The sequence below is a fragment of the Triturus cristatus genome, chromosome 2_1 (assembly GCF_964204655.1).
Source record: "Triturus cristatus chromosome 2_1, aTriCri1.1, whole genome shotgun sequence".
Classification (NCBI taxonomy): Eukaryota; Metazoa; Chordata; class Amphibia; order Caudata; family Salamandridae; genus Triturus; species Triturus cristatus.
The window spans coordinates 778680296-778752384 of record NC_140581.1 but is presented as its reverse complement, the minus strand read 5'-3'; positions in this window follow the sequence as shown (position 1 = coordinate 778752384).

Below are 72089 nucleotides of genomic sequence, written 5' to 3'. Positions count from 1 at the left end.
AATTGAAATAGCCAGGCTAAGGTATTCAGACTTGGAATATAAATGCAAAGATGAGTCACAATCCTCCTGTAACCTCACTGTATCTCGAATCACACGAGAGTTGGCATTCGGATGTGATGAAAACATTAACAAGCTCAGTCTAGTAATGGCACAAGGGCCTCCAGAAATATTTGCGGGGATATATGGCCAGGAAGTATTACCACATGAGAAAAGCCATCCGGCAGGTAGTAACATCGTGCGATAATGACTGGGGGTAACTACCAAACTCTTGCAAGTCATGTTATTCTGAACAGAAGTACATGTTTTCGGTGTCCTTTGAAGGCACAAAGTTCGTTCATGAGCGGTGAATGAAGTGGCACCTTTCAATCTTAAACGCATACATTCAGAAATCGCACTAGGATCACAAGTAAGGAAAAAACACAAATCACCCTGTGTGATATTATAGGTAACTATTTGGGACTGGATGGGGGGTATCGGGTCTGACAGTACAGTACACAAGGGGCAATACTCATGGGAAGCAAAATCGCCCAGAAGAACATTGGGGCGAGCATTCGATATATTAAAAATATGAGTCAAAGTCTCCAATGAAGCAGGGACAGCAACTAAACAAGTCGCTAGAATGTCAGTCACCGATCTCATCGGTGTCAAGCAGAAATGAGGGGCTTTAGTCACTCGTTTGGCTAACGTAGTCCAAAAGTTCGACGACGAATCCCACGCAGCGAAGGAACGCGACACTCGGGTTCTCAACTCAGCCCGGGTTGATGGGATCCCTCCTCTCTCGTCGTACCAGCCCAAAAGGAGTCCAACGCCGACACATCCTGCAGCAACAGTCCAAAGAATGATCTGAAAGAGAATCAAATACAGGCATTATTCATTCTCGTAAATAACATTTGTCAGCCGGGACTGCTTCCCAGCTATCTTTCCCTGGTCTCATAACTAAAATGGTGTTGTCTTGACCGGTTGCAATGACTTCTGCTTGTTCAGGGGGATTCTTATGCGACTGTACCCAAACTCTGGCCCCAGGATTATCTGTGGAGCCAAAACCTTTCTGGCCTCGTACAGTTAGCAACGTTGGGGCAGTGCCTTTTGTGATCTCACCACTGAAAACAGGCATTATTAGCAATTGAGCCACTCGGTCAGTTTGATGTATCAGTAAGTCAACCTCACTGCTATTCAGCAGGAGCACCTTAATCTCTCCCTGATAATCACTATCAATGATTCCTCCAAGCACCTGAATGCCTTTTACAGCCAGCCCCGATCTAGGGGCGATTAATCCGAAATTCCCAGTTGGTATATGAACACCAACACCAGTTTCAATGATGACTCGATCCTTACTTTTTATAACGGTGTTATCCATGGCATGCAAGTCTAAACCTGCCGACCCTGGGGTCGCTCTACATGGAGCCAAAGCTCCGGGAGTAATCTCCCAGTACATCACAGTCTCTCTGATTTCATTGGGCTTAGCATCAACATTCGGAGGAAACAAACGCATAAGTGGGGATTCAGCATTTAGAAAAGGTCGGTTATTCAAAATCAATAGCGCTTGAGGCAAAAAATCTCGCCAATTCTTATACTTGTCATCTGTTAATTTACGTAACTGATCTTTCAGCAGTCCATTCAACCTCTCCACAAGACCCGAGGCCTGTGGATAATATGGTATATGAAACACCCATTCAATATTGTTTTCCACACAGAATTCCTGTACCAATCTTCCACGAAAATGGGATGCATTATCAGATTGAATTTGGAATGGCACACCATAATACATCATAATCAATTCCAATGTTTTAATAGTATTCAATTGGGTAGCTTGCTTACAGGGAAGGGCCACCAACAGGCCACTGTATGTATCAACAATAGTGCAAACATATTGACAATTCCTACTCATAGGAAGTGGACCAATGTAATCAATCTGCCAAATTTGAGCGGGCAATTTCCCGCGATATAAATGACCTTTAACAGTTTGGGGCACTTTGCGCTGCCTGATATGCTGACAAATGGGACAATGTAGAATAACATTTTTGATTAAATCTAGGGGAATATAAATTCCTCGATCAGCAGCCCACCTGCTAGTGGCTTTCTCTCCAAAGTGTCCTGCTTTCTGGTGGGCCCATTTCGCCAATCCCGCAATATCAGAATCTTGCCTGTCCACCACTGCCTCAGCAATTTTAGATTTCTCATCTGCAATGTTATGAAAGAATTTGTCAAGAGAGTCTATCGGGGTATGAGCATCCACATGGAAGATTGTAACAGTACTCTGTGGGAGCATTTCCCAAATCTCCTGCCATAATTCTTTTCCCCACAGTTCTTTTGAATGGATTTTCCAACTATGGGAATGCCAAGTCGGTAACCAAACTGCCAGTCCATTGGCAGTAGACCAAGAATCGGTGAAAATATGACATGTGCCAGGTAACTCTTGTTTCAGAACTTGATAAACAGCATAGAGTTCAGCAAATTGACTGCTCTTACCCTCACCAGTTGTACTCAGCAATTTTTGTGTGATCGGATTATAGGACACCGCCTTCCAATGCCGTTTCGTCCCTATGAACCTTGCTGAACCATCCGTAAACCAGACATGGTTTCTGTCCTCCGTGGACAAATCATCAAAAGGTCTACCCCACTTAACAGGAGACTCCTGTACTAAAGGTACGGAACATTCACTCTCAGTCTCAGTCGATGGCGCCCGCGCCACCTGCTCATGCAAAGATGCAACTCCTTTTTGTCCCACACGTGCCCTGTCTTGTATATACCATTTCCATTTAATCACACTCGCCTCTTGAGCATGTCCAATTCGGTGAGTTTTCGGCGAACTCATAACCCACTGCATGATAGGAATTTCAGGTCGCAAAACTATATCATGTCCCAAAGTCAATTGCTCGGTATCCACCAGAGCCCAATAACATGCAAGTAACTGTTTCTCAAAAGGTGTATAACGCTCACCAGCATCAGGTAACTTTTTGGTCCAGAAACCTAACGGTACTCTACTCTTGCCTTGTTTCTGCCACAAACTCCAATTCGCATAAAGGCCTTGTACAGACACATTCAAATCCACATCACCATCACATACAGGCCATAAATCCAGAGCATGCTGAATTGCTTCTTTTGCCAGACTGAACGCATCTTGCTGTGGTTTATCCCATTCAAATGCATTCTTTTTACGAGTGACATGGTACAAAGGGGCCAATATTTGACTCAAATGAGGAATATGCTGGCGCCAAAAACCAAACAAACCAATGAAGCTTTGGGCTTCTTTCCTATTCCTCGGAACTGCAAAATCAAGAATTTTCTGTTTAACCTGAGGGATCACTTCTCGGTGCCCCTCATGCCAATTAATACCCAAAAATTTCACAGCCTGGGACGGACCTTGTAATTTATCCGGGTTGATTTCCCAACCTTTCTCACGCAGGCACTCAATGACTCTGTCCAATTGGGTCTGAACTTCCTCTTGTGTTTTGCCTTGGATCAAAATATCATCAATATAGTGACATATCTGAATTTGCCGATGAACCGGTACCTCAGCCAGATGCTCTGCCACCAGCCGGTGACATATCGTAGGACTATGCACATAGCCCTGGGGAAGACTTCTAAACGTCATCTGACGCCCGTTCCACGTAAAACTGAATTGTTCCTGACACTCAGGGGCAATCGGAATCGAAAAGAAAGCATTAGCAATATCAATGGACGCATACCATGTACCTGGATGTTTTTGGATTCTCTCAATTAGGGTAATAACATCCGGTACTGCAACAGTCAAAGAGGGTGTGTGTCTATTCAATTCTCGATAATCAACAGTCATGCGCCAAGAATTATCACTCTTACGTACAGGCCAAACAGGATTATTCCAAGCAGAAGTAACTGGGGTTATAACTCCTGCATCCACCAACTCCTGAATAGTGGTACTAATCTCTTCATGACCACCTGGAATACGATACTGCTTCTGACGAACCACTTTTGTCGCCTGGGGAACTTTTATGGGGGGCATTCTTAAACGACCAACCCGTACAGGCCTGGACGATATATAATGTTTAGTTCCAAATTGGTAACATCCATCATCTAAGTGCAAAGTCATTCCTTTCAAAATATCAATTCCAATAAGAGTGGTACCACTAATACAGAGTATTCTTTTCTAGGAATTCTACCTATTCTCATTTCAAGTAAAGTTTGAACTGCGGGAGTTTCCTTTCCACCTAATCCGGTAATTGTAAAAGGCTGACCTTTAAACTTCTTTGATTTTCCATGAATAAGAGTGGCCTCCGCTCCTGTATCTACCAATGCTCGGGCCCTTTGGACATTACGATGTCTCCAATAAATATCAATATCTACATAGGGTCTATTATCTCTGTGAGCCCATCTGTGTACTGGAGCTTGACCTATTTCCTAGTCATTTTTACTGCGTTCTGTGTACCAGGATAAATCAGGATAAAGACTCTCACGTTTCCCAGGTATCGATACCTCCTGTTCATATCCATCTCTATTACGAAATGGATTCCTGTCCTCTGCATTGTACTGCGGGTTTCGATCGGCCAATCTGTGTCGATCCTCTCTCCTTCTCAACTCAGGGGATTGATCCCTATCATCTCTACGTCTGCTGTTAACATAATCATCTCTCCCCCTTTCTCTTTCCCCCTCTCTCTCTCTGTCTCTCTCACGACGGGGGGACATATCACGTACATAACGTCGATCATCACGACGATCAGAGCGCCCACGGCGGTCGTCATCACCGCTACCGTCAGAAAAACCACGATCACACTCAGTCGTTCGAACACGCCGGGCACCCTCCTTTCGATCCAAGCCACGTGTGCGAAACATTTCCCACAAACGAGAAGTAGTCTCACCGTCAATGTCCTTCCGCACACCATCGGCCATAAGACCAAAAAACATATCACGTCTAGTAAGTTTATTGTCACCAGGAGTACGAGTGTCGGGCCGGGACTGCCGTTCAGGTTTAAACCACTCACCCAACTCACCGAGTTGGCGTACTGATTCCAGCACCATAGACAATATGTTACCAGTCTGATTAATCAATAAAGTCATCATGACCTGCTTATAAGCAACAGGGGAAGAACGAATAATACGATTCCGCACAGAAGATGTCAACAAACCATCAAGCAACCTGTCAGCAGTATTCAGAAAAATTGCCGTTTTCATCACCTCCTCTTTGAGACGTTGTGCAGCATCGCGCAAAGTATACCACGGTTTGTCATTCACAGGCCAGTCAGACTCAGTAGGATATTTTTGATTACAACCCTCAGTCGCCAATTGAAGCAAAGTAATTTGACCACCACCATTAAAGTTACGAAAATGATCCTGTACAGTAGAATCCGAACTCAAGGAACAAAACTTCAAACAATCACCAGCATCCAACATAATGCCAGCAGCGCCCAGTTCATAAAGGCGCACCATCCATGTCAGTAAGGTCTCACCAGCTCGCTGCCGAAATCGCTGCAAAATATCACTAATTTCTTGTTGAGTAAAATCCTCCAAAGAGTCTAAAGCAATACCATTCGGAGCACCGGGAGCCTGCTGCAACTTCCGCCGAAACACAGGATGCACCGAGACCGCGGGACGAGCATCACAAGGAGCTCGATCAGTACACGTAGAGGAACAATCAGTGTAAGAAGCATCGACCCCACTCGAAGGACGAGCGCAATCACGGGGTGCACCATCAGAGGCGCAAGAAGCAGACTTACAATCACGGCCGGAGCGAGAGGACTCGCGCTTGGCAGACTCCTCACCCGAGGAACGAGAATCACTCGAGTTCCAGATATTACCATCCCATTCATCAGGATTCCAATCCAGTCCGGCTTTCGCCACGACCAAACGCACCTTTCGCGTCGAAACCCGACCACGCCGATTCTTGTATTTATAACGAGCAATTCGCACAGCCGCCCTCTCGGCAATAGTTTGGTACGTCTCAAGTTTGTCAGCAAGCAACTTATTTTGACACCGCAACAAAGTATGAGCATTCTGAATCTCAACAAAGTTCGCTTCCACATCCTTATGCAATTTCTGTAACTTCAACAACCTCTCATGCAGAATCCTGTACGCAGACAGAACAATCCAACCTCTGCGCCCCAAAACGGGAAGCTCATCACCCTTAGATACCGGCGCCTTCTGTAAACAAGTAATCACATTAGCCGGCTCCGCCAGCTCCAAAAAAGAATTCCAATTCTCACTCAAACCAGTAGAATCAGCCCACTCACGGGCTAAGGCTTCATAAGGCGTTGAATCCCAGCCGGGAATATCAACGGGCAACTTAAAAGTAGATTTCGACTTTCTAGAAAACATCTCGGAAAAGAAAGAAAAAGAGAAAAGAAAGAAAGAGAAAAAAAAAACTACACACACAATTATATATAAATAATATACAAACGAAACCACGCACGCGCCGAAAGCAAACACGATACAACCAAAACGCACACAGGTTTCGTAAACGGTTCGTGACGCCAAATGTTCTGCTTGGGTTTTCGGATCAGATAGAACCCGCTCATCAGAGCCTCACTAACCCAGCCAGAACGTTACCCCCTCCCTAGGGCCTATTTACAATAGTGCAACCACATATATCTACCACCTAAGGACAGGGAATTCCTACTATACATACCAAGACCTCTTATAAGTGGCGGCCTCGCGATTCCATACGAATCCAGGCCTCTCTGCCCATACGACAGTATCACAAGTGGCGGCCTCGCGATCCCATACGAATCCAGACCTCTCTGCCCATACGACAGTATCACAAGTGGCGGCCTCGCGATCCCATACGAATCCAGACCTCTCTACCCAGACGGCAGTCTCAGCACAATCGGCGGCCTCGCGATCCCATACGAATCCAGACCTCTCTGCCCATACGACAGTATCACAAGTGGCGGCCTCGCGATCCCATACGAATCCAGTCCTCTCTACCCAGACGGCAGTCTCAGCACAATCGGCGGCCTCGCGATCCCATACGAATCCAGACCTCTCTGCCCATACGACAGTATCACAAGTGGCGGCCTCGCGATCCCATACGAATCCAGACCTCTCTACCCAGACGGCAGTCTCAGACAGTATCACAAGTGGCGGCCTCGCGATCCCATACGAATCCAGACCTCTCTACCCAGACGGCAGTCTCAGCACAATCGGCGGCCTCGCGATCCCATACGAATCCAGACCTCTCTGCCCATACGACAGTATCACAAGTGGCGGCCTCGCGATCCCATACGAATCCAGACCTCTCTACCCAGACGGCAGTCTCAGCACAATCGGCGGCCTCGCGATCCCATACGAATCCAGACCTCTCTGCCCATACGACAGTATCACATGTGGCGGCCTCGCGATCCCATACGAATCCAGACCTCTCTACCCAGACGGCAGTCTCACACGACAGTTCATCCTATGATCACCATAACATACAAAAAGGGAATCAGTCTCACTATTCATCAGATCACACAAGGACTGCCAGTTCGAGCATAGCCTGTTCTCCGGTTCGAGGGGCTCCTCTTTCCCTTATTCAGTTACCACTTACCTGATCAGGGTTAACATCTGTTCATGTAGCCGCAGCTGACTAGAAGAATAGGCTACCCTCTCATACAAGAACACGCAGCACATGTTGGTTCACTACAAACTGGGTACTTTATTACTCATTACATACGCAATCACATAACATTACAATATAACACATAACCTGCAAAGAAAAGTGAAAGATTAAGTTGTACACTCTAATAAGAAAGGGTCGACATCACCTTAGTAGTGTGTAGCCTGCACTCAGTGGTCATCTAGGTTCCCTTCTCGTCTGTGCCTCGGCTCGCCTGGAAGTCACACCTCCGCAGTCACGGATACATGTCTACACCACTATGCGCTGTTCTCTTCACCCTTCTCCGAGTCACTGGGACCTCTTCCTTATCGGCTACTCTCTCCTCTCTGGCTATTCTGCTAGGAGAGTATCTGTCTCTCGTTTCTTCTCCGCCTTCAAGATGGCGTCTGTCTTCCCTGGAATAAGTAGTAGCTTTACTGCTAACGGCTAGATGCCGCCTACGGACTGAACGTGTAACTGCCTCAGACTTTCACTAATATAGAGGTGCGTTTCCTCATGGAAAATTCCGGCCCGTAACCTGCCGCCCACCAAATTCTTGTACCTCCCCGTACCAAGGACACGTTCCCAGCCGGCCGGCCTGATGTAGTGTCTTCGGCATGAAGAAAAATACAATCCTTCGATAAGGGCCGGCCTGAACCGGTTCTCTCCAAGCGAATAACACCTCATAACTAAAACATTACATTTGACCTAGAAGCATCCCAAGCTGCCGGAGCAGAAAGAAAGATGGAGTCTCTCCCGTTTGAGGCCTACCAGGCCTGAATTCAGCACGGCTCCATGAAATACCCTCACTACAGGACAGGTTATCCCTAATACTAACGAATCTATCCCCTAGGCTATGTGTGCAAGCCCTGATCTATGGGGAAGAGCACAGGATCATGTCGAAGTGCCTAGTAAATAGGCTCCATTCACTACTCTAACCCTTAGACTTGAATGGTAAGAGACTGAAGTCACATTCAATCACTTTTCCTCATAAAAAGGCCGGGAAAATCGAGCAGAACAGTATCATAAAAGCTTCAAATAGCATCTTACAATAAAACAATATTTGCTAAAATCTTGTTGTGCAGTGCAGATGGTCGCAAAAAAATCTTGACATAAAATGAATAGCAGCATCATTGATTAAATGACATAAAACTGATCTCATAAAAAGCTGAAGCTTGAGTCTGGGACACTATATACATAAGGTGGCGTAATCCATCACAGTAAACAATGTATAAAGTGCAAGTGCCATCTATATAATTAACAGTGTTCAAAGGTTGTAAAGCATTCCAGGATGGTATATGGTTTTAGTCACATGTAATGAGACATAAATATCTACTATAAGGTCACACCTCGTTGGGCTCTGATCCTGATTTGCCAGGCTTGGCCTAAAAACTTGGCCACTCCGCAAGAAAATAGGACACTGGGATCAGATTTTAAAATATGCATAGCAGACCGGTAATCGCGGGTGCCCATGTCACTACATATTGGTTTTAACCATTTGCTCCTAACTTTATTATGAGCAGGGCAAGCAAACAGGACATGGGCAACACACTCCACCAGAGCTCCACAGCACGGGCAACTCTCTGTCATGTTCTCGGCTTTACGTCAATTTGTCTTTCGGATGTTAACAGGGAGCGTGCTGTATCTAAACTGGATATATATAGTCCTATCTCGTGGGACCTGGATCACATCTAGGTAGCGCTCCAAGCTTCTAGTTTGTTTGAACAGGAAGAACTCCTCTGTCAATCTGCCCAACATTGGCTTGCATAGTTCTTGCCTGTCAATCCAATCCCAATAGTATCTCTTGAGTTCCACTTTACTAGGGGGAGTCTGGCTGTCCCATGAGTCTCTAAGGCCAAGTTGCATCATAGCTTTCTTTACATATGATAGCCAATTGACCTTATAGTTTACATCCAGATTCATAACCTCCGTTAGAGCTGCAGCATAGTTGGTAAGCTCTTCAGTGCGCCGGAGGTGAGCCCAAAAGAGCAATGGTCGTAACCTGGCAATTGCTCTAAACGGATGCCTACCCATATCATACATTAACGGCGTTAAGGGGTGTTGCGGGGAAGCATCACCAAATTCCTCAGAAATTTGTGCTCAGACCTACTTATTTCATCCACATTTTCAAACCCCCATAGCTCAGCTCCATACATGGCTGAGCTAACTGCCTTTACTTCATAAACTGCAAGCGCAGGTGCAACTGGCCTACTATACAAGGAGCGGTGTTCTTTGCTGAGTGCCCCGGTCACGCATTTATGGTTCAGAAGCATTTTAGATATATGGGGCCTCCAGAGCATTTTATCTGAGAGTCGTATGCCGAGGTATTCAAAGTTCCCAACTCTTTCCAGAGGAGTACCATTTAGTACTTAAACAAAGGGATCCACCCGCATGTATAGTAGATCAAGAGACTCCCGTTCATACCATGTGTGTCCCACGGTCGTGGAGAATACACATCAGTTGTTAAAATACCCCTCACACACCAAAAGGGCCCTTGGTGTCATGCTTCATCATAGGGGTCTTCCCGCCCCTCTACGGGACGGGGCGTGCTACGACCAACGTATACGTGGGAGCACTGTTCTTGGTGAGACTACTATGTGTAGTGCAAGGGTGTGCAAGGAAGGGTCAGGAGTGAGTGGAGAGTGATTTTAAAAAAATACCTGGCTCACTGGACTAGGAAAAAATTTTTTATTCTGCCATCTAAGCTGGTATTAGTAAAAAGGTGGGGGTGGAGGGTGTATGCCTCAATGAGCTTGACCTCCTGGTGTCGACATGTTTCGAAGCTTCCCCAAGCTTCTTCGTCAGGACCTAAGAAGATCCCTTCCAACGACGCACTGTGATGTGGTGAAAAATAGTGGGTGAAAAAATCAAATAGGAGGTAAATAGCCTCCAAGAGTTGGTAACGCCCCAATGGGTCTTACATACTCCTTGTAACCTAAATGGAGAGAATGGTATGAAATGAGAGATACACAAGACATTATTGTTATAAGGATAGACGTTCATTCCGTCGTGTTTAAAACAGTGATCTGAAAAGGAAGTGAGCGATGATCGTCTTCTAACGCTATCACGTGATCTGTGATAAAAATATTGTGTGACATACTACATTAAAAACATACAATAACAAAACAACAGAAAACACACACTCTACTCAGAAAGGAAACGAGGTTCCTGTAGGGCGAAAATGTCATTGTGGTTGTTTGCATTACCAATAAAGCAAAGAGAAAAACATACTTGCTGCAAAGAGAACAATTTCCTCATGAGCTCATTTACCGAGTGGTTGGAGTGCCAAATAGGCTACCTAAATAGCGGGAGAGAGGAGACTGTAATCCAATCGTCATTTTTTGAAGGTAAATCTTCCACCTGCCGGCTATGCCGTACTTACGCCTCCTAGGATCAGTGTCCTGCTCAAATAACCACCCCGGTCGGCTCCGTCGATAAATTTAGACTGGAGATATTGTAGTTTAAATACCCCCACCAATCAGGGAATAAGTGCCACTCCGCCCCGTTTGACGGACCAATAGAAGGCAACCTGCTCACAAAGTAAGTGGAAACCCGCAGGCGCTGCTACACGGGACCCGGAACCGGAAGTTAGAAGCGGCCGGGTCACCGTGGTGAGACCGCAAAGGACCCCTAGAGGGAGAGAGGTGTCTATGTCGGATGCCTGATGGAGCGCTGACGAAACCCATTAATGAAGGGTGATATCTACCCTGAACAGGGGAAACTCAAAACCACCACACACTTTAAGGCAACAGCTAAGAACTGTTTACTTTTGTTTGACAGTTTCCACCCCCGTCACCTGAGGGAAAACTTACCGTACGGTCAGTTCCTCCGTCTCCGAAGAAACTGTACTGAACTTAGTGACTTCAAACAACAAGCATCTGAACTGCGTACCAAACTGATAAAACGCAATTATCCTGAGAAAATCGTTGACAAAGCCATGAAAAGAGCAAGGAATAATAACAGAGAGGCTCTTTTGGAAGACAAAGTGGAAAACCAGATCGATGAGAGACCGATATGTGTAACAACTTACAATACACATTCTAACCAGATCACTAAGATAGTGAATAAACACTGGCGTCTACTCAATTCCTGCGGCTTGAACATAACGAAACCTATGTTCGCTCACAAGCGGGGACGCAACCTAAGAGACATGCTTGTTCACACAAGACCAAAGAACATATCTCGACCAAGACCTGTTGGTCTACTACCCCCAGTACGAGGGCATCATCCCTGTGGGAACTGCAGCACCTGTCACCTGACGAGAAAAAGTACTCACATAACGTTCCGGAATGGCGATGAGTGGGACCAGAGAAGCTTCACGAATTGTAATAGTAAAAATGTTGTATATCTAATCACTTGTCCGTGCGGCCTTGAGTATGTGGGGATGACATCCAGACCAATTAAGGTACGTATTGGCGAACATCGCAGTAATGTCAGATGCGGTAGGAGCACTACCAGGATGTCTAATCACTATATTTCCAAAAGTCATTGTATAGACGATTTACAGTGGACAGTGATAGAACAATTGAGTAACGAACACAGCCTCCTAGAGAAGGAACAACGATGGGTGTTCCGTCTCAAAACACACATCCATGGATTAAATGAGGATATACCATGGAATCAGTTCCGAGTATAACTATCATCATACCTGACTGAGCACTGTTCAGCTACCGGTTCTCCACCTGACGTAAATAACCCTTTCACGTTCTTTCTCCTTTTTTTCGGTCCCCCGTATCTGTCCTGTACCAGTGTAGTACCACTCTAGGACCATTGTGTAATTTCTATTTCTTTTTTTCATGCCCTTGTCAATTACCCCTCCTGACCACAGCTGAGGCCCCCCTGCTGTAGCCTTCTTATTTATGTGGGCTTTGCATACCTCATGCATATATGTACCTCTTGGTTTAGCCATGTACCAGCTGGGTGTCTCCAATACGCAGGTTGGGGGCATTTCTCCTACCTGTTACATGCCTTTATTTATTTTATTCTTTTCATCCCGATGTTATTCAGGCAACCTATATGGACACCTAGGGATACTTTCTCGATATATGCACACCCCTTCCCAGTTTATTTATTTGTTTTTTTACATTTAAACCTCAAAATCAGGTGATGTTGACTGTCCATTCCACGCAGTTTGGAACATCTATCACCCTTCATTAATGGGTTTCGTCAGCGCTCCATCAGGCATCCGACATAGACACCTCTCTCCCTCTAGGGGTCCTTTGCGGTCTCACCACGGTGACCCGGCCGCTTCTAACTTCCGGTTCCGGGTCCCGTGTAGCAGCGCCTGCGGATTTCCACTTACTTTGTGAGCAGGTTGCCTTCTATTGGTCCGTCAAACGGGGCGGAGTGGCACTTATTCCCTGATTGGTGGGGGTATTTAAACTACAATATCTCCAGTCTAAATTTATCGACGGAGCCGACCGGGGTGGTTATTTGAGCAGGACACTGATCCTAGGAGGCGTAAGTACGGCATAGCCGGCAGGTGGAAGATTTACCTTCAAAAAATGACGATTGGATTACAGTCTCCTCTCTCCCGCTATTTAGGTAGCCTATTTGGCACTCCAACCACTCGGTAAATGAGCTCATGAGGAAATTGTTCTCTTTGCAGCAAGTATGTTTTTCTCTTTGCTTTATTGGGCATGCAAACAACCACAATGACATTTTCGCCCTACAGGAACCTCGTTTCCTTTCTGAGTAGAGTGTGTGTTTTCTGTTGTTTTGTTATTGTATGTTTTTAATGTAGTATGTCACACAATATTTTTATCACAGATCACGTGATAGCGTTAGAAGACGATCATCGCTCACTTCCTTTTCAGATCACTGTTTTAAACACGACGGAATGAACGTCTATCCTTATAACAATAATGTCTTGTGTATCTCTCATTTCATACCATTCTCTCCATTTAGGTTACAAGGAGTATGTAAGACCCATTGGGGCGTTACCAACTCTTGGAGGCTATTTACCTCCTATTTGATTTTTTCACCCACTATTTTTCACCACATCACAGTGCGTCGTTGGAAGGGATCTTCTTAGGTCCTGACGAAGAAGCTTGGGGAAGCTTCGAAACATGTCGACACCAGGAGGTCAAGCTCATTGAGGCATACACCCTCCACCCCCACCTTTTTACTAATACCAGCTTAGATGGCAGAATAAAATTTTTTTTCCTAGTCCAGTGAGCCAGGTATTTTTTTAAAATCACTCTCCACTCACTCCTGACCCTTCCTTGCACACCCTTGCACTACACATAGTAGTCTCACCAAGAACAGTGCTCCCACGTATACGTTGGTCGTAGCACGCCCCGTCCCGTAGAGGGGCGGGAAGACCCCTATGATGAAGCATGACACCAAGGGCCCTTTTGGTGTGTGAGGGGTATTTTAACAACTGATGTGTATTCTCCACGACCGTGGGACACACATGGTATGAACGGGAGTCTCTTGATCTACTATACATGCGGGTGGATCCCTTTGTTTAAGTACGCTTTATTGGGAGGAAGTATCCACCTCCACCACTCGTTGAGTGGAACCTCTCTACTCCCCCCTTTGTTTTTCTTTCCATGATAGACAGCGTACAGCTGTGGGAGTTTTTTGTTTTCGCCCAAATTCTGGGTGTTGTGATATCAGTGCTGTAAATGATAGCATTATATCCCCCTTTCATCTGAGATCAGAGGCTATTTACCTCTGTTACACATACTTTTTTGTAGACTACTATATTACTAACATCTGTCACATGACATTTCCAAGCTGACACACCCACTCTATCTAGTATTACTACACTTACATCTCCAGTTTACTAAGATGGCGGATAACATGGGTTTAACCTTCGCTGACGACGAAGTGGAAAGGATCCTGGCAGCTATCAACCCCTTTGAAGGATTAAGCAATACCGATCCAGGTCCCAATCATGCCGATTGGGATGAGCTAGCTAACTTAAGGAGAAACCAGATTAGAACTGCTCTGCATGGTCTATTAATGACGGAATACCTACGGGCGAATGCAGCCCCCCAAGGTTTGATTGTCCGCAATGAGCCCTTTATTTTTCAACAGGATAAGACTTTCAAACGTGATTGGTCACTAATCTCGTGGCATTGCACTCGGGACTGGTTAGTCCTAATTATAAAAACAGCCACCAGACTTACACAAGAACTCAAAGTCGAGATCGTCAATCTAGAAGTCCGTTTGAAGGCCTACATATCCCCCAGTGTACTCAAGAAACGTTTAGAGGAACTCAATCAAGAGATGACAGAGTTCGAAATGACTTTAAAACAAAGCAAATATAACAAACTCAAGAAGGACACTTCACGGTTCAGTCATGAACGAGTGTACCCCTATACACGAGATGACTATGTTCCTAAGAACCAGGATCAGAGTGAGGATGGTGACTCCTCTGACACCGGTTCAGATAACTCAAACTCCAGCAGGGGCAGTGGCAAACGTTTCTATAGAGGGAGAGGCAATTACAACCAGCGCCCTCCGTATCAGAGGGGAGGGAGATGGGATGGCTATCAAGGCCCCCCGATGTATCCCCCATACGCTTATGGTCCACCTATGATGGGACCATTTCCACAATGGATACCTCCTCCTCAAGAGTATGAATACAACTACAACCCACAACCTTTTTTAGGGGCACGCCAAGGCCCACGGAGGGCCCGCAACAGAGGAGGATACAACGTCCATTGGTCTGCACCAGAGACCGAGACCCCCCGAATGTCAACCAGGAGTATGACCAACAACATACCTCCCCAACCATCAACGAGCCGGAAGTGAACCTGGTGGTCAATCTCACCGATGTAGTCCTTACACCAACACAAAAGAGGGTCCTTGAGAGAGGACTGGGTTTTGTACCCACCAATCGGTTGGACAAATTTAAGATCCTCACTGAGATCACCGAATTCATACGTAAATTGAAATTGAAGGTTTTCTTTGAAAACAACCCATCCACCACTGAGGTGGTAAGACAAGATACTGGCCTCCGTAATAAATCTACTTTTGTTCCCCCTAGTTCCACCCTACCGGTGGAGATGCTTGCATTCGAGAAAGCGGTGATGGGTGAAATCCAAGACATCACGACAGGATTTGGTAACACCTTTCACAATACATCAAGGGAGGAAAAGGTGGCTATACATGAATTATCAACAAACCAGGACATTACCATCAAACCTGCAGATAAAGGGGGAGCCATTGTTTTACAAACCACTGTCAACTATGACATTGAATGTAGAAAACTGCTGGATGACCGTAGAAACTATGGAATCCTTCAGGTAGATCCTACTGAGTCAATCAGGGTCAGGATTGTCACAATGGTAGAGGAGGCCTTAGCAAACGACTGGATCTCCAAGAAGGAGGCTGAATTTCTGGTTAATACCAATCCCAGGATCCCCTACTTCTACACCATACCTAAAATCCATAAGAACTTGGTCTCACCACCTGGTAGACCCATCGTCTCTGGTGTGAATTCCATTTTGGAACCTCTATCAAGGTTCGCGGATGCGTTCCTTCGACCATTGGTTCAAAGTACCAGCACCTACCTGCGTGATACCAAGAACGTCCTGCAAATTCTGCAGGACATCGACTTTGACCCCACCAAAAATCTGCTTATGGGATTAGACGTGGAGAGCCTATATACCAGTCTCCCACACGACGAAACACTGCTAATCATTGAGGAGGTTTTATTCTCTACTCCCTGGGAGTACCAGACACCTCGTAGTCTGGTGATGGAATGTGTTTCACTGGCTCTCACCCGTAATTTCTTTATGTATGCTGAAGATATATATGAACAACGCCACGGTACCAGCATGGGGAGTACCTTTGCTCCAAGTCTAGCAGGGCTGTATGTACACCATCTGGAAACTAACAGGATCCTACACACGATGAACCCATACCTCGCTCACATCAAAGTATGGAAAAGGTATATTGACGATGTCTTGGTCGTATGGGAAGGTGACGTCGAATCAACAGAGGCATTCATGCTATGGCTGAATCAACAGAATGCATTTCTGAAATTTACACATAGTGTATCGGCGGAAAACCTGGTGTTTTTGGACCTGAATATCTACCCTGAACAGGGGAAACTCAAAACCACCACACACTTTAAGGCAACAGCTAAGAACTGTTTACTTTTGTTTGACAGTTTCCACCCCCGTCACCTGAGGGAAAACTTACCGTACGGTCAGTTCCTCCGTCTCCGAAGAAACTGTACTGAACTTAGTGACTTCAAACAACAAGCATCTGAACTGCGTACCAAACTGATAAAACGCAATTATCCTGAGAAAATCGTTGACAAAGCCATGAAAAGAGCAAGGAATAATAACAGAGAGGCTCTTTTGGAAGACAAAGTGGAAAACCAGATCGATGAGAGACCGATATGTGTAACAACTTACAATACACATTCTAACCAGATCACTAAGATAGTGAATAAACACTGGCGTCTACTCAATTCCTGCGGCTTGAACATAACGAAACCTATGTTCGCTCACAAGCGGGGACGCAACCTAAGAGACATGCTTGTTCACACAAGACCAAAGAACATATCTCGACCAAGACCTGTTGGTCTACTACCCCCAGTACGAGGGCATCATCCCTGTGGGAACTGCAGCACCTGTCACCTGACGAGAAAAAGTACTCACATAACGTTCCGGAATGGCGATGAGTGGGACCAGAGAAGCTTCATGAATTGTAATAGTAAAAATGTTGTATATCTAATCAATTGTCCGTGCGGCCTTGAGTATGTGGGGATGACATCCAGACCAATTAAGGTACGTATTGGCGAACATCGCAGTAATGTCAGATGCGGTAGGAGCACTACCAGGATGTCTAATCACTATATTTCCAAAAGTCATTGTATAGACGATTTACAGTGGACAGTGATAGAACAATTGAGTAACGAACACAGCCTCCTAGAGAAGGAACAACGATGGGTGTTCCGTCTCAAAACACACATCCATGGATTAAATGAGGATATACCATGGAATCAGTTCCGAGTATAACTATCATCATACCTGACTGAGCACTGTTCAGCTACCGGTTCTCCACCTGACGTAAATAACCCTTTCACGTTCTTTCTCCTTTTTTTCGGTCCCCCGTATCTGTCCTGTACCAGTGTAGTACCACTCTAGGACCATTGTGTAATTTCTATTTCTTTTTTTCATGCCCTTGTCAATTACCCCTCCTGACCACAGCTGAGGCCCCCCTGCTGTAGCCTTCTTATTTATGTGGGCTTTGCATACCTCATGCATATATGTACCTCTTGGTTTAGCCATGTACCAGCTGGGTGTCTCCAATACGCAGGTTGGGGGCATTTCTCCTACCTGTTACATGCCTTTATTTATTTTATTCTTTTCATCCCGATGTTATTCAGGCAACCTATATGGACACCTAGGGATACTTTCTCGATATATGCACACCCCTTCCCAGTTTATTTATTTGTTTTTTTACATTTAAACCTCAAAATCAGGTGATGTTGACTGTCCATTCCACGCAGTTTGGAACATCTATCACCCTTCATTAATGGGTTTCGTCAGCGCTCCATCAGGCATCCGACATAGACACCTCTCTCCCTCTAGGGGTCCTTTGCGGTCTCACCACGGTGACCCGGCCGCTTCTAACTTCCGGTTCCGGGTCCCGTGTAGCAGCGCCTGCGGGTTTCCACTTACTTTGTGAGCAGGTTGCCTTCTATTGGTCCGTCAAACGGGGCGGAGTGGCACTTATTCCCTGATTGGTGGGGGTATTTAAACTACAATATCTCCAGTCTAAATTTATCGACGGAGCCGACCGGGGTGGTTATTTGAGCAGGACACTGATCCTAGGAGGCGTAAGTACGGCATAGCCGGCAGGTGGAAGATTTACCTTCAAAAAATGACGATTGGATTACAGTCTCCTCTCTCCCGCTATTTAGGTAGCCTATTTGGCACTCCAACCACTCGGTAAATGAGCTCATGAGGAAATTGTTCTCTTTGCAGCAAGTATGTTTTTCTCTTTGCTTTATTGGGCATGCAAACAACCACAATGACATTTTCGCCCTACAGGAACCTCGTTTCCTTTCTGAGTAGAGTGTGTGTTTTCTGTTGTTTTGTTATTGTATGTTTTTAATGTAGTATGTCACACAATATTTTTATCACAGATCACGTGATAGCGTTAGAAGACGATCATCGCTCACTTCCTTTTCAGATCACTGTTTTAAACACGACGGAATGAACGTCTATCCTTATAACAATAATGTCTTGTGTATCTCTCATTTCATACCATTCTCTCCATTTAGGTTACAAGGAGTATGTAAGACCCATTGGGGCGTTACCAACTCTTGGAGGCTATTTACCTCCTATTTGATTTTTTCACCCACTATTTTTCACCACATCACAGTGCGTCGTTGGAAGGGATCTTCTTAGGTCCTGACGAAGAAGCTTGGGGAAGCTTCGAAACATGTCGACACCAGGAGGTCAAGCTCATTGAGGCATACACCCTCCACCCCCACCTTTTTACTAATACCAGCTTAGATGGCAGAATAAAATTTTTTTTCCTAGTCCAGTGAGCCAGGTATTTTTTTAAAATCACTCTCCACTCACTCCTGACCCTTCCTTGCACACCCTTGCACTACACATAGTAGTCTCACCAAGAACAGTGCTCCCACGTATACGTTGGTCGTAGCACGCCCCGTCCCGTAGAGGGGCGGGAAGACCCCTATGATGAAGCATGACACCAAGGGCCCTTTTGGTGTGTGAGGGGTATTTTAACAACTGATGTGTATTCTCCACGACCGTGGGACACACATGGTATGAACGGGAGTCTCTTGATCTACTATACATGCGGGTGGATCCCTTTGTTTAAGTACGCTTTATTGGGAGGAAGTATCCACCTCCACCACTCGTTGAGTGGAACCTCTCTACTCCCCCCTTTGTTTTTCTTTCGAGTACCATTTAGTGTAAAGTTATTCCTAAAAGATTTCGAGGGATTAAAGGCCATAAGCTTTGTCTTCGTGGTATTAATAGCTAAGCCCCGTGCATCACAAAAGGATTGATATCTGAACAACAATTTTTGAAGCCCAACGAGTCTTAGACACCAACAAGGTGTCATCAGCGAATAGGAGCGTTGGCACTTTTTCACCCACTAAAATAGGCGCATCCGCTGGGTCCTCCTGTAGAAACTTCACCACCCCATTCACATACAAGGAGAACAGGGTGGGAGCGTTCACGCAACCCTGGCGCACTCCCTTGTCGACAGAAATCCACTTTGTTAACTGACCTTAAATATGTATAAGGAATATGTGTCTTTAAAATAATTTTTACTCTGCAATATTTATATGATGACTAATGCAATATGTCCTTCTAAGTGGTATAATTGTCAGATTTTTAGTCTGCTAGGCTTTAGAATGGTTTCTGTCGCATTTCTCCTCTCTACTGTGTTGTGTTGAATCTTTGGCATTTTGTATGTATGCTTTCAATTTTGTTTTAATTTTGGGACATCTTTTTACCTGCTTTTCTTAAGTAGTATTCAATGTAATTCAAACTGTTTGTGTAATTTATTATAATACCACTGAAAGGTACACTCATTATATTATTGTCTTTTTCCTTTTAGGTTGCTTCATTAAGAGCTTCAAACTCATTTGATGTATAATCCAGACTTTTACAATATTTAATTGTTTGTAATTCATAATAGGATCACCATACAGAGGGGCAGATTTACAAGGCCCTTGAGACACTTTTGCGTCACTTTTAACATGGGAAAAGTGACGCAAAAGTGGCGCAAGGGGCTTGTAAATCTGCCCCAGAGTATGTGGACAACAATCTGCAACTGAGAAAGCCTACACTCCAGACCATGAACAAGCCTTCAGTGTGTACTACACTCCTGTAAGTCAGTATGAAGAGGAGCTGTCTGATCTATCTGGCTTGCCTGGGCAGACCACTCCAGTGAGTCTCAATCAGCCCACACCTACACCTCCCACCCTAGCTGCTACCACACCTCAGCCTACGGATACCTCCACTTCCTGTGTGCAAACCAACACCAGTCCAATCTTGTGCCCCCAGTCCTGGCTGCTGTTGATCCACCACCATCATCTCCAGTTCAGTCAGGACCCAGTGGGATGGGGCACAAGGTTATAGGGTCATGGGAAAAATCTGTGGCCCACCAAAGTGAGGCCACTGGTTTCACTGGCACCCAGGCCACCATCGACAAAGTCTTGGGATCCCTCCATTTAGATTATATAAGCAAACCTCTATTGACAAATGTCATCAGCTGCAGCCAGACCTTCTGCTTCACAATAGGAAACACACATCAATAACATAATTAGTGAAAATATTGGCAGTATTTCCATTTGTGACCACAGAATCATTCCAATACACTGTGGCAGTATCTGGTGGAATTTCACAACCAACTTTACACAAGACGTTCTTCCTTCGATGATAAGACACATCAACAGATACATACAGATTACGCAAAATGTAGGTTTAGCCTATGTGAAAGGAGATTTGTATACTTTGAATGGCCTACCACATGTGGGTAGAGCAATTTAAGCAGCACATATTGACTTGGTGACAACAATCAACAGAAAACAAGTCTAAAGCAATCTTAACAAATACAATTCAATCATTGTGCAAATTGTCTTTGTACAAGATCTGTACAACCAAAGTGTGAGTGTCTTCTACACGATCAACCCATGATCCCCTTGTTGTTTGCAACAGCAGAATATAACTGCAAATGTCACAATATTGAAATGTCTAAATGAATAAGACATGGTGAAGGAACCTCAAACAGTTAAAAAATATATATCTTTATTTGTATGACCTTACAGAATTGACACATTACAAATGAAAAATTTTGAGGACACAATTTCTAAAGGCAATCAAACATTAACAATGAAAATAAACACAGTGGTCAATTTGTAAAAACTTAAATCAACAAACATCTTTCCCCTGGATTTCCCTTTATTTATCCTTTCAAAATCTGTCTAGCACAGACTTTTATTCTTATTAGTTGGTTTTAAATGTAATGTAATGAAATATGAATATATAGGCTCTTCGTAGTCAGCTTCTTCTGCAATGTACAGGATGTTCCATCGTAGGGCAGCATGTCATGGTGATTTTGCACACCTTATCAGGTTAGTTGAGGAGGGCTCCATAAGTCTTTTCAAGACATCAAAATCTGGCCTTTAGGAGCCCAATAGCCCGCTCTACTGGCCTCCATGTTCTTTTAAGGGCCTCATTGAAGCTGACTTCCCTGCAGTTGTTGGATTCCTCAGTGTTGCTAACAACCATGGTTGAGTAGGATAAGCTGAGTCTCCTATATGAAATACATTTTAAAAAAGAGCCACAAAATTCCTACCATTTCAGACTATAACACTTGAAATTAACCAAGAAAATAAATTGTCAGATTGTACTTACCAACAAGCCAGGCCCTGTCAGGTCCAAGTTGTGACATTTGCAGAGGTATGGTGCTGGAAAGGAATCATGGGTTGATCCTGGAAAACGCACACAGATGCTTGAGATGAACAAATCTGATAAGCAGACAACTTGCTCATTGAGTGGATGGAAGTTCTTCCAATTCAAGTAGACTTGTTATCTGTAGTGTGGTGACACTAAGGCAATATGTGTGCAATCAATTGCTCCAACCATATGTGGTAAGCGACCCAAAGCATAGAAATCTCGCTTCACATTGGCTAAATCCTAATTTCGTAGAAACTGTATGAAGTTGTTGATGTGTCTCATCATTGAAGAAATAACGTTTTGTAGCACACCACTGAAAGTTGGTTGTGATATTCCACCAGATATTGGAATGATCCTGTGGCCAGAAAGTAAAGTACTGCCATGGTTTTGACTAATAGCGTTATTGCTGTGGGAGTCCTCTTGTCAGGCAGAAGATCTGGCAGTAGTTGTTGACATAAATGAAGAATTGTTTGCATATTCAATCTGAATTTTTTTTATAATATCCAGCTCTTCCATTGTGGCAAAGTCTGAATATGGTCTGAAAACCTAAGGCTGTAAACTCCTCACTCTCCTTGGGTTCATATGTCTGCATTTAAGGTAATACAAATGTAATTTTTTTGAAACTATAATGTACAGCAGCATTGCAGCTGAGGATGTAACCATTACATCAAAGCTCCAAGGTTTCACCCATCTGCCGAACTCTAGACGGGTGCTTTGTCCTGGTGACGTGAGGGTGATTCACGTTTAAAATTAAAGCTCAAAAACAGGCATGGAGCACTCACGGGACATTCATTGTTTTATTCTGAGCAAATGCATTTCGGACCTTCGCCTTCCTTAGTGCTCATTCAACTGCATTTCAAACTGACACATGTTTAAATAACTTTAAAGGTGATCTCATTGGTGCAACTTCGAAATGGCAAGCAACAAAGGACTGTGAGAGTTCTTAGTGCAAAATGCCGATCTTCTGTGGCAGCCATGTCAGCATGTTTAAACACTGCTCAAACCAGATGGAAAACCCTTCGTTTTGTCTCCTTTAAAAGTTCTTAAGTCTCTCATAGACAATGCAATGCAATATTGCACCTTGCATTGGGTAAAAAATGAAATAGTTATAGTGTAGCTTACATGCAGGCAAATCCACACAGTCTTTTGTGAGATAACAGCCTTCGTTGCCCCAAACACGGTGCCTTGATAACAGTCTCTCTGTCCCTTGCCACTGCCGAGATTTTTAAATTGCATACTTCCCCACAGGTTTTCGTCTGTATGACTACATCCATTCTATTCAATAATTGACAACCCTCTAGGCTGATAGGAAAGTATCACATTCCCAGCACGGCGGTTCTGGCAATAATTAGATCAAAGCTCCAAGGTTTCACCCATCTGCCGAACTCTAGACAGTTGCTTTGTCCTGGTGACGTGAGGGTGATTCACGTTTAAAATTAAAGCTCAAAAACAGGCACGGAGCACTCACGGGACATTCGTTGTTTTATTCTGAGCAATGCCGATTTTCTGTGGCAGCCATGTCAGCATGTTTAAACACTGCTCAAACCAGATGGAAAACACTGTCTCCTTTAAAAGTTCTTAAGTGACCAAGACCACGGACGTGGTCGAAACGCGTCATCTTTTCTGCCAAGAATAAATTTACCTGCTGAATCAGCTTTTGGGCTTGCCTGGAATTCTTTTCCATTTTGAATTTCTTCATAAAGGAATATATATATATATATGTATATATATTACCGACTGGCGGTCCCCAGTAGGTAGTTATAGTTAGGACCTATTTTCCATAGGAAATCTGCAACATTCTATTTGGAATAACTTTGGCGGGCATTGACGATCTTCACGAAACTTTCAAAACCTTTGGCCAGCTCTGGTCCGCTCCTATCCTGAAAGTCTCGGGATGATTCGTGTAGTGGGGGCTGAGAAAAAAGGGGGGTCCCAAAACGTGTTTTCCCCATGCAATTTCCTATAGGACCTTTAGCCGCAGCTACCGCCCGAACTGCTGAACGGAATTACACCAAATTTGGCAGAAAGGTAGACCTTGGCTCAAAGTCGTGCCTTTTGCTTAAATGGTGTAAATCCGTTCAGTAGTTCCTGAGAAAATCTAAAGTAATATCACATATATATCTGGTCGGAGCCTACCCACACATCTCATCATGAGATCTGATTGGCTTTCAGCACTTCATCCAAGAAGTGTTGGCAGCCATCTTGGGACCAATATACATGATAGCCCCTCATTAAAAAGCATTGCAGTTAATAGAAGGTTTTAAGACTTTAGTTACATTATAAATCATTTGTTGATGGTACCATACTCATTTTAGGAATTGTGGTATGTTCTAAGGTGATTTTACCTTGTGAAAAAGCCTTCTGCTGGGATATCATGAATCATGTTTGAGAGAAAACTATTTTCTCATGCTTTTCCCACAGAGGTTTGGAAGGTGAGCTATAAGCTAAACTGAGAGCATATTTTCTGTAAATTCACATTATCTTTCTCAGTCATGTGAGAATGAAGTCTGACATTCTCAGTAAAACATGTACATCCAACAAGGGCAGAGACTGTCAGTTGATTCCTTTGTGTTCTACTGCAGTTTCCCAGAGTGTTCCAAAGAACAACTAGAGCGCTAACAGTCCTACTTGTGATAAACGCATGGCACACCTGAAGCCATCTTGATTGGAATAAAGTGGTAACTCTTAAAACATTTAATCTGAAAAGGAACACAATGAGGGGGTTCATTTTGCCATAGAAAGTATGATTAGTGCTGCAGAAAGAAAAATTAGGGCACATTTTGAGTGACTTCTCAAATACTCTTCTATTTCATTAAAACATTCTGACATGCAGACTGAAACATGCACTTTCAATACCAGCAGCAGACTTCCCTGGTGAGCAGTAGCTTTACTACAGTGATCTAGTGAGAAACCAGAGTGCTACCATTCAGAATTTGTGGCAAATGTGTGACACATCTGAATGCCTTCTTGCTGGAACCAAAGTAAACAAGCATTGAAAATGCAATAAGTCTCGCCCTCGTTTAAGTTAAAGCAATTCTGTTTGTAATTAGGTGGCTCTTTAGCTTTGCTTTTATTAGTGTTGTTCGAACTTTCATGTACATAACATGCATATATGTATATGTTTATGTATGCATGCATTTATATTTGTATTTATATAGATATGTATGTATATATATGTATACACATACATATATATATAAATGCATATGCATATATATGCATATATAAATGTGCATATGTGTGCGTGTAGAGAGCGGTAGAGAGAGGTAGAGGTAGAGTTGTAGAGGTAGCTAGTTAGAGGTAAAGAGGTAAAGAGTAGTAGAGAGAGAGGTAGAGAGAGGTAGAGAGGTAGAGAGCAAAGAGCGAGTAATAGAGAGTAGAGAGTCAGTAGTAGAGAGTAGTAGAGAGAGTACCAGAGAGTGAGTAGTAGAGAGTAGTAGAGTGAGTAGTAGAGAGTGAGTAGTAGAGAGTGAGTAGTAGAGAGTAGTAGAGAGTGAGTAGTAGAGAATGAGTAGTAGAGAGTAGCAGAGCGTGAGTAGTAGAGTGAGTAGTAGAGAGTAGTAGAGAGAGAGTAGTAGAGGGTGAGTAGTAGAGAGTAGTAGAGAGTAAGTAATAGAGAGTGAGTAGTAGAGCAGTAGAGAGTGAGTAGTAGAGAGTAGTAGAGAGAGAGTAGTAGAGAGTGAGTAGTAGAGAGTAGTAGAGAGTGAGTAGTAGAGAGTGAGTACTAGAGAGAGAGTAGTAGAGAGTAGTAGAGAGCGAATAGTAGAGAGTAGTAGAGAGTGAGTAGTAGAGAGAGTAGTAGAGAGTGAGAAGTAGCGAGAGTAAGAGAGAGTAGTAGAGTAGTAGAGAGTGAGTAGCAGAGTGAGTAGTAGAGAGTAGTTTAGAGCGAGTAGTAGAGAGTGAGTAGTGGAGAGTGAGTAGTAGAGAGTAGCAGAGCTAGAGTAGTAGAGAGTGAGTAGTACAGAGTGAGTAGTAGAGAGTAGTAGAGAGTGAGTAGTAGAGAGTAGTAGAGTGAGTAGTAGAGAATAGTAGAGAGTGAGTAGTAGAGAGAGTAGTAGAGAGTAGTAGAGAGTGAGTAGAGAGAGTAGTAGAGAGTAGTAAAGAGTGAGTAGTAGAGTGTGTGTAGTGGAGAGTTAGTAGTAGAGAGCGAGTCATAGAGAGTGAGTAGTAGAGAGTGAGTGGTAGAGAGTGAATAGTAGAGAGTGAGTAGGAGAGAGAGAGTAGTAGGGAGTGAGTAGTAGAGAGTAATAGAGTGAGTAGTAGAGAGAGAGTAGTAGAGAGTGAGTAGTAGAGTAGTAGAAAGTGAGTGGTAGAGAGTAGTAGAGAGTAGTAGAGTGAGTAGTAGCGAGTAGTAGAGAGTGAGTAGTAGAGAGTGAATAGTAGAGAGTAGTAGTAGAGAGTAGTAGAGAAAGAGTAGTAGAGAGGGAGTAGTATTGAGTGAGTAGTAGAGAGTAGTAGCGAGAGAGTAATAGAGAGTGAGTAGTAGAGAGAGAGTAGTAGAGAGTAGGATAGAGTGGGTAGTAGATAGAGTAGTAGTAGAGAGTGAGTAGTAGACAGTGAGTAGTAGTGTGTGAGTAGTAGAGAATAGTAGCGAATGAGTAGTAGAGAGTGAGTAGTAGAGAGTGAGTAGTAGAGAGTAGTAGAGAGTGAGTAGTAGAGAAAGTAGTAGGGAGTAGTAGAGTAGTAGAGAGTGAGTAGTAGAGAGTGAGTAGTAGAGAGAGTAGTAGTGAGTAGTAGAGAGTGAGTAGTAGAGAGTGAGTACTAGAGAGTAGTAGAGCGCGAGTAGTAGAGAGTGAATAGTAGAGAGTGAGTAGTAGAGAGAGAGTAGTAGAGAGTCAGTAGTAGAGAGTAGTAGAGTGAGTAGTAGAGAGTGAGTATTAGAGAGAGAATAGTAGAGAGTAGTAGAGAGTGAGTAGTAGAGTAGTAGAGAGTGAGTGGTAGAGAGTAGTAGAGAGTACTAGAGAGAGTAGTAGAGAGTGAGTTGTAGAGAGTGAATAGTAGAGAGTAGTAGAGAGAGAGTAGTAGAGAGTGAGTAGTAGAGAGTGAGTAGTAGAGAGTAGTAGCGAGAGAGTAGTAGAGAGTGAGTAGTAGAGAGTAGTAGAGAGTGAGTAGTAGACAGAGAGTAGTATAGAGTGAGTAGTAGAGTAGTAGAGAGTGAGTGGTAGAGAATAGTAGAGAGTAGTTGAGTGAGTAGTAGAGAGTAGTAGAGAGTGAGTAGTAGAGAGTGAATAGTTGAGAGTAGTAGAGAGTGAGTAGTACAGAGAGTAGTAGTAGAGAGTGAGTAGTAGAGAGTAGTAGAGAGTGATTAGTAGAGAGTAGTAGCGAGTGAGTAGTAGAGAGTGAGTAGAGAGTGAGTAATAGAGAGTGAGTAGTAGAGAGTAGTAGAGAGTGAGTAGTAGCGAGTGAGTAGTAGAGAGAGTAGTAGAGAGTAGTAGAGAATGAGTAGTAGAGTAGTAGAGAGTAGTCAGCCAGTGTCAGTCAGTCAGTGTCAGTCAATCAGTGTCAGTCAGTGTCAGTCAGTCAGTCAGTCAGTGTCAGTCAGTCAGTGTCAGTCAATCAGTGTCAGTCAGTCAGTTTCAGTCAATCAGTGTCAGTCAGTGTCAGTCAATCAGTGTCAGTCAGTGTCAGTCAGTGTGTCAGTCAGTTTCAGTCAGTCAGTCAGTGTCAGTCAATCAGTGTTAGCCAGTGTCAGTCAATCAGTGTCAGTCAGTGTCAGTCAATCAGTGTCAGTCAGTCAGTCAGTGTCAGTCAGTCAGTGTCAGTCAATAAGTGTCAGTCAGTCAGTTTCAGTGAATCAGTGTCAGTCAGTGTCAGTCAATCAGTGTCAGGCAGTGTTAATCAGTCAGTGCCAGTCAGTCAGTGTCAGTCAGTCAGTGTCAGCTAGAGCAGCTCTGCTGAGCTTGTTCTCTGGCTCTAAAGCAGCTATGCTGACCTGGTTGTCTCTCTCTAAAGCAGCTCTGCTGACCTGGTTCCTCTGGCTCTACAGCAGGTCTGCTGACCTGGTTCTCTGGCTCTAGAGCAGCTCTGCTGACCTAGTTCTTAGGCTACAGAGCAGCTCTGCTGATCTGGTTCTCTGGCTCTACAAAAGCTCTGCTGACCTGGTTCTCTGGCTCTAAAGCTGCTCTGCTGACCCGGTTCTATGGCTCTAAAGCAGTTCTGCTGACATGGTTCTCTAGCTCTAGATCAGCTCTGCTGACCTGGTTCTCTCCCTCTAGAGCAGCTCTGCTCACCTGGTTCTCTCCCTCTAAAGCAGCTCTACTGACCTCGTTTCTCTGGCTCTACAGCAGCTCTGCTGACCTGGTTCTCTGGCTCTAGAGCAGCTCTGCTGACCTGGATCTTAGGCTCTAGAGCAGCTCTGCTGGCCTGGTTCTCTGGCTCTAAAGCAGCTCTGCTGACCTGGTTCTCTCCCTCTAAAACAGTTCTGCTGACCTGGTTCTCTCCCTCTAAAGCAGCTCTGCTGACCTGGTTCTCTGGCTCTAAAGCAGCTCTGCTGACCTGGTTCTGTGGCTCTAAAGAAGCTCTGCTGGCCTGGTTCTCTGGCTCTAAAGCAGCTCTGCTGACCTTGTTCTCTCCCTCTAAAGCAGCTCTGCTGACCTGGTTTCTCTGGCTCTACAGCAGCTCTGCCTACCTGGTTCTCTGGCTCTAGAGCAGTTCTGCTGACCTAGTTCTTAGGTTCTAGAGCAGGTCTCCTGACCTGGTTCTCTGGCTCTACAGCAACTCTGCTGACCTGGTTTTCTGCACTCACGATGCACGCACCCGACTTCACGAAAATATATTTAAAAATAATATACGTTTTTATAAGTACAAATATATTATTTTTATGAATATCTTACATAATCTCTTGCCCTAATATGTATATTAAAGACACATACATATCATTTTTTAACATAATTTTTTTTTGCAGGAGTCGCGCACCCAGCACGCCCCAGCACGTATATGACATCATGCGGGACCCGCAACCGCGGAAACATCTCGTACCATAATGCGCATGTGTTGCGAATGCGTGGTAGCAGGAGTCGCGGACTAGTCACATACCAATTGCGCAGACCACGTGATATTAAATGTATATGATGTAACTGAAAAACACGCAGCCGTCGCAGACCATACGCGGATCCTTTATGACTTTTCTAAAATGGCGGCTAGAATGCGCGCACCCACCGTGATGTGTACGCTTTGAGAGCGCGACTCCGAAAAAAATTGGAATTTAAAAAAAAAGAAAATAATATAAATATATTAAAATAAAAAATGAAAACAAGAAAATTAATCAATATTTCAGTTTTAATTAAAACAGTTTTTTTTGCAATTTTCAGAAAAATATATAATGTTATTTAATGAATAACATATTTATAAATAAACAGTTAAAAAACTGTAGAAAATTAGTACAAAAAAATAGGTATAACTACTATCACACTTAAAAATTAGCATTTAAAAAACCTTTGAATTTCACAAAACAAAAACATAGGTTTCTGAGATGTTATAGTTAGAAGTTAGCATTTAAAAAAGCTTTGAAATTCACTGAAAAAAAACATAGGTTTCAGAGACGTTATAGTTAGAAATTAGCATTTAAAAAACCTTAGAAATTCACAGAAAAAAACATAGGTTTCAGGGGTGTTATAGTTAGCTGGCCATTTCACTCGTACAAAACCATAGAAATTCCTCCGTTATAGTTAGTTCTGCTATCTATAACTCACGCGCCCGCAATGCACTGCTGATGATGTCACATATTGCATCATTCATGACATGGTCAGTGACATCACTGATGACATCTCAAATGACATCACTGATGACATCATCCACGTGACAATCTGATACACCTCATCATACACTAGTATAACCTTTCATCACTCACTGTAAAATACAGAGTACCATATTTGAAACCATTGACACACCAATACCAGTTACTATACCCACTCACTGATTCCTAAGTCTACACACACAACTACCCATTCAACAACATAATCATTTATACAAGCAGTCACTAATTAATAGAACACTATCAAATGCACTTATACACATATATATACATTCACACATCAGCAGTCATCTTAGTCGGTTATGCAGTCATCCTACTCACTCAGGATGAAAAAAAATAATTGCACTTTTACTCACTTACACATTTATCCAACAATACCTCATTTATTCAAACACATAGTAACTCATAGTTAATATGTTAAAAAAACACCATTACAATTATACACTCATTCATATAGTTACTCTCACAATCACTGACTCTTACACATACTTATTTATATACACCAACTCTCACATACATGCCTTTTATTTTTTTACTTTGTTGAAGATGTACAACTAAAACATATATTCGCTCACCAACACACAAATAAATACACTTCGTCACCCAAACAACTGTTTCCACATGCACTCTTAAACCTATACACCAAGTCAATCAACCATTCACACATCTATGCATAGAGTTACACACACCCCATCCAACCACACACAGACTCAGTGTCCCATACAAATACTCTCCCAACTAATCAATAACTAATATACACACTCATGTAGTTAGTGACCAACTGATGCAGCATGTTATACAACAACAGAGACAGTGCTGCACACATTCACATAGTTTAGTTACTAATCCACGTATTAAGTGAGACACTTTTAATTACTCACTTAAACAGACAGTCAGACAGCTACTGAATCCTCCATCCAGACAGTTATATATCCACTCAATCTTCAATACAGATTGGTATATATATAATACATATTTAAATTTCAAACTAAACTACAGTCACTGGATGATGTCATCAGTGATGTCATTTGAGATATCATCAGTGATGTCACTGACCATGTCATGAATGATGCAATATGTAACATCATCAGCAGTGCATTGCAGGCGCACGAGTTATAGTTAGCAGAACTAACTATAACGGAGGAATTTCTATGGTCTTGTACGAGTGAAATGGCCAGCTAACACCCCTGAAACCTATATACATATATATATGTATATATATATTTATATATATAAAGATACATAGATAGATGTAGATATATAGATCGATATATATCAAGTTTCACATCTCAGCCACAGAGAAATGGAGATACACTCTCTCTCAATCGTCTTTAATCTGGCAGCAAGCAGGAATCAAATTTCGGCCAACACGTTTCGAACTTCTCAAGTCCTTGATCATGGGCACCTGGCAAATCAAATCATATTGCAGTTACTGGTTATATAGACATATGATCTTCCACATCTCGCTCTTCATGAGCTTGGTATGATAACCACAATGCATTCTGTGATCAGTAGTCTGCACAACATTTCATTGTTCCTGAAATTGGTAAATAGATATCCAACACAATTATATCCATATTCTTGTTGCTCAAAATACTTTGCCATGCTAAAAAGTTCCATATTGAGATCCAATATCACAGGTCTCTTGGCGCAGCATATCGCGGTGGTGCAGTCTCCAGGTAGGCTACTGTAATATTAAGGTTCACATCTACGCCACAGAGAAATGGCGACACACTCTCTCTCAAGTATCTTTAATCTGGCAGGAAGCAGGAATCAAATTATGGCCCAAAGCGTTTCGGACTTCTTGAATCCTTGATCACGGGCAGCTGGCAAAACAAATCAAATCATATTGCAGTTACTGGTTAAATAGTCACATGATCTTCCACATCTCGCTCTACCTGAGCTTGGCATGTTAACCACAATGCATTCTGCGATCAGTAGTCTGCACAACATTTCATTGTTCCTGAAATAGGTAAATAATTATCCAGCACAATTATATCCATATTCTTCTTTGCTTAAAATACTTTGCCATGCAAAAAAGTTCCATAATGAGATCGAATATCACAGGTCTCATGGCCCGCATATCGTGGTGGTGCAGTCTCCCGGTATGCTACCATAATACCAAGTTTCACATCTCAGTTTAGCCAGAAAGTTACAATACTGTTAGCATACACAGTTTTGTCAATACTACGATAAAAAGTTTTGCAGTTAAGTTGGTTCATAGCCTCATCAATATAATCCTCCCTTTTCATGAGAACAATCTTTGTTGGAGGGGCAAATGACAATACTATCATCTTAAGACAGAGAGTCCAGATCCTGATGATCTTTTATTGTGAGATAACAACTTTCATCATATGTAGGACATTGATTCACCTTTTAATTTTTATAAATAAATACAAATAATTAATCTTTTTTGCCTTACACACACACTGTTCAAATGTATTTTCTGTTTATATAATTTTTTACATAATGCTATTCAAAACATCAAATCAGAACCGTTCAGAGTAATTAAACAGCTCCTTGAATTTGAAATCAATAAGATAAAAAATTATAAATGATACAGCGGTAATAATGGGAAATTACAAAACGATCAAATGATTTCTGAAGATGTTCCCTAGATCTTGGAAGAAATGCGCATGTGCAGGCGCGCGCGTATTTGCAGTTTTCACTTGATGATCGATCCAAGTAGGAGAGTGATGACGAGGAAGAGGAGGAGGGCAGCCTGGGGGCGCCGCAGTACAGGTAAGTGTTTATTTTTTGTATTTATTTATGTATAATTAATATTTAATAGGGGGTGGAGGCATAGGCTGGCCAACTCCATTCCGCTGCGGAGTCGGAGGTTTGCCCTATACTCCGCGTTCTCTGCAGAACGCGGAGTAGCTAAATCTCCAAACACTCCGTGGGTGGAGAGGAGTTCTCTGCCCACCCTTAGACGGTAGTCAGGAAGGCACGGCAGCCGCTGGCCACTGTGTTTCGGCTGGTGAGACCACAGACACTGATCGACACAGTAACATAGAAGGTGAGGGGGACTGAAACGGAGGCCACTAGCTCGCCAACATCTTCATAGACCTCCACAAGCAACCAGTCACTAGTGGTGGCGGAACCTACAGGAACTGTACCAACTGCATCATTAGCCACACACTGCTAACCTAATATAGTATGAAATGAGTGCATTTTCAAACATAAAAAGGGAAATAAAAACAGATTTGAATAGAAACAATCTAATGCATTGCATTAAGATAGTCGAAGGCAGCAGACATTTTACAATAAAAGTCTGAAGAAAAAATACAGTTAAAAGGTTTTTAACTTGCGATACATCCTTTTACATTTAAACAATGATGCATCCAAGAGGACTGCATTATATTGCAAAAACCGAACACCAGATTAAACACCATATAGACTAACATACATGCAACATGAGAATGCAACTTAATAAAACATCCATGACAAATTATTTTATAGAGGATAAAAATGGCCTTCTCCAAATTTACTTTAAAGTAATTTAGACAGCTAAACAATCAGATGAAACTAGGGAGAGAAGGAATCTATTATCAATAATAGAGAATTATTGGGTATATCAATTAAATATTCTGGGGCTACAAAGATTAAATGAGAGACTTGAATTGATTTGTTATGTATAATTATGTAGGGATTACAGATGCCATGATACTAAGGTTTACACAGAAAGTGAGTAACATTATCACATTTTAAATGAATAATATGGATAGGACAAAGGCGATCCTTGGGATAATGTATGTCGACAAGAACACTCCATATTTTAATAAAGCACTGTCACTACTATTTTGATGTAGAACATTCTATTTATTACTTTATCAACCATAACTTTGTACAAGTGCGCAATAATACATTGTTCCTCAATACCTTGGTGTAGAACATAATGCATCAATTCAGATTAGAGGACCAAGTTGTTTGAAACTTGATCTGAGTCCTCCTCAGCTACAAGGGGCATCCTGATCAATCTCCTTGATACTATTTATCTAAGGGTCTAGCTCGCAACCTGTAGACTTTGCACTAAAGTAGAATTTGAGTCAGTCGGTGTCAAGTCTTTCATTGGAGTCTTGTGATTTCTATTATGATAAGACTCAGAGAGGCATGAAGTAGCACTATGCAAGATAAGAGCTGGTCAAAAAACTATGGGCCAGTTTTAGAAGTTGGTGGCCGGGCCATTGACCTGCCAAGGCAATGGAGCGATTTCCTCTGTTGCCCTGGAGGAAGTTCCAACTTCCAGATTTATAAATGACCACCAACCAGGTGGTCATTGATAACATTTTTAACACTTAAAAGATGAAAACAGAAAAGACGTATTTAACACAATAAACGAAAATAAAAACTAAGAAGAAAACCCAGGCAAATCAGAAAACATAATGGACATGCTTTCAGTAGATAACATTGAAATAAGCAAATCAGAAAATATGTAGATTCCACGAGCAATCTTTTACATAAAATAAAAGGAATACATAAAATGAATGCAAATCAAAATGCCATGACAACCTTCAAAATCAATTTAAATAATAAAAAAGTGGGCGGAAATTGAAATTCTGATTCTGTGTCACTTAAGGGATGTTCCACTGCTGGCCATAAATGCCCATTGGGAAGGAATAATCAGCACTGTCATTGCCTCTGCACAGCGACATTAGAAAACCAATATCTCCAAAATATTTACTTACTTTATTCACACATTTCACTGACATTAACACTGAGCTGACTCCAATAAACTGCTAATCCTTCTGCAATGACACCACTGATCTATCGCCACTTTATTCGTACTATAATTGCAAATCTTCATTGCCACTGCCCACACAAAACCGTGCCTCGAGATAGACGTAAACACACCAAAGTCCAGGGGGGTGGGTAGGATAGGAATGACAGGGAGTAGATCCTGAGTACTTTTTGTCGTTGGCAAATAGGGATTATCATACACGATTTACTCCTTGGCTGGATGGTGGCATCAATAATGGAGTGAAGGCAGAACTGAAACCACAGATTGAGCATTAAAAGGTAGTGCACAGAGGAACCCATTTAATTAAGTCTTTCCCCTGAATAATGTAGAATCTTCTTCATTACAGCATGCCAAAATCTTTGCGGAAAAGATCTTACTTTAGCCTTTCCCTAAGAAGGTGTCTTCAAGCCAAGAAGTTAAATAACTCTTACATAGATCTTTTCTCCATATGATTAAAACTGTGAGATGTTTCTTCCTCTTACCTTATAAGGCTTGTGCTTAACTACCTCAGTACTGAAATCTGGTGAAATCACTTTTGTACCAAAGCTCTGTGTCCACCAATTTAGTCAGAAATCCCACCCTTTTCTGTTCAGATCTGTAAAATCTTCCCCACATCCTTTCAGAATAAAGACTCTTCTACAGAGAGTTGCTACTCATCAGGGGTCTCCTCTTACTACTGAGACAGCCTGTCAGAAGAGCCAGATGTTCAATCGTAAAGACACTTTCCAGTGCGATGTTGCCGGCTGAAGTAACACCTTTGACTAGCGGTTAAAAATGGGTGGGGTCACCTTCAGTAGCCAGACCCCTACTCAGATTTTCACCAAGTCTTGGGGTTATCTTAAATCTTATAAGACTTTGGTTGAAATGGGAAAGAGCCTTTAAGACTTACGGCCTTTAAAAAAGCTGAATAATGCTGGGCACATTTTTATCTGCCTGAGTTGCACAGACAAATGCTTGAGGCAACAGCAGTGCCTAGTACAAAAAGATGCCTCCTCTACCTGATGGCGGCAAAAAGGAGGTAAATGCCTATGCAGCAAAGGGTGCAATCCCACTACAGCAAAGTGTGAAATCCTGCTTTTGTCACAGCTTGGCAAGTTTTTATGTTTTAAAGAGAAGTTTATTGAAATCAGGAAGGGGATACATTCTTTGAAATACAACTTTGGAAGATGGAAAAGAAAAAAGCAGCAACAATAAATATAGCAATAAGGGGGAAGGAATAAAAAAGGAGGACTTAAGTACATATGAAATAACAATATGTATATGTCTGATTGTAAACATCAAACAAGGCATGAAAAAAGGAATCATAATAATTAGATAAGAAAACCAGTTCAAATAGAAAATGGAATCAGGGGGTTTAGGTACTACTTGAGTTGCAGGTAAGATTGTAGAAAATCTTTTGGCAGAATACTCTAACAACTGAGTAATTGGAGACCAGAGTTCTAGCCGTTTCAAAACAAGGGACATAGGATGCATCTAATCTATGATTGTACAGACTGGGTACCACCATGCTCTTTTGCCAAATGGACAAAGTCTTTGCAATGTTTACTAATTTGGTGGAAAGCAACTGCCAACAAGGGTCTATTATTTAAACATTAATTTAAACATTAGCCCACATAGTAGAGATACTTCCTAAAAAAACTTTAAAATAGACTAAGGAGTATTTGAGCGAAATATGGAATTAATTTGATCCCAAACCTGGTGCCAGAAAGTCAAAACATAAGGAAGAGTAAAAATTAAAGGTTCACGGTCAGCATGTTGTGCAGAGCATGTCCAGAATGTGTCTGGAGTTATTGAATTAATCCGATGGAGAAGAACAATCATAGTAAAAAGTCTATTATAAACAAAATAAATTTGTGTGGAGTTAGTTGCACAAGAGGATTTTCTAATTTTGAGACAGGTCTGTTTACATGTAGAGATAGGCAGGTAACTTGGAGGTCACTTTCCCAAGCAAGTTCTATTGATGATTTAGGACGATCGCTAATGGTATGTTGGAGAGATTTATAAATAGAAGAGGCTTTCGGATTTGCGTATAAAAGGTGGGTTAAATTAATGGAAGACAGCAAATTAGAGGGGACAACCGACTGAAGAAAGGTGTATGATTGAGATATGATATTTTGGAGAAGCTTACTGTTATAAAGGGTTGGGAGCTGCACTGATACAAAAGGAAGGAAAGGAGGAGAAAATAATTGCCTTTGCATCCAGGTGCTTAACGAGTGCGGAGCGCAATTACTCCATAATTGAGAAGGAGGCCCTAGCGTGCTTCTGGGCAGTGAGGCATTTTAAATTCTTTTTGTGGGGGTTGAATTTCACCATCCGGACAGACCACAAGCCCCTCACCTTCATATTCACAGTGAAAGGGATGGAGAACTGCACACCGCAAATAAGTAGATGGGTATTGGAACTTGAACATTTCAACTTCAAGGTAGAATACGTACCTGGAGAAGACAACTTAATTCCCGATTTCCTATCCAGAATGCCCTTGCATGCAAGTGAACAAGAAGAGATACTAGAAAGTCCTATCATGATAATGGACATCCCTGCCATCACAGAAGATGAATGGACTAAGTGTATGGAAGAAGACAAGGAGTTAGACAAACTCAAGGTCATTATGAGAGAAGGGTGGCCCTACAAAAGGAATGACCTCGAGGAAGAGCTCAGAGGATACTGGGAGGTCAGAAATCAATTGAGTGTCATCAGAGACAGAGTGTACTGCCAAAACAGAATAATACCACCTGAAGGACTCAGAAAGAAAATAATAGAACTGGCACACGAAGGACATCTCAGGCGTAGCATAACGAAAAGTAGAGTCCGAGCTAGCTTCTGGCTCCCCAAGGTGGACAACATGGCAGAGCATCTGGTCAGAGACTGTGTAAGCTGTGCCAAAAGCGTTAAGTCCAAAGCTCTGCGGAAAGCTGCTTATCTCCCATCAAAATACCTACCAAACCATGGAGTAAACTGGATATCATAGGGCCCATGGACAACCTGGGCACAAAGAAGAGATTCATGATAGTCTTGATTGACTAAAATTCACATTGGATCACCCATAAGTTTGTGCATAGCATTAACACGAATGCTGTCCTGGAGTTTCTCAAGGAAGCGTTTTCCAAGGAGGGCATACCCTCGATATTAGTAACAGATAATGGAGTACAATTCACCTCGCAGGCTATGAAGGAATTCTTAAACAACTGAACATAAAGCACAAAATGACTGAACTATATTGCCCTAAAGCAAACGGCCTAGTTAAAAGGGCAAATAGGATGATAAAAGAACACATCCAATTAGCCATCATTAATAAGAACGACGTGGAAACATCCCTACGTAATTGCCGATGGCGTATCACACCTCGCCTAACCAAGTTACGGGGATTTCCCCTTTCGTCTCCCTCCTCAGGAGGGAACCTTGTACCAAGCTCAACCCTGGTTGGTTAGAAGGGGGCAGGACAAGCAATCCCAATCCTGAAGAAATTGCTAGGAAGATCAACCGGCACCAAGCAAAATACAAAGAACGGTATGACCGGAAGAATGGTGTTAAAATCCCCAGCTGGGAAGTAGGCGATGTGGTACAAGTCAAGAGGAACACAATAGACCGTCACAGCCAAAGCAAGTTTTATCCTCCTTGCCGAATTGTAAAGGTTCTCAACAACGTAGTCCTCCTTGATAATGGACAATGGTGGAGCTGTGACAGAGTGGTAAGATCTGAAATGTGACTAAACCTTTAGACATTGTTCTCTCCCTTACGTATTGCTTTTCCTGCCTTTTTGAGCAGTATTGTTCTACCCATGTTATGTTTCAAATTATGCAATGTATACCTGCTCCATTAAGTACTATAGGCGTCATATTAATTCTTCTGTTCTATAAGGAGGGAGGTGTGGTCTTCCTTTTACCCACGTTGGTACATTCCCAAACAGGGCCGTTTCTACCATTAGGCAAGACTAGGAGGCTGCCTAGGGCGGCAAAAGGAGGAGGGCAGCAAAAACCATGAGTTTGGGAATATCTAATGCATTAATTCTTCTAGTCTGGATGACAGGGGGAGAAGGTGATGGTAGTAAAAGGGAGGGGGTGGCATTTCTCAATTCTCGCCCAGGGCGGCAAAACACCTAGAAACGGCCCTGTTCCCCCCATCCTTTCCGTCCTTTGGTCCTTCCCTGCTGGAAGCTCACCTTAGAATCTTGACGTGCTGCACTGTCAGGAGAGTGGATGATCAATAAACAAGTACTGGAAGATGCTCCGATTCCTGTCATCTTTCTACTTTACAGCACTTACATTTCTGATATGAAGTAGAATATAAACCAAACCTTGTTGAAGCTTCTGAGAAAGAAATAAAAGAATCATTATTATACAATTGTTTAACCCAAAGGAGTCATCTAGTTCTCTAAGAAGGCCAGTAGATAGGCCTATTATTTAGTTGTATAAACAGATTATGCCAAATTGAAAATTCCAAAAAGGTTCCCAAATTTGTAGGATGTCACAGAATAACAGAGATCAATAATTTACTTGTGTGTCAAGAAATCGGGGTACTTATCTTCTGAGGCGTGAGCATACATTTGATGATTTCAAGAAAGAAAAACAGAGACTGAAACTCTTGTTCTAAATCTACCCATAATGGAGTAGATAAAGAAGGAGAAGAAATCCAATGAATAGATTGTTTTAAGATAAATGCTTTATGATAGTTAGCAAAGTCTGAAAAATTCAGCCCCCCATCTGCTTTAGGACACTTCAGTTTAGATAAAGAGATACAAGATTGTTTGTTATTCGAAAGAAAAGAGGATAAAATAGAATACATTTTTTAATAAGATGTAAGCAGAATATTAGAAATGGTAAATAAAATAATAGGGGATAACTTCATTTTAATAACATCTAGCCTACCCCACCAAGATAAATGTAAAGGGTGCTATCTAGAGGTTAAGGAAATTATGTTCTGAATGCACACGTCTAAATTAATGGAAATGGTAGTATTAAGAGATTGAGTGAATTGAAGACCCAGGTATTTAATGTAAGTAGGTCGCCACGTAAAATTGGAAGAAGAGCTCTCATGTTTAAAAGTACATTTATTTAGGGGTAACATTTCACATTTTTCAGTATTTAATTTATAACCAGAGAATATAAATATAACTGCAAGCTCTGACGAAAAAACAAGGAGGGAAGAATGAGGCTTTGACATAAATAACAAAATATGATCTGCAGCTAGTTTCATAGGTTGAGCATTGTAGGAGAAACCGTTGATAAGAGGGTTTTGTCGAATTCTGGGAAAAATGGTTTCTGTGCAAAATTAAAAAGAAATGGAGATAAAGGCCAACCCTGCCTATGTCGCCTACCCAGGTTAAAGAAAGCAAAAGTGAGGCCATTAGCTAGGCCTGGGCAGTGAACTCTGCTCTGTTCGCGGAGTTTGCGTTGTTATCTGCACTCCGCGCTCCATGGAAAACTCTGCTCCGCGAAGTGCAGTGGAGTTTTTTACCCCGCTCGCGAATGGTAAGTTGGTGAGCGTGAGCTGTCGCTCTGGTAAAATTTCTACCCAAGCGGCAGGAAGATCAGCGCGAATGGCAGTTTGCACTGCACTCTGCCACTTGCAAAACTCCACAGAATTTTTTTATCACTTCACGGAGTTCCGCGTAGCGAAACTCCACAAACTACGCCCATGCCTGCCATTAGCACAAATGGCAGCTTGTGGTGAAGAGTACAAAAGGGAAACAAAATTAATAATTGTCGGCCCAAAACCAAAGCAATGGAGAACATTCAATTAAAAATACCAATTAACCCAGTCAAGCTGTCAAACATCTAAAGGGATGTCCTTAGTAAACTGGTCGTGGTTTACATTGTAAAACTGGTGTTACTGTAAACCACGACCAGTTTACTAAGGACAATACTATGTGTAATTGATTGTTTTAACTACTCTCTGATTTCCCTCCCTATACCTTTGTTCTATCCTCACGAGCACAATCGTTTTTCCACACTCCCCCTGGAGAAACCCTCTTTTTTGTTTTTGAAACGTTCCCTACAGTGATCTGTTATAATAACTGTGAGATTAAACAGTCACTATTGAGGCTATTTATGGTGCTTGTGTGTCTTTTTGAGGATATACTTAATTGAATTGACAAACTACTGGCGTACACTTATGATGTAACTGAGTTCTATGTGCATCATGATCATAGATTTTGACTTAATGAATACCTTCCTAAGGCAATTAGTCTAGGACCATTGTTTTATATACCCTGCATAGTTGGGTGTCATAAATGGCGAATGAATTGACACTGGGATGGGAAAGATAGTTTATGTAGCCGGGGATGTCTGCCCACACATCCACTGACACTGACTCCCTCATTGTACTATGAGATCACCTTTGCACCATTTTGCTGGCATAGCTAGTGCACAGAATCCTGTACTGACTAAGTGGCAGAGCATCTGTTTCGTCTGGAATAACCAGCAGTTAAGTAAAACAGATATGCACCATAGAGAACATTCATACAGCAAAATTAAATATCCATATTCTGATGGGAGAATTAATTTGTAACTTTGCCTTCAAATTCAAGATACATCAATGGGATTAGATTTACGCACATAATAATGAGAATATTAGAGTTGCTAGGAGGCAAGGTGGGGCTAGGGTTGGCAATGAGAGCAAATCAAATGCAAGCTCATTAGTGAATGATTACTGTGCAGTACTGCTTGATGAGGATGACTAGTTTGAATTATCACAAGGGACACTCAGTTAAATTAATAAACAGTTGTATATATGTTTCTTTGGCTGATTAAAGCATCATTGGGTCTCCTTTCAAAATCTGGCAAGCACAGGTTGACAGATGGTAGTTCTTAAGTAGGTGATTACGGTGACATGATGCCGGAGATTGTGTATCATAATATCATAGACCAAAATAACATCTGGGCATAACTGTGTGGCATAAATATTGTGCTCAAAAATATTGTTCCATATATAAGGAAATATTTTTGTAAAAATCATTTAGGTCACTATGCTGTGTCAAGCGAGATTTAGTTCAGAATATTCTGGAATCATGGTCTTGTGATTTAGTGATGATTACAGTACGTTAAGAGTATTATTACACAATGATTCCTTCACGTTTGGCTAGTGGTTGTTGGGATAAATATAGTACAATGACATTTGTTGGGCATAATTAGGGCCTGTTATAGTCAATGTAATGTGTGCATGTCCAACGTTTGAGCACTGGAGGCTTATTTATGAGAGCTCTGCGTCACTTCTGCACCAAGTAAATTGGTACATGAGTGACGCAGGGCTCTGAATCCGATTTATGAAACCACACAAAGCCAACCTGCGTGGCTTTGAGTGGCCTCATAAATCTTGAGTAAGTCAACGCAGTGCAAATCACTGCGTCACTTTACTCTACGCCCGGGATACGTTCCAGGGGCATTGCAGTGACTTTTGCCATACAACACCCATGGATTTTGACGCTGCCCCAGATTCACAAAATCATGTAGACTTGGGGAAGGGCCAAATTCTTATGCCTCCCGAGTTAAGGCGTAAAAAGCAGAATTATCTTGATTTCTCCTAGCTTTTCTCTCTTTCTATGTGTGCTGCATTCTGCAGTACATATGGAAAGAGGAAAATGCCTCTTAGGATTGTTTTTGTGCAAGAAGGTGCCCCTTCCTGAACAAAAACCATCCTGCATGCAACTGAGGCACCCTTGCACAATGGCGCAAGGGTGTCTAGGTAGGTGCTAGGCTGCTGAACCATCACCAGCGCAGGGAGAAAGGTCAGTAATACACCGTATTGGATAAATACAGTGCATTCCTGACCATTTCACTTTGGAGTAGGGCAGTGCAGCAAGGTACCTTGCGGTGTTGCCCTACGCCACAATACCATTAATGAGCACCTAGGTTTGTGTATCGTGGTTCCAGTGTGTTACCAAAGAGACCGTGTGTGGGTCTGAAATTTTCATGCCTGCTTAACTACTAACAATACAGAATAGTAAGGGGTAGGGAGGGCAGCCCAGGTTTCCACACTGACCTGCAGAGAATGCATACCAGCACCTGGGGACTGGCGAGACTGCAGCAGACTGAGTCATCCCTCCAGCATCTGGTCATCACAGCAGGTGCGCTAGGATTAGAGAGTGAGGAGGTGTGTAGCAGTGGCCAGCTTAGGTTTGCTCTTCATCCTCAGAGACGCACCCACTACATGCGGGGAAGTGCAGGGTGGAGCGCGGTCATCAATTGTAACTGGAAGTCAATTAGAAAGCCTGTCACCACTTCCAGTGTGCAGAGAGAGCAGCACCATCATGTGTGACACCCTGCAGCTCCTAAACCCAAGCACAGTGGTAAATGTTGAGCCATCCCACTGTTTTGCCCTCACCATGGCATGCGGTGGAGCATACCCAGTGGTGAGGTGCCCCTACAGCCTGTTGTAACAGTGTAGGTTGTGAGCTGGTTCAGAGGGCCAAGACACCACCATCATGGAGGACCTTCTGGACATTGAATCCATTAATCATCACAAGGCCACCATTATCAGGGGCACCAAAATGGAAAGTGTGAGTCAAAAGGCTCAAAACATAATTTGCAATGTCGGAGTGTGGGGGACAATATAAAGTGCCCACTACTTCTTCGCCTGGCAGGGGAGGACATTTACAAGCTGTCATGTAACATGCAAGAAGCAGGTCCTCTGCTTAACTACAACACTATTTTGAGCCCATGGCTAATCGGGGCTGTGAATGCTTCCTTCCATACCAGGCACAGCAAAGCCCTGATAAGTCTGTAGATCCCTTCTGTACCCAACTTTAGGTGTGTGTTGGCCAAGTTGAGGGAATAAATTCTAAAAGAACCAGGCAAATCTATGCAAGGCATTCTAAGCCTAGCCAGCTATAAAAAACTTTCAAAGGCGAAGGTGTCACATGGAAGCTTGCCTCTACATTCCTGCAAAGAAAGAGCCAGTGACTCAAATCACCAAAACATTGACCCCCACCAAAGGAAGAAGGACATGAGAGGCTATGTTAGCTATGTGGACATTGTGGGGAACCTTTCATCATGTAGGAAACTGCCCAGCAAGTGAGAAAAACTGCTGGACATTCGGAAAATTAAACCACTTACCTAAAGTTTTCAGATTATTCTACCCCAGAAGAACCCTGCAAAAGAAACCATGTTATTTGGGCATGAAGAGCAGGAAGATTAAACTGAGGATTGGTGAACACCAGAGTAATCTCAGAAGTAAACAGGCAACCACCAAATTGGCTAGCCACTACATCAACACAGATCACACAGAGGAAGGCTTCAAATGTCATTGTTGGAACAAATAAAATCAATTGATCATAAATTTATTGAGCGCATATCTACTCCAAGAGTGTCCCAACACTAGTGGATCCCATTAACTCCATCCAAATACACTGTCTGTTCTTCTCACTCAAAAATGCACTCAGATAACCAGATTTTGAGCAATCTCCTAAAGCAGATTTCATCCCTCATTGCGCGCATGTGGAAGAAGATTCTAAAAATAACCACATCCATGAAACAACCATTTTGGATACTGTATCATAGTACGATAATTGTCATATCACCTTGACAGACATAAGGAATTTGGTCCAATCATATACATACTGCTATTTTAGACTAGATATTGTTGAAGTTGAAGAAATTAGGACTTTATTAAACAAGTTAACACTTACAGTATACGACAATCTCAGCAGGGACATACACTGATGATCACACTAAGGGGCCTATTAGGATGGAGGGTGGAAAACCACCCCGACCGCCATGGATCCGGAAATCAGCTGCCCGCCAGCACCATGGAAAATCTGGTATCCAAATTAGGAACAACCGCCAAGAAACACCGACCACTACGGAACAAGGCCAAGAAAAACCGCAACCGGTCGCAAACAGTGATGAATGGGAGAGCCAGCCGAAGAGCTGTAGCACAGCCACCGCTGCGGTCACTCCGTGACAAATAAGGCGGACAAAAGAAAAACCCACAACAAGGCCACAAAGTGCACACAGCAAACTAGTCCTGCCCCCAAAAACAAGGAACACACCCCGATGAAACAACCACATGGCAAATACAAAAATATAAATCCCAGGACAACCCACACAACACACCTGACAGAAATACCCCATTTGGACACACCCACATAGCTGAGTATAAAACCAGCCCCTTCCCTGACCACAATCCTTTGCAACATTCCAAGACTTAAGGCCACTAACCCTGACAACAAAGGACAGGCAAAGCAACACACCAGCACTACTCGCACCACACACAGCACCACCACCACTGCCACACCTGCACCTCTGACCCCCCTGCACATCACACACCATACACATCACTCCAACCCCCACCACTCACACACCCCTGCACCCATAACCCCTTTGCACATCACACACCATCGGAACACATAAAATGCCAACATTTGCAGAGAGTGAGATGACAGTCATGGTAGATGAGATAGTCAGAGTGGAACCACATTTGTTTGGTAGCCTGGTCCAACAGACACCATTAGCCACAAGAGCACAAATGTGGGAAAGGATTGTCGATAAGGTCAATGCAGTAGGGACCACCCTGCGCTCAAAAAATGAAATTATGAAGCCGTGGCATGACCTGAAGTGGGTTGTCAAACAGAAGAGGAGGAAGAACCGTGAGCTGGCTCAGAGGACTGGTGGTGGCCCTCCCATCCCACCAAAACCATTCAATGCATGGGAGGAGAAGGTGCTTGCCATACTGCATCCAGAGAGCCTCACAGGAGTAGCCGGGGGAGTGGAGGCTGGTAAGTACAAACAAATGTCTACCATCACACTGCTATGTACTGTCTTGCACAACTACAAAGCTACATCTCCTAGGCCCAAGTACATTCATATGCACCACACACTCCCCAACACATGTCTCACAGATCCAACATTCACTCACATACATCCACCCCAAACGTAGCTAGCAACATTACCATGGGGGCATGTCCACAGGCAGCCAGCACAAAAACTTCCACCAGGCCCCCTTGTCCCACAGCTCAGCAAGATGGAACACTCCACACCCAGAAGCAGTTGGAATCCATTGGCTCACCACAAACACAAAAACAGGTGGGTAGCCATCTTCACAGGGAGGGGTGTATGTGGGTGGGAAGACTGCAGTTGAGGGATAACAAAGGGTAGATTTCCCATATATAAGGAGTATCGGACCTATATTATGTTAGAATGATGCATCTATACGTACACTCCCTGTTTGATATATATGCATTTGCTTGGAGGAAACGTGTTTATTTCCTCCCTGTATATCTATTGCTAAAAGAGTAGGCCGAGAACCATACAGACGCCATCTTCTGATCATATGCTCGAGCACGGGCCATGATCACGCGTTGATCACGTGCAGTTGTCAGGCCCCAGTTTATCTGAGTTACTGGTAGCAGCTGAAGGTAGGCTGTTTACTCGACTGTTTTAAGACTCAAGGTCGCATCTGGCTTTGGGGGGGATAAGTGCATTCCTGGAGGTGCCGTGTCTACACTCCCAGGCACCGAGACGAAAGGGAGTCACCCCTCCTGACCTCAGCAGTAATAGATAGTTAAGCCTTTGTACTGGTCTTATGTGTGCCATATATGGTCCTTTCCTGGAGCTCGAGGGCCAACTGGTGTTTTTCCTTTTACAGTGATTGTATGTGTTGCACCGAAAAGTATATAACCTCATGTTTGAATTTGAGCTAACAGTGTTCTCGGCACACCTGATGGGTGAGGTTCAGAGAGGCTTCTCTATAGAGTATTTTGTTTAATAAATGATTGAACCTTCTTCGCTGCCAACTGACTGATTATTTGGTAATGGTATTGGGACTATTGGTAGGTATTGTCCTTTAGTTTATTTTTATGGTTCATCAGTTGGCGACTCTGGTGGGACTCCATGACTGGGTCCTCCTTCCCGTAAACGGGTGGTAAAGACAAGGGTAATTCTGGTCGAGCGGGTGAACGGAAAAAGGATCCTTTGAAATTTAGCCATCTTTGGTATGAACTTACTTCGCTCTCACGATCAGAGTATCCCCAGCTGCTAGTGACCATTCGCCGGAGTCCTATGGGCGTAACCCAGAAGCTGACCGTGTTGGTCTTCAGGAGTTGGCAGTGGAGAACACACAATTGTACCTGTGTGAACCAGGTGAGTGAAATTGTTTTGATGTTCTTGGCATGCACTGTTGAGCAGTGCTTTTGAAGCAGTTAACTGTGTAAGTATTTGGTGGTCAGTGTACCACGGAGAATCTTGGGGGTCTGACGGGGCAGCATTGTGGTGACTGCGCGTACAGATGCTCCACGGACCTTTTGTGAATAATAGAGACGCCGATCGGACGCCCAGTGTGGCACAGGTGTGGTGCGCGCCCGGCTGGACTGCTCTCGGAAATGCCTGTGGCTGTACCTGGGTAGCCTTGGGAACACAAGTGAAGCGATGCTAATAAAGTGGGCTTAGTCAGAATAGTCCCAAGAGTGAACCAGGAAGGCTGTGGGATGGTCTGTAGGTCGGTCTGTGGTTATAACTGTCTGACGGTCTCTTGGTAGTCTTTGGACTGCTTGATTTTGGTATCTGTCGGTCTTGGAATCTGAATTTAATTGATTCTCCAAAAACAGGAGTCGACGGGTTCTGTTCTTTGTTTGAAAAGACGTCATTTTGAATATCTTTGCATGTATATATATTATTGTCTTGTGTATGAGCTTGAGGTTGTATGTTTTGCAAATGTTTGAACATGGCCATGTTTGAAAGTTTATTTTTATGATCGAATGAGGAACGCGTGACGACAATAATCATGCCGTGTTTTAGCAAATTGAGTTGTTTTGGATGTTGTTGCTGCCCTAATGATACGTGTTTGGCTGAAAGTCAACCTGCTCCGCCTGAGGGCAGACCAAGTTATGATATGTATGTAAAGCATGGTATTTCACCTCTCTTGTTCAATACACTATGGCATAAATATACTAAAGATAATGTGGAATTACAATGGCCCTTAACCGGGTCTTTTGATGAGAAAAAAATTAATTTCCTGCAGGATCAATTATTTTCTAAACGTAGTCAACAGTCAATGTTTGGCTCCCTAAGCCTGTGGCAGAAGGAAGCAAAGCATAGACGTATGAGGGAGGAGAAAGTATTTAGGATGAAAGGAAATCAGACGATTACGCAGAAAGCTATAGCTTATGATAAAGCACGAACTGAACAGGGGATTGATTGAGCAGACAGACAATTTAGATTGCAAGTGGATAAGACCTATGTGGCTAGGACTGAAGCGGAAGATGAGATAGAGGATTTGTTGGATACTCGCCCACCTCCACCTTATGCTCTGCAGCGTATATATCCCGTTGTTCCCCCGACCCTAGTACAGGCCCCTTCAGCTTCCGCCCCTGTTGTTTCCTCTTCCCTTGCCTCTCCGGGAACGTCCTCTGTTTTGTCTCCCTCAGTGTCTGAGATGGCTACTTTATGGCCTGTTACATTGCCGTCTTCCGTTATGTCCACAGCTGTTTTGTCTCCCCCCACCTCTGTGTGGGCTTCCCTTTCTGTGAGCACGACCCCCATCTCCAGCTGTTTCGGGTCCATTTCATGCTCCGGGGGATCTCGACGCACGGAAGTTGTTTACACGTTCGGCTGTAGGACAGGAGGAGAAACAGATGATTGAGAATCAGTCATCTCAGTGGATGCAACAGCCTATTTACACTATAATTGATATATGGAATACGCTTCGAGACTATGAGCCTATTATGCAGCAACATGCCTTGAAACACATGGCTGCACGTATTATTACTCTTTGGGAACAGTGTTTTCCAGGAGGGATGGCCCCCCAAGTGATGTATGACATCCGGGACAACGCTCATAAGTCTGAACTTAGCCCAGACGAAGTGTATAGAAATGTAGAGGTTTTATTAAATTATCGAGAACGGATGCAGCAGAAGTGTCCCTCGTGGGACACTCAGCATCCTATGCGAGTAGTTCATCCTATCTTTCATCCTGAAATACCGGAACTAAAGAATGACCAGGGCTTGGTGACTAGACCTTGTGTAGAGGCCCAAGTGCAGGAGCAGTGGGTTTACACCCCCTGGAAGAGGAGCGAAGTCCTCTTGCTAAAATCACAATTACCCGACCCCTGTAAGAACCCCACGGCTTATTATAAAGAACTCACAGAAGCAGCCTCTTCGGCCGTCATGACCTTAGCTGACATAGAGCTAATTTTTCCATTGTTAGTTCCCGTTGACGTATGGCGTCAGGTGCATGATCAGGACCATGCTCAAGAAATAGGCGGAACATGGGAGCAGATAAAAGATTGGGACAAGGATCGTAAGCCTGGGATAAGCCGAAACCTGAATTATTGGCATTACCTGGCCGTATTATCACTTACATGCATTCCTTAATTCCGCCTCGTAAGGTGGATTGGGATAAAAATGACCGCATGTAAACAGAAGAAAGATGAAAGTGTTTCTGATTTTTTTACTAGATTTGAGGATGTATTCATTGATTTTAGTCGACAGGATTTATCGTTAGAAGGCGGTATACGATTATTTGTTAATCGTTTTGTGACCAATTTGTTACCAGAAGTCTCTGCACGGCTAAAAGCCGCTGAAAGTACCTGGACCACTTCCACGCCCTCTGTAATATTGAGTATGGCCCAATATTACGAACATAGAGAAAATGAGAGTAAAGATACGACGGAAAAGAGAACGAAAGATCTTAAAACACGGGTGTTGTTGCAGCAAGTTGTTCAAGGACGAGGCAGAGAGAGAGGCGGTAGAGGGTTCGCCCCGAGGGGGGCGGGAACTGGACGAGGCAGAGGGCCGGCTGTCGTTTTGGGAATAAATCAGAGTGCTTATTGTAAGGAGGAAGGGCATTGGCGATTTCAGTGTCCGTTGTTGCAGACCCAGAGTGGGGCTATGAGAAGTAGAGGAAGAGGTCGGGGAAGTGTGGATTGCACTGATATGCGACGAGAAGAGGCGACGCAAGTTGGACCGGAAAATAATTATTTTGATAATCCAAGAGGTAGGCAGTATTATAATGAGGAGTGTGCAATGGACGCGACTGAAGGGTATGCTTATACATAGGATAGCCATGGACAGAATGAGGGCCAGGGGTCAGTACCCGTTGATCAGCAAGGACTTTATGTAGAGGCGCATTTGATGGAGACATCTGAAAAGTTTTTAGTTGATATGGGTGCAATGAATAGTTCTATTTCTCGTTCCCTGGTCCCAGGGGCTGCTCTGTCTGGGCACAATAATGTTTCGGTTGGATTCTCGGGAATTCCGGTGGTGAGCCCAATCTCCAAACTTATTCCTTTTACAATCGGTCCTGTTACGATAGACTCCCCGTTTCTTTTGACTTCCCATAGTGGCGAAAATTTGTTGGGCTTGGATTTGTTAAAGAAATTACATGCTAAGATTCATTGTTCACCTGATGGTGTTTACTTGACTATTAATTCCCTTGGGAAGCAAACTTTGCAGTGTTTTGAGGTTCTGTAGCGATCCGAACCCGTGAATTCGGTATCGTAGTACTAACACGATTTTGGTACCAATGAACCGCAAATGATCCATTATAGGCATGACAGTGTTTTCGCCGCGCAACTAGCGTGAATTCACTGAGTTTTAGGGCATTCTGTTGTAAAGCCATGGCATCCATTTTAGTTACGGCATCCATCTTGTTTCTTGCCCTCACATAGTCAATGAACGGACGATGACCCCGGCAGAGTCACCTTGTTAAGGACACGTAAGCTCGAGCCTTAGAAAGGCTGACGCTGCATGACTAGGCAGAATCAAGCTGCCTCCCTTGCCTGAGGCCAGTCCTGCTATACTGGTTCTCGTGTCCGTTGTCCTGACTGAAAGGCTGAAGACGGTAGCCCTGCCCGTTTACGATCCGTAAACACCTCTTATCCTGCATTTCAATCCTTTGCACCTGGCTCTGCTCCTTTCCTTCTGGGCTTTTACAATGGGGAGGTTACGATTTTTATGATGGGGAGGATCGGGTGGAGAATGGAGAACTGTCGAGAGAACCTGATCGAATACCGAAAACCTACAACTAATCATTGTTTGATATTTATTTATTGTCTGTTTGGGATACCGGACTGGGCATGAGAAATATTTGTGTAATGTTGCCCCGAGACATTTTTCTTGTATTTAAGGCGCTACCCACTTGATACGAATTGGACAGTCTCGTAGATTCTGCCTCCGTGTGGTTCCTATGATTTCTGTGTCCCTGCAGTAAATAAACCTTGGTCTTTGACGCCGCCATCGAGAAGCCCGTGTCTCTGTTTATTTGTGCACCGAGACAGGAGGAACTCAGGGGTCTTCGGGTGTTGTTTCCCTGACACCTCTGGACTCTTAAAAGTCCAGAACCTCAAATTGGCGCCCAACGTGGGGCGACGTCATCCGGTACCGGTCCAAAGCCTGAAAAATTCGAGAAGTTTCGTGTGAAGATTCCGGAGGGAGGTACCCCGCTTCATCGATCCCTGCATGTCGTAAAAGTGGCCCGACGATCTCTTCCACGAGGGTTCCCGTTTCCAGACGGCTACAGAGGACCGCTGCCTTGACTGTCGCCCTGTCTTGGACCCGAGGTGCAGACCTTAGTACGGCGAGACGTAGACGGGTTCTCCTTGGTGACGTCTTCCACATTTCAGTTAAGTATTAATTGGGTAGTGCTCAGTCTGGTCATTTGGATACGTTTGTTTTTGGATTTGTAGATTATCATTGGTTGCTCTTGTTAGGATAATCTTTGTATTTGGTATTGGTTCGTTTTTTTGGTAGGCCTAAGTTCTCTGCGCATTTTGGTTAAAATTTGTCTTTATAATCATGATTAAGAGTAAAAATTGTTTCTTGTCCTTATTACGTTGCAACGGGGATTCCCGGTTGGAGGATTCGTGTTCGGTTCCTCCGATTGGAACTCCTACATATGAGCTCTATTGTAAACATGGTGTGGGTCCTATTACGTACAATGCAGTATGGGTCCGTTATACTAAGAAAGATGGTGTCCTTAGTTGGCCACCGCATGGTAGTTTTGAAAGTGAAATTCGAGATAATTTAGAAATGAAGTTGTTCAAGAAAAAAGCCCGGCCGGCAATGTTTGATTCTTTTCGTGTATGGCGCAAAGAAGCCAAACAGAGAGAAATTAGGAAAACGAAGAAAGAACAGAAAGAGAAAGGGTTGACCTTAATGGAGTCTGCTAGGCAGCTGCATGTCAACGAGACCGAAAAAGCAATAGAAATAGCGAATAGAAGACATAATCTGGCAATCGATAAATGCTACCCTGTCTTGCCATCTTGTCCTGCTAAGCCGGTAGAGGACCCCGAAAAGGATCCCCTGTTGTCTTATCTGTTGAGTTCACCTCCACCGTATGCACAGGGTATTACAGCACCACAATTACTACCTGTTGTACAGCCAGCTGCTGGTCAGCATGGAATAGGTGCTCCACTTCCTTTGAATCCAGCTCCTGTCTTTCCCGTGATCAATGATCCTACGGCACCCCCTCTCCCTGGGTTGCCTGTTCCGCCTATCGTTTCACAAACTGCTTTACCTACTACTCCCACCCTTACTATTTCACCTGCTTCAACTGCCCTGTCCCCGAGCCCTAACATTTTGACTCCGCTTTCTGTTCGTCGGAAGATAACCGACTCTGTGACTAATATCCTAACTCCTCTCTACAGGTCTTTAATTGGGACCCCCGTTTCTGACTCTATACAGAGACGTAGCCAGTTTCCTGGTCCCGAGGAACGAGACACGTTAGATTCGACAGCTCTTAGATGGATGTCGAAAGCTGCGAAGTATGATGCACGAAGAGTGTTAGACACATTTATGCAATGATATGAACCGACTCAACGTTATGTTTTTGACGTGATGTGTTCTCTCGTGCGTGAAGAATGGGAAGATGATGACTTAGATACAGTTCCCTCTGATTTAATAAATATTCAGCAGAAATTCGCCGCAGGAATGGTGATAGGTTCAGAAGTAGGAAGAGCGATAGAATTGATTTTAGCTTATAGGGATGAGTCCCCTTTAAGGGCGACAAGAGACCCTGATGGTACACCGATAACTAGAAAAAGACGAGGTCAGTATCCGATGAGGGAAGTTCCGCCCATATGGCGTGATGCAGTTCAAGCTGATGCGGCCCTTGGTATTGCAGCTGCCCCAGCGCAATTCCAAAGAGTATGGATACATATCCCTTGGAAGCGAGCTGAAGTATTAGCAGTAAAGCAAGCATTGCCAGATCCTCGTAAAAATCCTGCTGGTTATTATAAAGAGTTAACGCAAACAGTCCAAGCGTGTATCATGAATTTGGCAGACATTGAAATGCTATTTGGTAATGTAGTACCACAGCCTATATGGGCCAAGATTCGGCAAGAGAACCACCCAGTCGCCTTAGGAGGTGATTGGCCAGCTATCGTAGCGGCAGATGCACAACAGGTTGGCGGAGCTAAACCTGAACCCCTGATTGCTGACTTACCTGGCAGAATAATTAATCTGATGAAAACGCTGATGCCAGCGTTGCGAGTAAATTGGGATATACTATCAGCATGTAAGCAAAAGAAGGATGAAAGCGTCTCTGACTTCTTTACTAGATTTGAAGAGACTTTCGTAGATCACAGTGGGCAAGATATGAGTACCGAGGGAGGTCAGAGGTTGTTTGTTGATAAGTTCGTGTTTAATTTATTACCTGAGCTCAGTAACAAGTTAAAAGATTCAGAAAGTGCATGGGCAGTGTCGACGACAGCACAGATACTTGCAACTGCTCAGTATTACGAGAATAGAGAGAAAGAAGAGAAGGAAAAATCAGAAAAGAAAACGAAAGATTTAAAAACCAACGTTCTGTTGCAACAAGCATATCCGCCTCGTTCGAATCAGTCAAATTCACAGCAGCAACCTCAGTTTCAACCGCAGCCACAATTTCAGCAAGGGACGGCCCAAAGATTTAATTATAACTTTCCCCGACAACAGTTAGCATGGAATCAGTGTGCCTATTGTAAAAAGGAGGGTCATTATAAGAACGAGTGTCCAGTACTACACCCTCAAACTAGTGGTATCTCAGCTCAGAGAGGAAATGTTGGATTTACGCAAGCTCCTAGAGGTAGAGGGCGTGGTACGATGACACCACAGACTGATCGCCAATCAAATTATTTCGACCACCGAAATATACAACCTACGCAACTAGGTAGATCTCCACAGTACCATGTTGAAGATTATTACGATCATAATGAAGAGATCCATAGAAGCGAGCAATAGGACAGCCGAAGGCAGAGAGAGGGAGTAGTATCAGTTCCAGTTGATCAAAGTGGACCTTATGTCGCAGTAGCTACCTCAGGCGTGGTCGAACCGTTTCTGTTGGATACTGGTGCGGCAAAAAGTTCAATCATGCGTGCAAAACTCCCTGGCGCACCTTTGTCCGGCTTAACGAACATTTCAGTAGGTTTCTCAGGCGCCCCTGTTCACAATCCTGTGTCTAGTCCTTTATCTATCTCTGTTGGGCCATGCAAGCTGGAAGCACCCCTTATCCTAACTACTGGTTGTAATGAGAATCTGCTTGGTTTAGACCTGTTGAAACGCCTGCATGCGACACTGTACTGTTCTCCTTCGGGAGTACAGCTCACATTAGGCAAAAGAGTCATCTCTCCGATGTACATGTCGATGGACAAGCTCCCACCGGAGCTGCGTTCACTCCCTGATACTCTTTGGGCAACTGGCCCTAACGATGTAGGTCTATTGGAAATTCCGCCTTACGTGGTAAGTCTAAAAGCGAATGTTAAATTTCCACGAATCCCACAGTATCGGATTTCAAATGAAGGTGAACGAGCACTTTTACTGATTGTAAAGGACTTGATACAGAAAGATGTGATTGAGGAAACTAGAGGAAACGTTTGTAATAGTCCTGTTCTGCCGATTTTGAAACGCACTGATCCTTCCAAACCTCCAATCTACAGATTTGTGATCGACCTCAGAGAGGTTAACAAAATTGTGATTCCACAGTTTCCAGTGGTACCAGATATCACTGCACTATTGACGTTGATTCCTGAATCGGCATCATGGTTCACGGTAATTGACTTGAAAAGCGCATTTTTCAGCATCCCGATAGCCGAAGAAAGTAGAGACATTTTTGGTTTCTCCTTAGGAGGACGCAGTTTCAGATTCAAACGCGCTCCACAAGGTTATTGTGAAAGTCCTTCAATTTACAGCCAAGCATTAAAAAGTCAACTAGATATTCTTGTACTCCCTCCTGGTGTTGCTCTGATCCAATACGTAGATGATCTTCTACTAGCCGCTGATGACAAGGAAATTTGAAAAGCAGCTACAATTTCTTTATTGCGTCATTTGTCAGACTTACATCACAAGGTGTCACCTTGTAAACTGCAATATTGTTGCCAAGAAGTGACCTACTTAGGTCATCTTTTGTCAAAGGAGGGAAGAAGGTTGACCCCAGAGAGAATCAAAGCAATTTCGCAGATGACTGTACCAACCACACAGAGAGAAGTGCGTGCATTTTTGGGTATTACGTCATACTGTAGGCAATGGATCCCAAATTTTTCTCTCATGGCGAAACCATTGGTAGCCCTGACTGGAAAAGGTGTTCCAAGCCCTTTGCCATGGTCTGATGAATGTCAACAGAGTTTCTCTGACTTACGTGATGCGCTGTGTTCAGCTCCTGTGTTGGGTACTCCTGACTACAGTAAGCCATTTACTCTATATGTCCATGAAAGAGAAGGTTGTGCATTGAGTGTTTTAACGCAACAATTTGGCGACAAACAGCGGCCTTGTGCATATTTTTCATCCACATTAGATCCGGTAGCCAGAGCATTGCCAAGTTGTTTGAGAGCCACAGCAGCAGCCGCAGTGTCTATTCGACAGTCTGCCGGATTAGTCATGAACAACATGTTAGTAGTCATGGTTCCACATGCTGTGGATACACTCATGAATAGAACGAAAACTCAGCACCTCACCAGTGCTAGATTATCAGGCTACGAGCTGACACTTTTGGCAAGTCACATTCAGATCAAGCGATGCAACATATTGAATCCAGCAACGCTGTTGCCGATTGCCCAGGAGTCGAGTGATTCAGAACCCCATGATTGTTGTTTCAGAACTGAGGAAGAGACAAAAGGTAGAATCGATTTAAAAAATACTCCGTTATCAGACCCAGACGGCACGTTATATGTCGATGGGTCCTGTTTCAAACTCCAGAATGGTGATGTAACGGCCGCGTATGCAGTTACGACTTTGAGTACGATTGTTGAGACTGCAAGAGTGAGTCAGAATTCTGCCCAAGCAGCAGAATTAATTGCATTGACAAGAGCGTGTGTTTTAGCTGAGGGAAAGAGAGTGAATGTGTTTACTGACAGCCAGTACGCCTTCGGCGTTGCACATAGTTTTGGACGTCTGTGGAAAGAAAGAGGTTTTCTCACGTCCCATGGAGCTAAGATCCAACATGGACAGTTAGTCAGCGATCTATTAGAATCCCTGACCCTACCGAATGAAGTTGCGATTGTGAAGTGCAGTGCACATCGAAAGATCACGGATGATGTTGGCCGAGGGAATGCGTTTGCTGATGAGGTCGCTAAAGAAACGGCCAAGAACATGATGAGCAGAATGTACGTTGCAACGTCTGCAAGATGGATCGCTGAATCAGGAATGTGTGAGAATACGATTGACAGTGTGAAAGCAATCCAAAATGAGGCAACTGAAGATGAGAAGAATGAATGGAAGGAGAAAACGGGTAAAATGGATTCGAGTGGATGTTGGGTTGATCTGTCTGAGCAGCAATGTTGGATGTTACCCAATGCGTATGTACTTGCAGTAGTCACGATGGCGCATGGAGCGGCGCACATTAGTTCGAAAGGGATCTGTAAAATTTTAGCTCCAGTATGGAAGAATGATGGAATTACGAAGTGTGCGGAAAGAGTGGTGAAAAACTGCATGGTGTGCCTGATGCATAATCCTGGCAAGGGAACCCCAACCCCAACTGGTCATTTTGCTCCCCCTTCCTGTCCCTTTGAAGTGATTCAGTTGGATTATATCCACATGGACAGGTGTAACAATCTTAAGTATGTCCTAGTGGTAGTATGTGCCTTTTCAAGGTGGATTGAGGCATACCCATTAAAGGATAACACTGCCATGTCCACTGCCAAAATCCTCCTCAAAGAATATTTCCCTAGGTATGGTATGCCACGGATTGTTTGGTCAGACAACGGAAGTGAGTTTGTAGGGAAAGTTATGAAGAGTGTGTGTGCAGGTCTAGGAATTGTACAGAAATTCCACAGTGCGAATCATCCACAGTCAGCAGGTTTGGTGGAAGGGTACAATGGCACCCTGAAGCTGAAGCTTGCGAAAATTCAAGCTTCCACTGGTCTCTCTTGGCCAGACGCCCTGCCTTTAGCTTTACTGTCCACCAGAGCAACGGTACACTCTCGAGTAGGGCTTAGCCCATATGAGATTGTGTTCGGCCGCCCTGCTAATGTTTGGGGAGTCCCTAGGCCAAAGGAATTTAGGCAAATTGAATACCCAATGTTGATTGATTACCTTTATGATCTGACTGCTAAGCTGAGTCTTATTCATCAACAGGTATTCGAATCCTTGCCTAAACTGCCGGAGATTCCAGGCCACACGTTGAAACCTGGGGACCAGGTCGTGGTGCGAAACTTCGAACGCACCCGAAACCTTCAGCCGAGATTCGTAGGCCCATTCCAGGTCCTCCTTGTAACCAGAACTGCAGTACGCCTGGCCGGCAGGAAGAATTGGGTGCACGCCAGCCATACAAAGCGTGTCCCTCTTCCACTTCCCTATGACAACTGGGTTAGACGAGGAATTGGTGTATCCGAGACAGAACCTGTTCCTAGACACATCCCATTCAGTGATGCAGAGTATCTAACGGACCGTCCACAAACTGAAACACAGAACTTTGACACTTCAGCAGAAACCGTTCCGTTGAACCCTGAACCAAGTATTGCACAAAGTGAACATTTGTCATCTGTGGAGTCGAACATTTCTGCACCTGTGGACCAGCTATTTCCAGACCAAACCAGACCTGGAAAGTACAGATACAATCTTCGTTCTCATGTGATGAACTGATGACATTGCATTACTACATTTTTGTTTGAAAAACTGTAAAACTGTTTTGATTGCATTACATCCCGTACTGTCAGGAAGTTTGCTCTTTTTAAATTTTTGTTTTTTGCTATCCTTTTACCTTGCCGTCTGGGTTACCGTAGGGTCGTAACGTGTGCCTTGTTTTAATTTACAGGGAATCAGACATTAGGTCGGTTTCTTCTGTTTATCTTGGGAACTCCCAGGATAGATAGAGGTAAGTTTTTAACAGGTACAAACCATCCGTTGCGAACGGTTATAGAAGATGGAGCTTCCTGAATTACGACGGGTTAAAGTCATAAATGTGCATAAGACCAAACTGTATGATATACTACATAGCAAATGTTTCCTAATGCAATGTGCTCTGACACTTCTGATTGTTTTTACAACTCTAGTAGGCGGAATTATTTTTGGTATTCAATTGATCTTTGCACCTGTTATGTCTACAGTATCTCCCCATATTTCTGCTTCCCCAACTATTGGTACTATTCATTCTTTCCACCCTTTTCCTGCTCACGAACAAGCTCGACGCTCTGAGTTTATAAACAACACTTTCATTCAGCTCTTGCACCAACATCAACTAGTGGTTAACACAACAAACTGCTGGGTATGTGGCCTGATACCACATACCATGGACAAGGGCATCCCTTATTTGGTTCTGCCTTTCAGTTATAATGGATCATTCTGGGCATTTCAGACCATGTTCGCCTATGCTCTAGAGACCTACCCTCCACGACCTCCACGTTCCACCCGGTATAACTCTGCTAATAGAGCCTTGGTAAAAGGAATCACTGACATGGTGAGAGATGTCAATAATACTCCGTACATTCCCAAGGATGAGTTGCGAGTTTACATGGGGTGGAACATTACAGAATATGGCATTACTCTGGGCGAGAACAAACGGAAGAGCTCAACTCCGATCTGGGTCGTACCCCACCAAGGTCAGGTCTGTTTGCAAGGGAATGGGAGGAATCAGAAAGCTCGACTTGGGAAGAGTGACTGTATTGAAACATACGTGTTCCCGTCACAATCTTCCCCAGCATTCTTAGCCGCTAAGGGTACCTATTTTGTTTGTCAAGACAGAGCATATACATGGCTGCCCGCTGACTTCTCAGGCTCATGTTATATCGCTCGACTGTTACCTCCGACATACACTGCTGCACCGGACTATCACAAAACAAGAGTTGTGAGAGGTGTATTCAGTAAAGAAGATACTGCTGGCCAAGAAGCAGGAGACTTTTTCAAAGGTTACCTTCCGTTCTGGGGGCCTATGGTCAACAGTAGAAACCTGCGTCAACTAACACGGGTAGTTGAATCCACCATTACCGAAACTGCAGGTGCCTTTAGTAACCTAACGGCTGAGCTTCAAGCGGATCGCCTCATGACGTTACAGAACCGTATGGTTCTTGATGTGTTACTTGCAGATCGAGGTGGGGTATGCAAAATGATCCAATCAAGTTGCTGCGTTTTTATCCCAGATAATGCGCCAACAGTATACAAGGCCATCTCTAAGCTACACAAAATCTCCAACTCCATTCATGTAGAGGAAGGTGACTGGTCACTTATGGGATGGTCTTGGAATCTGTTATCTGCATGGGGGTGGAAGGTTCTAATGGTCATTGGTGTTGCGTTGGTATTTTTATTCTCGTGCTGTCTCATTATTCAGTGTGGCCCTGCCTTATGTAGCGTTTGTGTTTCATCATGCATAAGAAAACCACCTGTTTCCAGAGATATGCCACGGGATAGAGTAATGCTACAACAACATATCAGTGACCTGATGAACATAGAACTGGACTCTGACATAGAGTGAGTTATTGCCTATGTAAGGGCAAAAGGACGGTCTGAGGTTCTGTAGCGATCCGAACCCGTGAATTCGGTATCGTAGTACTAACACGATTTTGGTACCAATGAACCGCAAATGATCCATTATAGGCATGACAGTGTTTTCGCCGCGCAACTAGCGTGAATTCACTGAGTTTTAGGGCATTCTGTTGTAAAGCCATGGCATCCATTTTAGTTACGGCATCCATCTTGTTTCTTGCCCTCACATAGTCAATGAACGGACGATGACCCCGGCAGAGTCACCTTGTTAAGGACACGTAAGCTCGAGCCTTAGAAAGGCTGACGCTGCATGACTAGGCAGAATCAAGCTGCCTCCCTTGCCTGAGGCCAGTCCTGCTATACTGGTTCTCGTGTCCGTTGTTCTGACTGAAGGGCCGAAGACGGTAGCCCTGCCCGTTTACGATCCGTAAACACCTCTTATCCTGCATTTCAATCCTTTGCACCTGGCTCTGCTCCTTTCCTTCTGGGCTTTTACAATGGGGAGGTTACGATTTTTATGATGGGGAGGATCGGGTGGAGAATGGAGAACTGTCGAGAGAACCTGATCGAATACCGAAAACCTACAACTAATCATTGTTTGATATTTATTTATTGTCTGTTTGGGATACCGGACTGGGCATGAGAAATATTTGTGTAATGTTGCCCCGAGACATTTTTCTTGTATTTAAGGCGCTACCCACTTGATACGAATTGAACAGTCTCGTAGATTCTGCCTCCGTGTGGTTCCTATGATTTCTGTGTCCCTGCAGTAAATAAACCTTGGTCTTTGACGCCGCCATCGAGAAGCCCGTGTCTCTGTTTATTTGTGCACCGAGACAGGAGGAACTCAGGGGTCTTCGGGTGTTGTTTCCCTGACACCTCTGGACTCTTAAAAGTCCAGAACCTCAGTTTCACTAAAAATGAACCCCTCCCTCCTGAGTTTGCTGCTATTCCAGCAACATTGTGGGCCACTGGTGACACAGATGTAGGATTATTAAAGGTTCCGCCCGTTTCTATTACTTTGAAGCAAAATGCTCAGCTTTCTCGTATACCTCAGTACAAAATTTCTCCGGCAGGCGAAAAGGCTTTGCTCTCCATCATACAAGATTTGGTAAAAAGGGGTGTGGTGGAAGAGACAGCTGCTAATGTGTGCAACAGTCCCATTTTGCCTATCTTAAAGAGTGCCCCTGTTGGAAGCGATCCTGACTATGCTGATACCTATCGTTTTGTGATTGATTTGCGTGAAATTAATAAAATAGTGGTGCCCCAATACCCTGTAGTTTCAGACATCACTACTATTCTCACTATGATTCCTCCTACTGCTGAATATTTTTCTGTGATTGATTTAAAAAATGCTTTCTTTAGCATTCCGATTCATCCTGATAGCCGCCATATTTTTGGCTTCTAGTTGTCTGGTCACAGCTTCCGGTTCTGCCGCGCTCCCCAGGTTCCCCAGGTACACAGAGAGTCCTAGTATTTATAGTCAAGCTTTGAAAACATTGTTGGATGATTTGGTCTTGCCCCCTGGTAATGTGCTTTTGCAATACGTGGATGATCTGTTAGTGGCCTCTGATACCGAGGAAGGTTGTAAGAAGGCCACTGTACAATAATTGTCTCATTTGGCTGCTAATGGCAATAAAGTAACCCTTTCTAAATTTTAATGTTGTCGACAGGAGGGGACCTATCTCGGTCATCTACTGTCAAAGGAGGGGAGGAGACTAACCCTTGAGCATGTGACTACCATTTTTAATATGTCTGTACCTCGTACTCAGCGTGATGTTCATGCATTTCTCGGCATAACTTCTTACTGTCGCCAATGGATCCCTAATTTTTCCCTTCTTACTAAACCTCTTCTGTATTTAACCACTAAAGATGTGCATGAACCTTTCACCCGAGACTGATGCTTGTCAAGATGCTTTTGACTCTTTGAAATCTGCGCTTTGTTCTGCACCTGTTCTTGGAACTCCTGACTACCGAAAACCTTTTGTGCTTTACGTACATGAGGTGGACGGTTGCTCGCTTTCTGTGTTAACACAAGGATTTGGTGGTAAGCAGAGACCTTGTGCCTATTTCTCGGCGGTGTTGGATAACGTCGCCAGAGCACTTCCTAGCTGTTTAAGAGCCACTGCTGCGGTTGCGGTGGCTATTCGACAGTCGGAAGGGCACGTTCTGAACACTGACCTCACAGTGATGGTACCGCACGCTGTGGATACATTGTTGAACAAAACAAAGACCCAGCACCTTACGAGTGCGCATCTTACCGGGTACGAATTGACTTTGTTTGCTCCACACATTACGATTAAACGATGCGCCACTCTGAACCCTGCTAAGTTACTACCCCTCCCTTCGAATGAAAAGAACAATGATGTTTATGATTGTATATTTTGGACTGGGGAAGAAACGAAGGGACAGGTAGACCTGATTGACACTCCTCTATCTGACCCTCAAGGGGAGTTGTACGTCGATGGCTCTTGTTTCAAGTTACCAGATGGCACGACAACTGCTGCATATGCGATAACTACTCTTCACACTATAGTTGAGGCTTCTCGAGTACCCTATCAGTCAGCACAGGCAGCTGAATTAGTGGCATTGTTTCGGGCCTGTGAGTTAAGTGAAGGACTGAGAGTAAATATTTACACCGACAGCCAGTACGCCTTTGGCGTGGCTCATAGTTTTGGCCGACTTTGGGCAGAGAGAGGTTTTCTTACTTCTCATGGTCAGCGAATACAGCATGGCCCCTTGATTTTGCGATTACTGACAGCATTAACGTTACCAGAAATAGTGGCTGTAGTCAAATGTAGTGCACACAAGGCAGTGGTTGATGCAGTGGGGGAGGGTAATGCCTTTGCCGATCAAGTAGCTAAGGAAACTGCGAAATCCAAATTGACCTCAATGTTTGTGACCAGCTCTGCTAGGTGGGTGGCTGAAACAGAGATGTTTGACAATACCATGGAGAGTGTCCGAGAAATACAGAAAGTAGCTACCCCTATTGAACTGGCTCACTGGAAAGAGCGAATTGGGAGATTAGGTGCAGATGGTTGTAGGATTGATCTGACAGAAAAGCAGCGGTGGCTGCTGCCTAATGCATTAGTGAATGCGGTGGTGACAATGGCACATGGTTCAGCTCATATTGGGGTGAAAGGTATTTGTGCATTATTAGATCCTGTATGGTACAATCCCAATATTTCTAGGACCACTGCTCATTTGGTATAATATTGCATGGTTTGCTTACGACATAATACAGGGGGCAGGGAGCCTGTTCTAAGTGGAAACTTTGCACCACCATCTTTGCCTTTTGAGGTGCTTCAAATGGATTATATCCAGCTGGAGCGCGTTAACAATTTAAAGTATGTCCTGGTCGTGGTATGCGCTTTCAGTAAATGGGTAGAAGCCTACCCAACAAATGAAAATACTGCTTTGGCAAAGGCAAAGGGGTTGGTAAAGGAGTATCTCCCTCGCTACGGATTGCCTCGTGTGATCTGGAGTGACAAAGCAAGACATTTTAATGCAGAACTCATCACACATATGTGTAATGGAGTACAGATTAAACAGAAATTCCATGCGGCTCGACACCCCCAGTCTGCTGGGTTGGTCGAGAAGTATAACGGGATATTAAAGCTCAAATTAGCTAAAATTCAAGAAAGTACTGGATTGAGGTAGCCAGATGCTCTGCCGCTGGCATTAATATCGATACGAGTTAGCCCACATTCTCGTTCTGGTTTGTCTCCATATGGGGTCATTTTTGGGTGCCCTGCTAATGTTTGGGGCGTCCCGAGACCCAGAACGTTTCGTGATATAGAGTATCCTATGTTGACAGACTATTTGTATGCTTTGACTTAAGATCTTCGTTCTATTCGTCAACAGGTCTCAGCAGTTTTGCAGCCCCTGCTGGAGGGTCCTGGACATCACTTGGAACCAGGACTGTGGGTTCTGGTCCATAACTACCATCAAAAATCCAGTTTGGATCCTCGTTGGTCTGAACCATTTCAAGTCTTGTTGGCCACGCGGACGGCGGTAAAAGTGAATGGCAAGCGGCACTGGATTCATGTGTCACATCTGAAAAAACTACCCCTCCCGCTTCCATATGATCAGCGAATCCAGGACGGGGTTTTGACTCAGGACATTGAGCGAGTTCCTCGATTCATCCCTTTTTCTGACGCCCAAGTAATTGGAGAGGGCAAGGAGAAGGTGCACCGGGCTCGGAAGGGGCTCTGTCATCAGCACAATTGATCGCCCCAGATTCTGTTGTTCCTACAGCTAACCCAGAGGCTCGCAGTACCCCTGTTTCACCGGATTTGTGATTCCTCTGTTTTGTTCTCTGATCAAGAAGTGCCTGGCCATACTCGATACAACCTGCGGCCCAGAAAACAACACGGTACACCAGGTGAACATGGTAGGAGATAGGGAGAGACTTGAGTGATAGGGTACAGACCTGTGCTATGAATGTCTGTTACATGCGCTTCTGGTGCACTGAGCGAGACACTGGACTGAACGCGCTGAGAGCCTTGAACATTTGTTTGCTCTGTTCAGAAAGAAAGACTGAATTTCATGTTAAAAGGGGCCCAGGTTGTGTTTCTTCAAGGGTTGTGTGAGAACATAACTCCAACATGAGAAGTTTTTTTTGGTATTATCTGTGATGAGCGATAGGAGCCTGCCTGTGAGGCTCTAAACGGACACAGGAAAGAAGCACCCTCTGGCAGGTTGGACTGCATTGCCCTAGTTTACTGTCAGACTTTTAGTTAGCATGTATCCCTTTGCTCGTTTTGTTCCTGAAGAGGAACGTCCTTTTGTACCATGCCATTTTCCTACATATATGCCTGTTTTTCTAGTTGGACCAATCGTGTTAAAATTATTGATAATTAGATTACTGGGAGTATTCGTATGTTTAGATTTTCGCCACCCTATGCATACTGTTTTAGGAACAACTACCCCACCTCCAGAACATGTGTTTCATACTTTAGCCCCTCATAAGGAAAGACATCGTCAGACCTATGTTAAAAACGCATTCATTGAAATGCTTCATCAAGCACACAGTGCCACCAATACTACAAATTGTTGAGTTTGTGGTCTTTTACCATCTGTTATGCACAAGCACGACTTATTTATATCCCTACATTTATCTAATCTGGGAAGTTGCGAGCCTTGGTTCAAATTGCTTTCTATGATGTATATGCATTACACTATGGATGCTCAAAGGTTTTCAGAGAAAGATTCTGAAATGATTTTAGCATATATTTAGGTTCATCAAGGGTTCAACCACGATGGGAATAATGGAGAGGGAACCTTATATCCGAATGCCTGTATGAATATGTATATAACGTACGAAAATACCACTTGGTTGAAAAATGAAATTTTGGACTTTGTTGAATTCAATTTCACTCAATATTATCGACACTTGCAGGACCGTAATGTTACTGAAGATAGGGCTATTCCAGTACCTGTATTAAACAGTATAATGAGAGAGGGTAGATTTTATATCATAGGAGGCCCCTGGCCTGTTCTGTACACACCTGAAGTATGAGACCCTTGTCCTTGCCCTCCCAGCCTCATTTGTAGGCCGTATTAAATTGACCAGCGGGTCCTGTGTTACTATATGACAAATACCCTGGGACATCCTTACCACTCAGCCAGCATAGAACCCCTGTGTAGGCCCTTCTGTTCAATATGTAGGCCTCTTTGTTAAATTGACCACAGTTCTGCTATTTTCCTGTATAACAGGCTGAAGGCAGGTCTGATCCAAATCATATCCAGCTCCTCTTTCTGTGAGGCCTCCTGCTCCAAACTAAGAGCCCCCACCCTATCCGTGTGCCAAGTACACTAGCGCAAAGTTCAACATCCCCCTGTTCTTTCGACATGCAACAGACTGCTTTCTGGGCTGGTACATATTTTAAGGAAGTGGCCACCGCAGATGTGTCAAGCTAAAGAACACAGGAGATTTATACATGTATGTATAGAATTCCCGTACAATACCCATTTTTCTGCTTGCACATGCAATTTACGGCAAGCGCCTTGCCTGAGATATGAACATTCACCTAGCTCACGTACCACAGTTACTGGAAATGGCGTTACCATGTATGGTAAAATATTAGAACCATACCGTAAGTGACGAGGTAGATGTGGCGTGAGATGACGATACCGTAGGCACTTCTAACCGCCTTAAAGAGTATAAGAAGGGAGACCACAGAGACATCATTGGAATACCTCGCTGTCTGTATGTAGGTAACAGGCTGTGCAGGTTTTTCCCCAAGAGCTAAGAGCTCTTGTCTTGTCTTGCTTAAAGTGTCTTGCTCTGCTTTGCTTAAATTATCTTGTTCTATTTTACCTATATGAAATTTCATGTTATGTTAACTATTGTTCTCTTCACTTTTGCATTTAAAATGTTTTGTATTGTAATTGCAGGATTGCTCACTCTTGGGTAAACGTGAGTGTTCCTAGGTAAAAGTGTTTTGCATTCTGAGAACATTTTCCTTGATGTAACTTATGTTTCCCATAATGCATTTATAAATGTGTCTTTGAGGTATAGTCTCTCTCTCTCTCTGACAGTACAATAATTTAGATACAGAGAATACCAACCAATCCATGTGACTATCTGGATTCTGTATTTTTATGCCTTTCTCTTGCAGTTTTTTTGAAGTTGCACCTTCTAAATAAATCTGTTAAACTTTCAGCCTCGGTTTCCATGGCTCACATATCTGTTTCCTTCATTTTTAGAGCGAGCGTTCCCAGACACCCCTGCTCATATTTAGGTGCCCCTTTTGTCCCTAACTCACTCCCTCGCTCACTCCGTGAAGGCTCCCGGGGCTCTGTGCACAGCCCCCAGCCCTCTTGACCCTTAATAAATCTTCCCTCCAACAATCTCTATGTTTTGTGTTCAAGGAGCAGGGTACATATCAGTAGGAGAAAGTCAATGTAATTACACTTATCAGTTGCGTACCTTTAGTAGCCCTCCGTTGTTAACCCCTCCTAATGAATATTTTGTCTATGGAGAAAGTGCCTATCCTTGGCTCCCACGAGGTTGGACTGGACGTTGCTACCTGTCCTTCCTGTACCCTCCAGTCTATATTGCCCCTTCTAATTATCACAAGGATCACAAACTAGATAAACGAAGCGTGCTTATTAGGAGAAATAAAAGAGTGATAGATACCACTGATATAGATCAGACCGATATTCCACTGCAGCATTTCACCGACATTATGAAGGGAGTGTTACCCTTTCGGGGGCCTATGCTTACTAGCCGAGAAGTACGACGTTTGTCTAGAGTAGTTGAAGGGGTAATTAACAGTACTGCAGGAATACTGACCAATATAACAGTAGAGCTACAGGCGACCAGACTCGTTTCGCTTCAAAACCGTATGGTTTTGGACGTTATCTTGGCAGATCGAGGAGGAGCATGCCGTGTGATCGGCAGCTCTTGCTGTGTTAATATTCCTGACTCCGCCCCCTCCGTTCATTTGGCCATACAGAAGCTACATCGCTTAGCTTCCGAGATACATGTAGAAACCGGTACGTGGCCTCTCTCTGGTTGGTTCTGGGGTTTGCTGTCTACTTGGGATGGAACATTTTTATGGTGCTGGCATGTATAGCCGGTATCATATTCACGTGTTGTGTTTGTGTACAATGTGGACTTGCATGTTGCTCTTATTGCACAACAAAACTCACTACCTCTGTGTCTGGTCCATCCCCAACAGCAGTAAAAGCTCAGCTAGTTCAGCAGGAGCTCAAAGACCTAATGCAGATTGATGAGGGAATATTTGAAGATTGAACTGTTTTAGTTAGCTACATCATGCTAAAAGGGCCGTTCTGAGGGGGAACAACCTTTACATCGCGGTTAGTACACCGCGATGCAGTTACTTCGCAAACGACTGCGATGTTACCACGCCATGCCATTACAACGCAAGTCTTTACATCGACTTGCGCTAGATGGCGTGCTAACATTACAAATAGTGTTAGTAAATATCCAAACATAAGGAAACTCCCATGGTTAAAACATATAAAGGATGAGTTTGAGAGGCTGGGTTGTTCTGTTCTGTGGACAAATCCGGAAGAGGCTTACAGAGAAATATCCCGTAAAGATCTGGTCAGTATGTATTATGATTGTAACCTGTCTGCTTGGTTATTGAGCGACAAATTGGGGTCAATGTCGAGTACATTTTTACTAATGAAAGATTACTACAAGATGGAGACTGTTCTGGATGATATTAACCCCATCGGTCTCAGAAAATTATTTCTCCAATGGAGACATAACTCCTTACCAATCAGAGCCCTTACGAGTAGATGGCACCCACCAACCATTAAAAACTGTCCTGCCTGTATTGAGGAGTTGGAGAATGATATTCATGTAATGATTTTCTGTCCTTCTTATATGAAGCCTAGGAAAAAGTGGATTGTTCCCTTATGCAGAAAATGGGGGTTTAGGCAGCATTTGCATGCCTATCGAATATTAAAATCTGATTTATCCCCATTAACTGTTTTTGCTGTAAGCAAATTCCTAGCTGCAATGTGGAACATTAGAAGAAGCCTAGTGGTATAATTATTATTATTATTATTATTATTATTAGAAATTTTTATAGAGCGTGTAGTCACCCTGAGGTATCCCAGCGCTAAGGATCCCTACACCTGTGGGGTCGGGGGTGAGAAAAAAAGGGGGGGGGACAGCAATTTTAAACAGATGTGGTTAAAAAAATTAAGGGAACAAGTGTGTTTTGAGTCGTTTCCTGAATCGCAGGTAGTTAGGTTCTTTCCTCAGGTCTTGGGGGAGAGTGTCTCCCACCACTGTACATGACTATTCAAATGATTGATGAGACTCTTTGTTGATATTCTCTACAGGCAATGAAGATGTTTTTATTTTCTGGTTAATATTGCTAATTGAAGATGTATTTTTATACTGGAAATTTGATAATGATTTGTTTATATTGTATTGACCTCTTTTATGACTTTCTTACAGTCGAAATAAAGATAATCAAATGAAATGAACTATCCCAACACCTTCCCCAATGTTAAGTGGACTGGAGTTGGAATAGTAAATTACGCTTTTCTAATGTTAGCACGCCATCTAGGGAAAGTCGATGTAAAGACTTGCGTTGTAAAGGCATGGCGTGGTAACATCGCAGTCGTTGTAACGACCGCGATGTAACGGTACGCGTTGTAAAAACTCTCGTTGTAACATCATACATCCCGTTCTGAGGGATAAAAAAGGGTAGATTTCCCGTATATAAGGAGTATCGGACCTATATTATGTTAGCATGATGCATCTATACGTACACTCCCTGTTTGATATATGAGCATTCGCTTAGAGGAAACTTGTTTATTTCCTCCCTGTATATCTATTGCTAAAAGAGTAAGCCAAGAACCATACAGACGCCATCTTCTTATCATATGCTCGAGCACGGGCCGTGATCACGCGTTGATCACGAGCAGTTGTCAGGCCCCAGTTTATCTGAGTTACTGGTAGCAGCTGAAGGTAGGCTGTTTACTCGACTGTTTTAAGACTCAAGGTCGCATCTGGCTTTGGTGGGGATAAGCGCATTCCTGGAGGCGCCGTGTCTACACTCCCAGGCACGAAGATGAAAGGGAGTCACCCCTCCTGACCTCAACAGTAATAGATAGTTAAGCCTTTGTACTGGTCTGATGTGTGCCATATATGGTCCTTTCCTGGAGCTCGAGGGCCAACTGGTGTTTTTCCTTTTACAGTGATTGTATGTGCTGAACCGAAAAGTATATAACCTCATGTTTGAAAACGAGCCAACAGTCTTCTCGGTGCACCTGATGGGTGAGGTTCGGAGAGGCTCCTCTATAGAGTATTTTGTTTAATAAACGATTGAACCTTCTTCGCTGCCAACTGACTGATTATTTGGTAATGGTATTGGGACTATTGGTAGGTATAGTCCTTTAGTTTATTTTTATGGTACATCACAGTAATACTCCCACCAGGCCCCTATGCACACACCTGAGCAAGATGGAGCACTCCACACCCAGGAGAAGTTGGAAACCATTGTCTAACTACAAACAAACTAACAGGTAGGTAGCCATCTTCATTGGGAGGGGTGTATGTGGGTGTGAAGACTGCACTACAACTCCCACCATGCCCCCTGTCCCACCGTTGAGCAGGATGGAGCACTGCCCCCCACCCAGAAGCAGTTGGAAGCCATTGTCTCACCACAAACAAACTAACAGGTAGGTAGCCATCTTGCCATGGAGGCTGTGTGGGGGTGGGAGGCCTGCACTACAACTCCCACCGTGCACCCTTGTCACCCAGCTCATCAAGATGACGCACTCCCTCCCACCCAGATGCATTTGGCAGCCATGCTATCACTACAAACAAACTAACAGGTAGGTAGCCATCTTAACAGTGAGGGGTGTTTGTGGGTGTGAAGACTGTATTACAACTACCACCATGCCCCCTGTCTCACACCTGAGCAGATGGAGCACTGCCCCCCACCCAGAAGCAGTTGGAAGCCATTGTCTCACCACAAACAAACTAACAGGTAGGTAGCCATCTAAACAGTGAGGGGTGTTTGTGGGTGTGAAGACTGTACTACAACTCCAACCATGCCCCCGTCCCACCCCAGAGCTGGATGTAGCAGTCCACACCACCCAAAAGCATTAGGAAACCATTGTCCCACAACAAACAAACTAACAAGTAGGTAGCCATCTTAACAGTGAGGGGTGTTTGTGGGTATGAAGACTGTACTACAACTCCCACCATGCCCCCTGTCCTACCCCTGAGAAGGATGGAGCACTGCCCCCCACCCAGAAGCATTCGGAAGCCATTGTCTCACCACAAACAAACTAACAGGTAGTTAGCCAGTTACCAAGGTAGTACCGTTTGGGGGTGGGAGTCCTGCACTACTACTCCCACCATGCACCCTGTCCCACACCTGAGTACGATGGAGCACCACCCCCACCCAAAAGCATGTTGCAGCCATTGCATTGTTGACCGTCATCTAATAGGTAGGTAGCCATCTTCACAGGGAGGTCGGGGGGCTGCACTACAACTCCCACCAGGCAGCCCTGCCCCAACACAAACAGGATGGAGCACTCCACACCCAGAAGCAGTTCCAAGCCATTGGCTCGCTACAAACAAACTAACAGTTAGGCAGACATCTTCCCTGGGAGGTCTGTTTGGGGTGGGATGCCTGAACAACAACTCACCCCAGGCCAACTTATCCCCCAGACCATCACGATGGAGCCTCCCCTCCCACCCAGATGCATGTGTCAGCCATTGTATCACTACAAACAAACTAACAGGTAGGTAGACATATCATGCTTGCTTGTCACACCCCTGAGCAGGATACAAGCCTCCACCACACACACACACACACACACACACACACACACACAGATGTGTCAAGTCAAAGCCAAATGTGAAAACATAACAGGTAAGTAGCCAGTATGTGCACACAGCCATTCTCGTCAAAAAGTATGGTGCCACATGACAACACCAGTCCTCTCATTGCACACACATACACACCGATCCTATTGACATTCACCGTGTGCACACAGCTAAGCAAATGAAACTGTCACAGCAACCAAAATGTGACACACCAATGCACATGTAGAAGAAAGTCTGGGCACAATCATGCACAGCACTGAATTCCCTGTGTAAGTGCCATGGGGCCAGAGCAGCAAGGACCAAATGAGAAACAAGAAAGCATGGTTGGAGGAGGAGAAGTTTAGCGCACATCCAAGATGGTCGCGTGAGCACAGGGCTCCCCGGACCCTCGCCACTCCTTGCAATTTATCCTGATGATATCCTGATTTCTTGGACGGGCTTTTGAGGGTGAACCCAGACTGAGTCCATAACTCCTTTCAGAATTTGAATCGGACTTGGGGCACCGAAATTTCAGCATTTTGAACTTTCGAGGCCCATCTCGGGGCAGTGCCGGGGACTTGGTGAGCTGTGGATCCGGGACGTAGTTGAATAACAACGACATTGGGACCTCACCAGTGGGCATCCCCCACTTTCAGTTTTGCTTTTGGTTTCTGGCACGGTCTGATTGAGGGTCTGTTCCGCTCTGCCGGGGACCAGTCCAGTCTGGTGTCATTACTGCTTTCTCCCTACGGCGTACTGAGTCAAGTCATGACTTTCTCCGGACCCCACGGCCCGGCTTCTCGGCCGGTTGGTGCCCGGCCGACCGGCGGCCATTTTCACTCGGTCCTGCAGGCCCCTCCGGGGTGCATCTCCCACCATGACGGGCAGGGGTGAACCCGAGAAGCGGAAGACCAAGACGTCTCTTTGCGGGGGACAGTTCCAGACAAATGTTATGGACCGCTACACTCAAGCCAAGGGATCCCCAGGGCTCTCCAGCAATACCACGGAGGATGCTAGAGACGGCCCACCTGTCCCTGTCGACTTGTCCCTGCAGGACATTATGGGCGCCATTACCGGTATGAAGGAGACCATCGGCCAGCAGTATGAGGCCCTGGCTCGTAAACTTGACACGGTCGCCATCGATGACCTGTCCAAAACTAACGAGAAGGTGAAGTCATTGGATTTGACGACCTCCAGCCTCACGGCCGATGTGTCGGAACTTCGAACAGACCTGAAATCGGCAAACGACTTGATGTCCCATCGGTTGGATGATTTTGAGAACCTGGCAAGACGCAACAACATCCGCGTCATAGGTGTTCCGGAGAATCCCGAGACTCGTTCTGTTGACCTCCTGATCGAAGAGCTAATCCTCACCCATCTTGCCCCGTCTGGACTTAGCAAGTTTTTTGCTGTGGAGCGTGCACATCGTGTCCCGGGCGGTAAGCCTAGGCCTGGCGCTCCCCCGAGGCCTATCATCGCCAAGCTTTTCCATTTCAGGGACCGAGATGCG